The 67,010-nt window shown below is 38.7% G+C and overlaps 2 protein-coding genes across 7 annotated transcripts in view; both read left to right on the forward strand.

Annotated features, from left to right (window-relative positions):
- Window positions 1–1,900: 1,900 nt before the first annotated feature.
- LOC119495812 (muscular LMNA-interacting protein) lies at window positions 1,901–33,466 on the forward strand. 6 transcript variants are annotated; one of them, XM_037782630.1, is made up of 15 exons: window positions 10,081–10,152; window positions 11,007–11,240; window positions 11,352–11,522; window positions 12,424–12,532; window positions 13,779–13,904; window positions 19,826–19,963; window positions 20,289–21,848; window positions 22,616–22,687; window positions 23,967–24,044; window positions 24,121–24,204; window positions 24,304–24,363; window positions 25,708–25,755; window positions 26,578–26,640; window positions 26,768–26,896; window positions 33,230–33,466. In XM_037782630.1, exons 6-15 carry the CDS (start codon window positions 19,865–19,867, stop codon window positions 33,449–33,451), a joined length of 2,415 nt encoding a protein of 804 aa, XP_037638558.1. In that variant the 5' UTR covers window positions 10,081–10,152; window positions 11,007–11,240; window positions 11,352–11,522; window positions 12,424–12,532; window positions 13,779–13,904; window positions 19,826–19,864; the 3' UTR covers window positions 33,452–33,466. The 6 variants fall into 6 exon arrangements, with proteins under 6 accessions (XP_037638556.1, XP_037638557.1, XP_037638558.1 ...); XM_037782631.1 differs by having other exon boundaries at window positions 10,086–10,152; window positions 11,047–11,240; XM_037782633.1 differs by lacking the exon at window positions 10,081–10,152 and adding an exon at window positions 10,219–10,235 and having other exon boundaries at window positions 11,047–11,240.
- A 29,195-nt stretch (window positions 33,467–62,661) lies between these two features.
- fam83b (family with sequence similarity 83 member B) overlaps window positions 62,662–67,010 on the forward strand; it is a 9,894-nt gene continuing 5,545 nt past the window's right edge. Inside the window, exons 1-2 of the mRNA XM_037783238.1 lie at window positions 62,662–62,837; window positions 65,642–66,115. Coding sequence (XP_037639166.1) covers window positions 65,666–66,115 — 450 coding nt within the window. The 5' untranslated portion in view covers window positions 62,662–62,837; window positions 65,642–65,665. The remainder of the gene's footprint in view (window positions 62,838–65,641; window positions 66,116–67,010) is intronic.

Here is a 67,010-nt window from a genome sequence, read left to right on the forward strand (position 1 = left end):
GTATACAGAAAAGTCTAAGTGTACTTGGCAAGTATACAGAAAAGTCCAAGTATATTTGGCTTATACTGAAAAGCACAATTTTTTTTTGGAAAGTCATATATAAAGTCAGGATGCATCACATCCTGAAATATATATGTACATGTTTTAGTTGGAGACATTACTGTCATTCCTTCACTTTAAAGATGCCTCAAGTAAAAACTGGCTCAACTCACCCCGCTCTCCCCTACCAAGCACAAATACTGGACAAAAGCTAAAAACTGGTCATGAAAAAAAAAGTTAATATCATTAAGTTAACTGAGCCAAATCAATAACTCTATTTCATGCCATAGTAGATTCACATGTTGATTTTATAGTCTGTTTATGTGCAGTTACACTCCGAAACCATCTGGCCTTTCACACAGAACGCGGCAACAGCTCTGAAACCCATTATTTCCAATGGCTTGCATGGTGCAATAACAGCTTTTCTCTGCGATGTGTGCTGCAGTGGCGAGCGCAAACCGCGTTCTATGTGAAAGGCCCATAAATAAACTTTTCACAAACTTGTATTTACTTAGTTTTGTTTCTCTGTGGGGAGGATTTATTTTAATATTTGACCAATATCTCATTACAGGTTGATAAATAGCCTACTGCAAATTGGGAGGATTTATACTCAAGGCTAGACTCATTAAAACAGTTGATCACCTTAATTAGAGGCGCATCTCTGCTGGTGTTCACTAAATGTCCTTGAGGTTAAGTGTCACACACATTAAACGCCAGAAATCAAAGCAAATAGATGTGACTTTTTGCCTTTTCCTGCAGATACTGGATATTAATCAGGGGAAACAGGATTTCATGAAAATCATGCAATGGTTTAAGGCTATAATTTAAGGTGCGCTGCTATAAAAACTGCTTAAAATTTGATGCTTAACATATTCACATTTCCATCACTTGTCAGATGCTTTTGCATGCTTTTAAAATCACACAACGCCATGGCGTCTAAAACACCAGAGGTTAAAAAAAGAGCAACAGGTTTATGCCTTATTCTTATTGTGATTTTCTCTGTGTGCGGCTGCCACAGTGAGACGGCAGACAGCAGGGTAGAAATAGACAAGAGCAGCTGTGACAGGAATGAAGAATGTAGTGTACTTAAAGGATTAGCATTCACTCCAGTGGTCTGCTTTCACTCACTGATAGGGGAACAGAGGAGTCGATGCAGCCTCAAACAAGCAAGTAAATGAATTTGTTTCAAGCCCCCGGATAAGTCATTATTGGAAACATACTGAGATATGTGACACGTCATTCTGCTGACTTACAGGGGTTTACATTATCTGGAGGCTGAATAAACATTTATGTTTGCTCAGATGCATTTAAAAGTTCTGTCTTAAAACTACATCATCTGTCAGAAAGTTCAGACAGAGATGCTTTATTCAGCTTTCTATTCATTGTCATTTCAACAGCTCACCACACAATGGGAGCTCTTCACAGCCAACCTGTGCTACAAAAATCTTTCATTAATGTTTGATTTGATGAGAAAAATCAAACACAATGCTTGACTTCAGTGTGTTCTCTGCGGCAACACTTATTTTCTCTGCATATTATTTTTAATTTTCCAATTAATACAATCATCTCCACCAGTCTTATTCATGATCTGAGATATTTCTCATGTTTCTAGCAGTCATATTGTGGCAGTATACAACATATAAAAGACCTATGCTGGGGAGGAAATACATAACCTTGAGTCATTCATGGATTTAAAAAAATAAAGTGTTAAAATTGAACAAGAAAACTTTCCAGTGAGCTGTGTTGTTTGTAGCTCCAAGCGGTGAACATTGTTACATGGTGGTGCCCAGCAGACTGACTGCAAGCTATTTGTGGCTTATTATGTGTCTATAAAAGGAAATCTGCGAGGCGATTCACACACCAACAGCAATACACTCTGAACTTTACGAGACAGGCTGAAAAGTGGGCACTTAGCTGTCCGTATCTGCGACAGTTTTAGGTCTTGAGAGACGTTTTTTCTTACTCCTGGACTAGCAACACTTATGGATGGAGAGGCATTTGAAGCAGAAATGGACAGTTTGAATAAGAGTCTGGGGAAGGTAAGAGGGTTCGGAAATAGATGTTTTTCTTTTGTGAACCAGATGAAAAAACACTTCTTGGGGATTTTGCTGTAAAGCTGAAGTAATATCCCTGACCTGACTTTTCTTTCCACTGACCTTTGTAGTTACAATGGCTTTAAATTCTGCTTTGAGATGAAGATTGTTTACCTTAAGGCTAAGGAAAATGAAACCAGTTAAAAAATGTGGTTTTAATCCATTAGAATCATTAACCCCCCCCCCCTCGTTGTGCCCTCTACCACCCGCAGGCTTTCACACATAAACACATAGACACAGTATATACTCAGACGCTGCTACCTGATACTCATCCTGTTATTTCCTGTCACACAAGGATGAAAAACAGTTACCAGACTGCTTTCGGGTGAATTTAAAAGCACAGAAAAAACGTGTCAAAAGGGTAATGAGAATTAATGTAAACCTTTACAAAAAAGAAGTTTATTCAAGTATGCTATTAGTATACTTCTTTTAAACTCAAATTAAGAGAGTAGGCTTTCTACTTATCATAGTTAAACTTAACAAAATGATACTTAAGTATACTTGGCTTATACCGACAAGTATACAGATAAGTCTAAGTGTACTTGGCTTATACTGAAAAGTACAGAGAAAAGTATATTTGGATAAGTACTATAAGTTAACTTAAAGAAAACTTACAAGTAAACATGCATTAAAAAACTATTAAACTAGTAGTTAACTGAGAGTATACTTTAAAGTGTACTTTCATAAACTAGAAAATGGGCTACAAGTATACAACTAGTAAACTAACAGTATACCTATAAGTTCACTTGAAGTACAGTTCATATTATAGTTGCAGTACAAAATACAATTTGGTGTGGTTGTGTACTCAAAGTTTAATACTCTTACATTTAAAGTATACTTAAACTAAAAAGTGGGCCAATTTAGTCCCAAGAAGTATTGAAGTAGTACACTTACAAGTATACTACTAATACATTGATATCAGTATACTTGTTACATAAAATATACTTGAACTATACTTAAGTTTACTTCATAAAATAAACTTGAAGTATACTTCTTTTTTGTAAGGGAATACATCTTACTAGTGTTAAAATGTTGTGAAATGTGTCATTTGTTAACTTCTTACCACTGCACTGCAAGGTCATATAGATATCTTTATGATGCATTATACACATAAATGTTACCTTTAAAGTATGTGAGTAATTCTGAGATGTTAAACAAGCCTGTAACAGATTCTTAAAAACAACCTTTATTCAATCACACTTACATTTTCTCCCTTAATATGCTGCTAATGAAAATTACAGGGATTGCTTGAAATATGTGCATTTATTTGTTATGAGACTTGGGATCATAGCGTTTGTTTATAATCTGAGAACGATAATGTGCTCAGTAGCAGCTGGCTGCAGGCTATATTTGCGCGCCCTATCTACTCTGGAGGGAGGGGTAGTGTGTTTGTCTGTAATTAAACTCTTTACTTAGTGGCACGCCCAACTGTTTATGCTTTTACTGCGGCACGACGTGAGCTACTCAGATATGCATTTGAACATCTGTGGAGCACAGCGGTTTCACATTTACAGCAGCAATTGAGCTCCTACTGTGAAAAGGAATAGTGCTCAATGCGGCGCTGAACTGAGCTTCATCAAGGGCAAACGAGTGAATATGTGATTAATAATGTATAACTTATTGAAAGTTTACAGGGCTGCTTAAAGTTCATTCAAACAGTTGTATGTTTCCTGAGTGTCCCTTTTAAAGGTCGCCAAAGAGGGTGGTCTGCTTCAGAAAATGATTTAGTGCTGCTTGTATTTGGTCAGACATGTCATGAGAGATAACTGAGTGAGAGCACACGCACACAGCGAGGCGACATGTAGCACAGTGAGTCAGCGGCGGCTGGAAATGTGATCTATGAGGGCAGCGTGACCTCGGCAACACTCAACGCAATTAAACATTCGAGAGGGCTCCGATGGGCAAGGAGGAAATGCTCGCTTTGACCTTTCACAGTATAAACTTACTCTGCTATGACTACAGAGGACGTGCAAACAAGGAGGTGACATAAGAACATGAAAACATAAACAAGTTTATAAGATGGCACATGATTATTTTAGCCGAGGAATTTGTTGTCTTTCTTTATTTATAGCTGATTATAGATAGGCTGGTATCTCTGAAATAACTATCTTGGCCTGCAGAAGTATAAGTGAACCTCCTCAGGCTCAGAAACTAGGTGTCATGTCACGAAGAGCATGCGTGGCATGGGTTTAATGAAAGTGATAGAATGAGGACTCATATCATTGACATTAAGTGATACCATAATGTAAAAATACTCCATTACAAGTAACAGTATTATCAGCAAAATAAAACTAAAACTACTCATTATAATGGTAGAATGTCACTGTTAATGATTCTTAAATGTAGTGGATTAGAAGCATAGATTTGTATTAGGGCTGTCAAAGTTAACACGTAAATTTGTTTTAACGCCACTAATTACTTTAACGCATTAACGCAATCGATCTTTCAGAGGTTGTAGCAGGCTCAGTTTTAAAGATAGAGTGAAGATACTGGCATCATATGAAAGTAGAAAACTAAAGAATCCATTGGTACCAACCATGTCATACTGGCTTGTCGCCAAGCAGGCTAAATAACGCTACAAAGTTGCACTAAATTCTGGCGAGGAAAAACTGTTGTAGCCATTTTCAAAGGGGTCCCTTGACCTCTGACCTCAAGATATGTGAATGAAAATGGGTTCTATGGGTACCCACGAGTCTCCCCTTTACAGACATGCCCACTTTATGATAATCACATGCAGTTTGGGGCAAGTCATAGTCAAGTCAGTACACTGACACATTGACAGCTGTTGTTGCCTGTTGGGCTTGAGTTTGCCATGTTATGATTTGAGCATATTTTATATGCTAAATGCAGTACCTGTGAGGGTTTCTGGACAATACCCCCTACCAACCTCAACGGTCCCTCAGATCCACCTCAGCTGGTTTACTCTCCACCCCCAAGTCCAAACTCCGCAGCTTTGGGGACAGAGCATTCTCCAGGGCAGCTCCCAAGCTCTGGAACTCACTCCCCAATCTCATCAGAGACTCCGATTCCCTCACCACATTCCAGTCCCGCCTCAAAACACATCTTTTCTCATCTGCTTACCCATAGCCCCCTCCCTCTCCCTACCCATCAGTCCGTGTGTATGTATGTGATTGTGCCTGTGTATGTCGCTTTTTGTCGTTCGTCTCCTGTCTGTCTCACACCGTTTTCCCCCCGACTAAGTTAAAGTGTCTTTGAGATCACTAAAAAGCGCTATATAAATCTAATATATTATTATTATTATTAATATTATTGTTTTGTGTTGTTAAATGATTTCCAATAATAAATATGTACATATATTTACATAAAGCAGCATATTTGCCCACTCCCATGTTGATAAGAGTATTAAATACTTGACAAATCGCCCTTTAAGGCACATTTGGAACAGATTACTTTGCAATTAATCACGATAATATATTTTAACCGTTTTTAAAATGTTAATACTAAATGTACTCACTTACGTCCCACCATTGTTAAGGAGACTATATCTGCCATTTGAATAAATGTAATGTTTTAGGCAGACATAATGGCCTACAGCTATTTTAATGCCTAACTGAACACACAAACAAGACCAGTATTTTTGACATTTGAGGCAGACAGAAATGTTGTTTTGACAGCAGATAAGCACCTTTCCCCTGTTGCTTCATGTGAATCCAGATGATTTTTCTTCTTTGTGATTCATTGTTTGTATTTGCCAGTTCTTTAATAAGTGGACATAGTGATGCCGGAGGCCTTTCTCTGTCATGAATGATTTTCATGTTGACTTTTCTCTGGCTTTTATGCTGAAAAAGACGCGATGTGCTGAAACCTTGATGTAGAATTTAAAACAAAAAGATTGCATCTGAGTTTCATACGAGTGTGCAGCTTTTTTCTCTTTCTTTGATGTGGACAAGCAACACAGCAACTCACTAGAATATGTGTGCTTTTTATCTAGCAGATAAGACCTCGACATCATTACGCATTTTCATTGACAGTTTTGTGGCTGCAGACTTCAGACACTCACCAAATATGCCTCGCTTTATGTGTGAGGCGTTATAATTACCCACAGGCTCGGACAAAATGAGTTTAAAAGCAAAGTGCAGCAGCAGTGCTGTCCCACTTGTTGAATCGCCATGCTTTTAAGCTTCAAACGCACATAATCTTCCCTCCAACAATTAAAAGTGTAATGTGGCACTTATGGATGACCCACTCTTATGCTGTATGAAATAATGCACTGACTAATTCAAAGAAACAATAGAGACAATCAGACTCAAAAGCTTTTAAATGAACGTGCTGGTGTCAGTTTCTTTGAAAAGCTTATTCGTGAGAAAAAAAACAACATTAATTACATCCAACCAGGATGTAGAAAATTGAGTTTTTTCTCCTCACACTTGGTGCATTTTTGAAACAGAGTGTATCTTCAAATGCAGTCAAGTCATTCTTGAATTCCAGCATCTGCACGATGCACAAAGTAAGAAATTATATAAAAAACTGCTCTGAAAAACATCATTGAAATAGTTCCATCAGAAACCACAGCATGCAATTCAAATAATACAATTTTGCATTTTAAAATTGCTTCGTAAACTTCTTTGTTTCAAATCAAACACGTTTGATGGGAGTCCAGGCCTGAAGACGTCTACAGGCCAATTTTTAATTAAATCGCCACCTACTGACAACAGGAAGTTGCAGTCGCTATATTTTGGCGTACTACTCTTAGCAGGTTAAACAGAACCAACTCAAAGTTGGTCAGCGTGATGTTAAGACGTTCATGATGCCTGAAGCTTTTGAGCTTTCGTTGAACGCTCTTGCCGTAGCGACCCATCATTTGCCATGAAACATGGAGTTGTTTTTGAAGAGCTAGAGATGCTTCAAACAAACGAAACTTGGTGCACTCATTAAAAGTGTTAGAATGTGTTATCTGTTATGGTTTTTGTGCTTGGGTGAAGCAAGGAGGCTTGATAGTGCTCCCTACATAATTTCAATAAAGCAGCTGTGTATTTTTGGCTTTTTCCAGGCTCCGTACTTTAATTAACTCCTCCTAGAGATTTCCCCCAATCAACTTCAAATTTGGTCAGCACAATCTGAAGAACTTCCTGATGAAAGGTTGTTAAAAGCGTAAGTTTTTATGAAACGACGTTGACGTGGCGTGGTGGAGAATTTACATGATTCGCCATTAAACGCCATTAACTCAACTGTACTTGGTCCAATCTGGCCAAAACTTGACCTACTTCATAGTAGACCAGGCCTGAGGACATCTTAATGGCAATATTGACTCGTAGTCATAGCGCCACCTACTGGCAACAGGAAGTCAGCGTTATGTGACAAACATCATTTGATTTACATGAAATTTATATTCTGTGCTCTACTCTTGATATACAGCAACATAATCCGTGTTTAGCATGTGTTCTCTAGTGCCACAAAGTGGACACAGGAAGTGGTGCAAAATGTGCAATCCGTCATTTCCTGTGCCACTCAATCCACGCAGGAAATAATGTCTAACGTGTGCGTGCAGTGTCCGATGGTCATGGAAATTCACATTTGCTTCAACCGGTGTTCCGCCAGTACCACCGATGTGCACAAAAGTGCGAAGGCCCGGTCATCGCTGCTTGCAGCTTTCATTTTTTTTTTTAAACTGCTTTTTTAATCTTCTTGCCATATTTAACCTGGCAAACGTTATTATATAAGAACCGGGCCGGCTGGTTGAACTGCAGAGGAACTGAAGGACCAGTAGAGGCCGTGTGATCTATTTTTATAGTCTCACTTATGTGCTACAATAACCTCCACTGATTAGTGTAGGAAATTTCAGTGCCCTCACCATCCAGTTTGCTTTTCGCTGATGACCTGTCAACACTGGAGAGAAGAAGTGTGATTAGTAAGCTGCAGAGGTACTTTTGACGAGTGCGTTCTTTGATTGCTGCAGTGAGAATGAATAGAAACTGTTTTCTCACATCCAGACTATGAAGTGCCATTGAATCCACACAGCGATGGGAACTGTATCACCACCTTAACAAATTGAAGTCCTGCTTGCATTCATGGACAACATATAGAGTGGCTCAATACTCCTCTCCACAGTATATTGAGATGCAGGCTTTTTGCAATTTAATGTAATCTTAGTAATTGGAAACATATTCATGTTCCCCTTGAATTTGAATATAAATTATAAGCACAGAGAGATGTTGCTTGTCCTTCACACAGTATATGGAGCAAAGCTTTTACCCACCACAATTTTCAGCCAGTGAAAATCGACTCCTTATCGCTGATAGTGTGATCACTCGAAAATTGGTGCAAATACAACGAAAGCCAGCAATGAAGCAAGATGCCACACTATAAAGGCGGAAGATATGATTCTACATTCATTGCAATAACCAGATGCAAACAGTTGGATCTTTAAGTGTAGGCTGCATGGACAGATGCTTAAAGGGACTGTTTGTAAGAATCAGAAATGCTAGTTAACAGCGAACACCTGTGGCCGTTAAGTCAAGCTTGTGCTCGTCTACATAGACATGAACGAGCATTGCTCAAAACAGTGAGGCGACACCCATGTTGTAGTGTTGGCTTTTCCTGCCTCAGCCTCCCGACCGCGGTCGGAGGGAACAGGGGAGACACCGGCACCCGGTCGGAGACGATAACGTTTCTCGCTGCGGAGCCCCGTCCCTTCACAAGACACGGGAAACCTGCAAAACCAGCATTTATTTCTGCACAAACGTCCACTGTACATTCACTAGATATTCTCAGCGCTACGAAGGATTCTGCAGTGTGTAGTGGGCGCGCATGCACGTGAGGTGGAGCGAGCTCAGTGAAGGCAAGCAGGCAGAGGAGCAGAGGATCAGAGGATCAGAGTACAGCAGAGACTCCGGCCCTGGAGACCAAAGCTACGGTCTCCCCCGCATCCCCCGACCGCGGCCAACACTGTTTTGCAAGACGGGCTTCACTAGATATAACTTTGTGGTTTTGGTGCTTCCGTGTACTTTGAGTTGGAATCTGAGTCTGAACAGTGTAGCCACACTCGAGCGCGCATGGGACACCGACCCGGATTGATTTATACGTTTAAGAAGTTACAAACAGTCCCTTTAAAGAAAATTATTCAACATTTTGAGAAACGTGTATTTGCTTTTCTTGCCAAGAGATAGACAGACATGCCCACATGCAGTTTGAGTCATAATCAAGTCAGCACACTGACGCACTGACAGCTGTTGTTGTCTGTTGGGCTTGAGTCTGCCATGTTATGATTTGAGCATAGTTTTTGCTGCTTAATGCAGTACCTGTGAGGGTTTCTGGACAATATTTGTCATTGTTTTGTGTTGTTAATTGATTTCTAATAATAAATATGTACATAAATTTGCATAAAGCAGCATATTTGCCCACTCCCATTTAGATAAGAGTATTAAATACTTGGCAAATCTCCCTTTAAGGCACATTTGGAACAGATTACTTTGCAATTAATCACGTTTAAATATTTTAACCGTTTTTAAAATGTTAATACTAAATGTACTCACTTACGTCCCACCAATGTTAAGGAGACTCTATCTGCCATTTGAATAAATGTAATGTTTTTGGCAGACATAATGACCCCGGGCCTACAGCTATTTTAATGCCTAACTGGACGCACAGACAAGACCAGTATTATTATTTATCATATATATATTTATATATAATTATAACAGTATACACACATTTGCATAAAGCAAGCATATTTGCCCACTCCCATGTTGAGTATTAAATACTTGACAAATATCCCTTTACGTTACATTTTGAACAGATGAAAAAAAAATATTAATTGAATCTATTAAATGAATTTATTAATTAAATAAAGGTATTTATTCATTACATTTTTAATTTAATTTAATTTAATTTAATTTAATTTAATTTAATTTAATTTATTAATTTGCGATTAATTGTTAATTAATTGATTAATTAATTGACTATCTGTCATCCTCTCATCGAGGCAGGTCTTCCGTTATGACGTCACTTCCTGTCACTTTGACCAACACAGGTATTGCCACTTGAACTTAACTTCAACCCGGTTTCTTCACAGGTAAGTGTCTTTTCTACCTCAGATAACATATCCACATGTTCAAACTAGAGTTCAGACTTTATTTTATTACAGTAGGTGTTTATCTACATCTCAGGCTGAGGCATTACAAGATAATGATAGCTAGGTCTGGTTAACTACTGGATGTGAGCCTACTGTATAAGGTTAGCCTTTCAGACCATAGATGAGACACTTGTTGATGCTATATTTATTTACATAAGACACATATTCTCAACGGGTAAAAGAAACAGAACAAGTGTCAAAGGAAGCTTATAGATTAATATTTTTTTCCCTTATTACTGATATATATATATATATATATATTTAGTTGGTTAGTCATTCATTGTGCATATGAAGGAAAAGGAGTGAGATAAATAATAAAGGCATTTTGCAATATATGTTGATTGCAGTCAGAATTACTGCAATGGTGTTGGTATATATCTTGCAGCCACCAATGTTTAATAAGTTAGCTTTTTATTTCATCAGCATTTTGTATTGATTTCAATGTTGTAAATCTACTCACTGTGCAATATCATTTTCCACTTGTGCAATTTTGTTAATAGTCTGTTTATTGTCAATACTGTTTATACTGCTCCTATTTTTATAATTCCTTCTATTTAAATGGTTCATATTTTGTTACACTTTGTTTAGCTCTTTTTTTACTGTGTTAGCTGATGCATTTTGTTTTTTGCACTATCCCCTTTGCTGCTGTACACTGCAAATTTCCCCACTGCGGGACTAATAAAGGAATATCTTATCTTATCTTATCTTATCTTAAATGACAAGGAGCATCAGTTTTCACAGAAAATATGAATTGTCATGTGTTTTCTTTTATGCACTGACAGGACATTTATGCATTGAGGTTTTTGCCTGTCATTGGTGTAGATGAAACAGTCCCCAGACATCCCAGATGCCACAGCCACCAGCCGTAGAGACTCCAGACACTGTAACGCTGAGCTTCCTAACACCACTCTGGGAGGAATGTGAGAAAATGTCTGCGGCAGCTGACAGGACGACCCAACTCCTCACAGAGCTGAAGGTGTGCACGAATGCCTGTGCACAGATCTCACGACTCATGGGTAAGCGCATTATTATTTTATTATAGTAGTTTTAGCTGAGAAAACCAGACTGTTTTTTTCTGAAATAAAAGCAATTTATTCAAAACAATAACATCAAACATGTATTTTCAGTCACATCGTCTTGGACTCCTGTGGTGAAAAAGTGTAGCTGGGTGCTCGGACAATGCAACCACAAGGCGCTCAATCAGCCCCACCAGGAGGGTCAATGTGTCACAAGGCTCTCGCTGACATCGTCATGAACAGGCGGTGGTTGAAGACTGTACTCAAGTACCTGACCATCAGGTGAGTAAGGTAGAAAGTTGTGTGTTCTTAAAGTGTGTCCAACACACAGCTCACAGGTAGAGCTGTGCGATGAATCGATTTTATCAATTCATTTGAATGAATCTTTTCCACTCCACTCCTCTTTTTATAGAGCCCTTTTGTGTCTTTTTTTTAGGAGGGTACAGGGGGTCTTTAGGGGGAGATAGCAGGTCAACAGTAGATGTCACATAGAAGTGGTGTACATCATCTGAAAGCTGGAAACCTGAAGATTTATTTGAGATGCAGCTCAGCACTGTGTGTCATATTGTTTCAGTCATAAGTCAGAAATAGAAAAATAATTAATTAATTATTTAATTAATGAATTAAAATCCATTTAAAAGTGTATAAGGGCTTAAAACATTATGATAGAAGTATATGATGGTCATATCCATGCTGTATTATGTCTCATAAGTTGTTGGAGCAATTTTTGGGTTGACACCATTTGTTACACATATTTGGTGCTAAATTTAACCATTTTTTACCACTTGAGAATCGATAACGATGATCAATAATCCCTCAAAAATACCACATTAAGACACCAAAACCTCAAGGAACACAATATAAAAAGCCATGCTGTGATTTGGTATCAGAAACTTTTGACATTTGGAGATTTCTGCAAAAATTGCACTTTTTTTTACAATTGGATGGCGAGTAATTCTGTTCTAGAAACTGCTCAGAAACCCCCTTATTGTCAATCTACCTAGGAAAGCCATCCATCCTCTGAATGCCCTAGGTCTCTAGTTTGTGGTTGTAACGTTTCATGAGGCTGTGACTATCCTAGAGATCACCAAAGGTCATTTTACACAAATGCTTAATGAGTTTCCACATGAATGAATGTATATGCCATCTTTCAAATCTTCATTAAAGTGTTTTGCTTTAACAGGAACCAACGGGAACACGGGGGAGAACATGCAATCTCCACCCTGCCCGTAGCGGGGATCGAACCCACGACCTTCATGCTGTGAGACAACAGTGCTAACCACCCAAGTGATGTGAGAGAGTCATTGTGTATTTTTACACATTGAAAGAACTAGCAGGCTGGAGTTCAAGGATGAAACAACACCAGTGCACTAGTACTTTCCAGTTCTACATTAGGAAATATCTGGGAGCATAATATCTCCTGTAATAGATGTGTACTGTTGTTACCATCTAAATCTTTACTCTTGAATGATAATATCCTATGTCAGTATATTAAAGCTGAGTTTTAATAGTTTTATTAATTTAGTTAAAGAATGTGATAAATGAGCTATTGGGAATGTGTTTGTCATCAGATTGCATGTTTTAAAATAAACAGAAGTTTATAGAAAATGTACTAATTTCTGTTCAATCTCACTGACTACTCTTACCTGGTTTTCCAGATTTGGCGCATACCATGTTAAATGTAAAAGGAGAATCTTTTTTTGTGGGTTAAAGGTTCTCCATTTGACATTCAGAGCATTAATATAGCAGCAAACAGCTTTTTGCTATGTAAAGATATGGAGGAGTGATATCTACCTGAGCAGCTCTCTCTCTGTGTGTGTTGTAATCAGAGCTGCTCCGTGCTTTGTTTACATAGCCACTCTGCACTACTCCCACACGGCAATTACAGCTGATAACGCCTTCCCGACGGACAGCGTCGTCGCGGAAGCACGGCGCCCAACCTCCTCTCGTCGGCGCGGAAGTTTATATTATCATTTTAATAAAGTCTGGCCTTGCATAGGCGGGATTGTTTAGTTCTTGCAGCGGAAAAGGCTCATATATTTCAAAGCTGCTCAAGTTTTAGTCAGTAAAAGCTTAACACAAAAAAAGAATCTTTGCCTTTTTTATACAGAGTTTCTTTATAATATTCAGCATTTGTCACCCAAACTAACAGCACAGCAAAAGAAAAACACTTGCCTGGTGCCTTATGCAGACGAGACGATGTGCTGATTTAATTCAAACTCATTACTCCTCACTGGGTCTGGGTGTGCCGAGGTTTTGAGCTGCAGGGTGCTAATTCTCTGATCTGTGTGTTGATGAAATAAGATATTCTTAATCTGAAATTCAGTGGTCTTTAACTGCGAGGCAGGGCAGGCAGGTTGTGACAAAAACATGGATTTCATGGAGAGCTTGACATCATCACATAAACTTTCATAGAGAAGAAGTCCCATTATGCTTGACTCATCATGTTTGTGCCTTACAGGGAAATTACTGGGGAATTATTATCAAGAGCTTGTAACGTGTGGATGATTTGTTCCTCTCGTCTCTCTGTTTTTGCAGGTTTCAATAGGAGTGCCGTCTAAGCCTTCTATTTTCACATTTGTGCCAGTGGTGCAGAAATTACCGATTGAAAGGATTGTTACTGAGGAGGAGAGATCTGGAGCTCCGACAGGAAAACCAACTAAGGTACAGCAGCAGCACACACACGCCCAGAAGATTAAAAAGTGATATAATCGCCAAATGGTTTTCATTATCTGTAACACGATGACTGCTTCGATTACAAGGCATTCATTAGAAAGTGCTGATTTCATATATGGTGTTAATTTAGCTAACTTTTCTTTGTATTGTCACATGGTGCTTGTAGTGGTATTTTATATCACTGTTTGCGCCAGGTAGACAAACTTGCCCATGTTTTATGTTTGGGGGAAATTCCCCAGCATTGACAATGAACCTGCTCAGCCTGCCTGAGTCCTAACTTATCTCCATACAGTATATTGATGCAATCACGTTTTCGTGCCCACAGCCCTGTGCTGAGATTACCAGTTTAAATCCTCCAAGACTGTCCCTGCTTAAGAATGATTGCATCATATAAATGTGAACACTTTCTTATATTTGACCCATATGTCTCTCTGCTCCACACTCTGCATTTATTCTATAAATGACATTTATAATTTTTTTTATCAAACTTATGCAACTTTATTGCAAAGTTTCACTTTAGAGAGTATTCATTTCCATGTGAAACTCTTAATAATGATTATGGCCAACATAATGAGCGTGAGATTCCTCTGAATTCCTTTGTAACTTCTTTTGAAATGGTCCATGAGATAGAAAATATAATTCTGCGACTTTTAGGCCTTTTCAAATGACCCTAGTTTCTAGTGATCAATCATGTCAGTGTCCTAAGGAATAAAGGACACACTTTGCTTCTGGGGATGAATCAAGCTCACTCTTACCTGCGGCATTTTAGCAATTACGTACATCCACAACTTCCTTTTCAGACGGTGGAAAAGCGTGTGAGCAAAAAGTGTGACTAATCTTCAGGGAGAAATAAGCAAAATATATTCACAAACTGTCAGCTGTCAGCACTGTCAGGATATAGTGACTGTTTTATAAAAGTAACTTTTTAAAAATCATATTTGTTCCAATCTGCCTACCCCAGCTTTAATTTGAGAAATCTGTTAAGTTATAAGCTTGACCCTGTCAATACGAAATTATAATCTTGTTATATATATATATATATATATATACAAAGGTTTTAACACTAGTGGGAATGAACATCATTGATTGATATGATTTGACACTATCCAATTATTTTCTATTCCAGTCGCCTGACTCTCAGCGCACATCAATACATCACGTTATTCCAAGATGTGTATATCAATATCAAACATTCCTGAACAACCTCAAGGGATCAAATCAGATGTTTTAAGATTCTCTCCGTCTTGCATGTAATATTCAGTCAGTGATACCAGATACTTAAAGCTGCAGACGGTCACTTTGAGCAAATATGAAAAACTGTCATGAACTCCTGACAGTACAACATGAGACAGAAAAGCTGTGAAAAAAAATCATGTTCCTCTGCCTCCTCTTCGTTCTCTTGATGGCATTTGCAAGTTTCTACCGTGCCCGGATCTAAACAACAATCAGAGCTGAGCTGGAAATTGGCTGTCTCTGGGCAACTGGCAAACTCCGATCAAACGGTCAAACTAGGCAGCGCTGATCAAACATGAATCAATATTCTGTTACTAAAAATAACTTTTTTTTTATCATATTTGCTCAAAGTTACCAACTTAAGCTTTAATAAGCAATTGTGGTGTCAATCAGATTTCTCAGTTCATCATATGAGTGCACTATATAGAAGAGGATGTGTGTTTTTACACTACAAAAATAAATAGATAAAATATTTGAGGCAAATACCAGAAGAAAACACACAGCATTAATATTTATTCATTCACAATATTTTTTCTTTTGGCAGATGCTTTCTAATTTTTCCTTTTTTTCTGATCTTGGGCTCAACTTTATGTAGGAACTACTTTAAAGGGATAGTTTGTTTGTTTTAAAGTGGGGTTATATTAGGTACTTATCCATAGTCAGTGTATTACCTACAGCAGTCGGCAGTCGGCATGTGCCCAGTGTGGAGAAACAGACAGGAGTACTGGCAAGGAAGCAAATAAATCGATATCAGTTTAAGTGTAAACTATATTTAGCATATTTTCCGATGGGGAACTGAACTGAAAGTGAATCTTGCCTCTACTGTTTTTGTCAACAAGTCTGCTGGCTTTGAAGAGAACATAGATAAGTTTCATTCTCAGTTCAGTTCCCTGTTGTAAAGGGCTAAATATTCTAAATATAGCATACACTTAAACAGTTATTGATTTTTTTTTTTTTAGTTGAGCCTTTCTCTTTTTGCTGCCGGCAAATGTCCACAGCAGTATATTACTTTTGTTCCGTGCTGTTACTCCTGTCTGTTTCTCTAAGCTGGAGGCGCACCGCCCGCCATCTACTGTAGATAATCCACTGACTATGGATAAATACCTCATACAACCCCACTTCAAAACACCCAAACTATCACTTTAATGCACTCAATCTACAAATGTTCGACAGAAAGTTATTGAAAGCAGCCATCCTGCGGTCTGATGTGGACCCCCAGCGATTACTGAAGGACTTAATGTGCTTTTGGATGTTCATCCAGCATCAAAATCATAGCAGCACCACAGCTCCGGGTGCCTCGGGATAGTCGACTGCTTCTGCTTCCCGGACTCCGACTTCAAAGGTGTTCTCACTGGGGGGTGACACATTAGTTTCTCAACTTCCCTCACTGCTATTACCTCACGGAGCAGCAGCCCTTCATGTTCTGAATTTATATCTTCCAGGTCTTCATCTGAACTCCCATTTCCACTTCATTGGTTCTTTGTCCGTCTATAACTCTATCTCCATCTTTCTCTCATTTCATTGTTTTTTTTTTGCCACAGAGATTTAAAAAGACACATTTTGGGGTTCGGTGACGCACTCTGCTGCTTTATAACTTACAGTGGGAGGGAGAAACACTTAGATCCTTTACTTATGCAAAGGTAGCAATACCACAATATAAAAATGATAATAAAAGTCCTGCATCAAAACTTTACCTGGGTATTGGCAGCAGAATTAATCAAAAATTCATCGCACATTTTCTATCTGTTAAAAATGTACCTTAAAGGGACTGTTTGTAACTTTTTAAGCGTATAAATGTAGCGGGTCGGCACACATGCGCGTTCGCTTATGCGCGCTCGCGTGTGGCCGGAGCCTCGTCTCCGCTGCCTGCTCTCCTTCACTCAGACGGCGCGCGCGTCCTCGCTGTCTCGCTCCACCTCTAGACGTGAACGCGCGCTCACTCCACACTGCAGAAGAGTTAGTTTAGCTCTGAGAATATCTAGTGAATGTAGAGTGGACTTTTGTGCAGAAATAAATGCTGCAGCTCCTCCAAGACCAACAGAGGTTTTCCGTGTCTTGTGAAGTGATGGAGCTCCTCAACGAGTTACGTTATCGTCTCGTTACCGACCGGGTGCCGGTGTCTTCGGCTGCCGGCTGCGGTCGGGAGGCGATAACGTAACTCGTTGAGGAGCCCCACTGCCTGAGCCTGCGCTGAGGCAGGAAAAGCCAACACTAGGATCAGCAGTGATTCATGGAGAGACCTTCGTCTGGTCAGCTAACATTACTGCCAAGCAGCTGAAATATAGAGTGATATTGTGCTTTTAGCTGACGTGTGTCGCCTCACTGTTTTGAGCGATGCTCGTCCATGTCTATTTAGAGCGAGCAAGTGCGAGCTCGACGCGGACTTTCGTTGATTTCACGGCCACAGGTGTCGCTGTTAACAAACATTTCTGAAAGTTACAAATAGTCCCTTTAATTCTTGCATTTTATACCTTCTTACACAACTTACAGAGTTCTTTGCCTTACATGAAAATGCATTCAGTGTCATCAGATGTGAGACATTTGTGCTGGTATGAAGTATGTTGATGTACATGCAGTACTTACAGTATATAGGTCAAATATTTGTACGTATTATGCAAGGTTTGCTATGGGTTCAGTTACCATGTTAGCCAGCAAGCGGAGCAGCCTGACGTTCACATGATGTTACTCAGGGTCAAGCCAGGTGAGAACATCTTTAGTCTATTTGTGAGCGTCGCAAACACTCCCAAACACAGGATCTGTGTTTGTGAACCTTATCTCAGTCGTTGCAGTTGGACTACAGGGTAACCTGTTTCTCATGCGGAGCGGAGTTGTGGCGCAAGGTCAATTTCTTTTGCTTTCTCACACCTGCTTTTTGTACTGCTGCGCTACATTTGTCGTTTTAACGCATGACAGATTAGTGGTACTCCCTGTGGAGAGACAGTTTCCATATTTAGTTGCCAGAGTTCTGAATGTAAAGGATTACCTGTGAGACAGTCGGCTGCTCATTAATCCACCGCTGTGATTTAGAGCAGCCTGCGTCTCTCAATATATACTATTCAAAAGAAATGGCATATGTGCCCTGTTGCTGTATTTCTAATTAGTTAGTGTAACCTCAAGTGGCGATTATCAGTTTGCATTTTGAGTGGCCAGCATAGATTTGAAGTACGAGGAACTATAACACCATACTTTATCTTCCTAATCATCATCTTGTCTCATTATTTTCTTTATTCAAATGAGAGGGTTTCTTTTCTATTCCTACTTAAGCCACGCTGTGCATCACAGATCTTCAAACTGACTACATTAGTTGAAGTGGTTCCAGATATGTCCTTTCATAAATACCTGTTACGACTACTCTGAGAGTCTCATGTTGTTCAGTTTGGAGCCTGAAGAAGACACACGTCTCAGCTAATGAGAAACAGCCAGAATAAATTAATCAAATCTTAATTTGTCAGGAACTTTGCCTCAAGCCAGAACCATACCAAATGTGATTAAATAGTCAAAAATAATGAATACATGCCAAAATAGCTATAATTTATCACTCTTGCATGACATTACTGTGCATCTAAAATACTCTTATACCAAGTTTTAATGTGTTTTGGAAAACTTTAATTCCAGCCAGTCGTCGGCGAGTCATTACGTTATCATCATATGTGCAGTCCCAAGACGTGTCAATGTGATAATACATGAAAACCTCTCAGTGACTCACTGTGCATTTCAGTTCTAAGTATAACACTGACACTATATGTGATTATATTATTGACATGAGCTGCCATTTATGTTAACTACAAGTGTCACTCTGGCAGCCTTTCATTTGTTTGATTACTGCTTATCTACAGTACGGCAACAGAACAGCACTGAGAGAATTATTTAATTCATTTCAAAAACCCAAAGGGTGTCATTATCATGTGGTGTCATATATATTTTGAGGATCATAATTACCATAAACGTGGGAGTTCACATCAGTATAGTCATAAGCAGTGCCCTTTTAGCTCACACTTAAATGTCACACACATTATCCTAGAATATTTCTTTAACTCGAGTTCATGCACATACAATAAAGCAGAACCATCTGAATCATTTCCTGTAGGATGTAATGGCCTGAATTTATGTTTTTTGGTCAAATAATATCGTTGCAAAGTCACACCGGTTTAGATCTGCGGGGCATTGCCAATAAAGTCTGTTCTCACCAGGGAAATTGTACACAAAGTGGAGTGAAAGTTGAGCTAGGCCAGCTGTTTCTCACAGTTTCCAGTCTAAGCGAACCAAACCAGCTGCTGGATTTAGCTTCATATTTAACGTACAAACATGAGTGGTATCGATCTTCTCATCTAACAGTCATCTTACAGAAAGTTATGCTTTTCAGCTTTAATACCTTTTTGTTTTATTGGTTTTGGGACACATAAAATGCTGAAATTTAAACTCATATTTGATTGAATTTAAAGGATTTGGGACCAGGAGGAGCTTGGGAAGTTCAGTACACATGAGGCTTGTTACTACTCTGATGTCAGGAGGACATGTGCGTGTTCATGTGAATTATATGTGTCGGGCATGTGGTGTGGTGAAACCGAGCACAACCCCCTGAGCTCAGAGAGGCTCGCCGAAGTTCACCTCGGGTTTTTCTCAGGTTTCACTTGCTCAGTTCCTCCTTAACATTTGCCTCCTTTTTCTCCTGTCAGAACTTCGCCGTGTCCCATGAGAAGACAAGCGGGGAGACCATGTCGGACAGGGAGATTTTCAAAGCCGAGATAGTCGTTATCAAAGACTCTGCAGAGGGAGGAGCAGGAAACGCGACCCAACCAGGGACAAAACTTCAAGTAAGTACAACATTCAACACTCTCAATGTCATGTGGAAACTATGACAGAAAGCTTTGTTATTGGCATATTACAATATAGATATGTGCATGTGTGGTATACTGTGTATCTGTGTGGGGTAAATATACACTTATCAAGTTGACATTGTCAGAAGATAAAATAAATGGACAAGTATTGCCTTTCAAAGCGACTTCATCAAAGTACTTTCTTCTTCTCTGCACACATTTTGGTCGTGGTGGCTTGTAAGAATTTAAAGTGAAGCACAGAAAAGAAAAAAACAATCACACTGTAGTTGCCATTTAATAAAAACCTTTTTTTTTTTTTCAGCCTTCACTGGATCGCGTGAGCCTCTCTCAAACCAAAGCCTCTATTTCAGTCTGGGATCAGTCTGAAAATACCCCCAACCACGTCGCTGCCGGGACAGCCTCTATGGAAACAGCTGTTGATAAACACAGGGGCATTTCCCAGCGGCAGCGTCCCGATACCTCTGGACATGCTGAGGTTAGCTTGGGTTACTTTGTAAATAGAGCGTCTGTGTCAGAAGACCGAATAAGCCCCACAAACTCCGCAGATCTGTTCCCCACCCCGGCTTCCTCCAGAGAGTCCATCCTCTCAGAGGGCTGGGACGGAGAGAAGAGCTGGTCGGCTGCGCAGCTTTCCTCCGTCACCTCTCCTGTCTCTTTCAGCCGCACTGTTTCTCCCTGCTCATCTGTCCGCTCTGGCGTCTTCTCCCCCGCTGTCATCCACATCAAGAGACACTTTCTCGCCCCTGGCTCCAGTCTGGTTCACACCCCCTGTTTCTCATCCTGCGAGAGCCTGTCCTCCTCCGTCTGTCCCCAGTCCCCTCCTCCACCTCCCCGGCACCGGCCTCCTCTCACCCGACTCGCCCTCCTCACTGCCATCCTAAGAAAAGGCCGCCTTCCTGTCCTGTCCTCTGCTGTACAGAGGCCTTACACCCCCTGCTGGCCTGTTAACCCTGTGACCCTGTCTTTCTGTAATGCATGCTCGGCAGCCTCCAGTGTGGCTTCCATTCCACTTGAGTTTTCCTCTCGGTTCCCCTCATCAGTGTCTATAGATAGTCAGAGCCACGTTCGTAGGGAGCCTAATAGATGTGTTGCATCACCTCCACCTGCGCAGTCAATTGAGCTCAGCAGAACATGTCCTCAAACTCAAGCGAAAAGATGCTCGGAGCAAATTCCTCTCAGCAGTAGGCCTACATGGGAGCAGTCTATTTCACCCCCGGCAGTGAGGAGCCCACTACCGCGAGCTCCACCTCTTTTTTGCTCCAACTTCAAATCTGTTTCTTCACCAAAGCATGAAGAAATAGACTATGCAATTTCCAAAAAGCCCATCCACACTGATATGTACCTCAAGGGCCCTGCAGATAATAACCTTAAAAAACTCATCTCCACATCCCCGAAAGTTATGTATGAGCACGAGACCTCTGCGCCCCAGACATGGAGTCGCCCGCCTAATTCATCTCTCTCAAGGCTTCACTCGCTTTCTCAACAACTGAGATCTGCGCCTGTCTGCCCTCCTCGGCTTCAGCCTTCTCAATCACGCTCACCCGGTGTCACAATTATCACATCACCCCCTGTACAAAACACCACGGCGAGGTGTGAGTCAGGGAGGAGCTGCCCCGATTCCAAAAGTGCCACAACATCAGCTGGTTTTCGCAAAGCTCACTGTCTATCTCCTTCCCGCTACACACCCATCGCTTTTCCCAGATGGCCGTCACCCTCCAGCTCCCCCACGCCTACGCCCTCTCCTGCTCCGCCAATCAGAGACTTCACCTCGTCCCCGTCTCTCTCCATGCGCTCCACGCCCTCCCCAAGGCCGGGGAGTGGAATATCAGACTGCAGTGACAGGGAGGGTAAAAAAAGAAAGGTAGTCGCTCTGCTTGCCACATGCATGTTTAACCTGAGATTATTATTTAATATGCTCCCAGTGACATACTCTTCTCCCACGCTATGCAGTTAAAAACAGATTCTGCTCACTTGATAGCTGGATATCAAGTGCTGTTCTCTCTCTGCGGAGCTGTTTTTAGATTTCTGTTTGTGTTGGCCGTATTATTTATTGATGTTTTTTATAGATCGTCGCTTCACAGAGATCTCAAACTGTTTGTTACTGTTTGCTGGATTGTAATGATTGACGTATCTGAAATGTCATATGTTGAAGCAAGAGGGAACTCATCATCATAAAATCAATACAGCAGCTGTTTCTGGTTTCTAGGCCAGACATACATGCTTGAAGTTAAGTAACTTCTGGGTATAAACCATCAGGAATCCAATTTATTCAGCGCGAGCAGGGAAATATTAGTCGATGTGGGACACAGCCATCTTGCCTGTCAGTGTGGAAAAAGTTGGTTGTAACTGAACTTTTGGGTGACATTTACTTTCAGTCAAATGAGCCACCTGAGCAGCTGAAAGCAGACGAACGCACTTCAGTATTGTTCTTGCCGTCGGGCGTCTCGAGCGTGGCTGACTGTTTTGCATGATTGATAGCCTGCGGCAGAGTGAGATAAAGCATGCCTAGAGAAAATGTAAAATACATGAATTTCCATCCAGGAGACATTCTGCAAAGTCTATCTTAAAATGCAGAAATTCAAATAGATTTATATTAATTGTCTGCTCTTCTCTCTCTATGAACTCCAGACACACAAGATTAAGTTGAGCTACAAATCGCTCGCTGCAATTCCCACAAATACCCTTCTGTTGGATCAGCAGGTGAGTTCACTTATTATACTCTAATCCCACTAACTCATCTTGTTAAACATTGAGACACATGAAGCCGTAATGGAGGTTTGATGGAGGCATTCAGGCAAATGTTGCTATGTTGAACATTATGTGAGGAATATAAAATGGGAATAAACTAGGGCTGTCAAAGTTAACATGATAACACGTTAATGCAAATTCATGCAACTTGCGGTTTTTAGGTCATAGCTGGCTCAGTTCTAAAGCTAGAGTGACGATACTGATATCATATAAAACTAGAGAAACCTAAGAAATCCATTGGTACGAACCATGTCATACTAGCTTGTCGCAGAAGAGGCTAAATAGTGCTACAAACTTGCGATACATTTAAGTGAGAAAAAAATGGCATGGCCATTTTCAAAAGGGTCCCTTGACCTCTGACCTCAAGATATGTGAATGAAAATGGGATCTATGGGTACCCACGAGTCTCTCCTTTACAGACATGCCCACTTTATGATAATCACATACAGTTTGGGGCAAGTCATAGTCAAGTCAGCACACTGACACACTGACAGCTGTTGTTGCCTGTTGGACTTGAGTTTGCCACATTATGATGTGAGCATTTTTTTTATGCTAAATACAGTACCTGTGAGGGTTTCTGGACAGTATTGTCATTGTTTTGTATTGTTAATCGATTTCCAATAATAAATATATACATGCATTTACATAAAGCAAGCATTTTTGTCCACTCCCATATTGATACGAGTATTAAATACTTGACAAATCTCCCTTTAAGGTACATTTTGAATAGATACAAAATGTGTGATTAATTTGCGATTAACTATGGACAATCATGCGATTAATCACGATTAAAAAATGTAATTGATTGACAGTCCTAGAATAAACTCATAAGGTATAAAGTTTGTATTAAAAAAAGGGGCTTTGCTGTAAAAAAAAAAAAAAAATCTCATCTCTCAAATCTTAATCCCTTTTTTGTATTTGCAATGGCTTTACAGAAAATCTAATTTCATAAGGATTACAGGACAAAGCAAGATGTCATTTTTTTTTTTTTAAACTTTTGTAAAAGTCAAAACCAGACTCAAAGAGAAGTAAAAATCTGACATATTGCTGTGTTATCAGTGCAGTATGGTGCATTCAGAGCTGCAGAGGAGGGAGCTGTCTGAGGAGAACACTGAATGGATGGATAGGAATTGTCTGGAGGAGATGTTGCAATGTTGTAATCACTCACAGGAAGCATTCGCAGCCGTCTTGGCGGGGAGTTCAATCTGTCCACTCTGCTTTACATTGACAGGCAATAGACGAGCAGGTAGAGAGAGAAGAGAGTCCATGTGACTGGCTGGACAGAGGTGTTGCAGACACCCACGCTGAGGTATTACTGCACACAACACTGCTGGATCCCACTGCACAATTCATACAAGTCTGGTAACGTCAATCATTTTCTATAGATGCGCTCACCCGCTGAGCTCCGGCAGCAGTCAGAGGAACTTTATGCAGTAATTGATGAGATATTGGCAGATTCCATTCCAGCAGTGAGTTCAGTTGATTATAATATATGCAATTAAACATGTGCAAATGTTGATTTGTAATATTAAAAGTGATTTAATGGGTATATTTTTGCACCCTTTAAGAGCAAAACATCCGGGTCACAGCAGACCTCCAGGTCATCGACTCCCAACGCTGGTCCGCAGGTAAAGTGTGTTTCTATAACAGCGTGTGACAAGAATGGCAAGCTCATAAACTCTTTATTTTCCTTTAAAGAAATTGTTTGAAATTTTGCAAAATACGCTCATTCAGTGATTACTAGATGAGAATCCTGAAGACACTTGGTATCTTTTGAATTTGGATGTACAGTGTAGTTTCAGGGCTGCAACTAACAGTTATTTTCATAGTCGATTAATCTGTCGATTATTTTCACGATTAATCAATGAGTTGTTTGGTCTATAAAATGTCAGAAAATGGTGAAAAATATCGATCAGTGTTTCCCAAAGCCCAAGATGACGTCCTCAAATGTCTTGTTTTGTCCACAACTCATAGATTTTCAGATTACTGTCGTAGAGGAGTAAAGAAACCAGAAAATAATCACATTTAAGAAGCTGGAATCAGAGAAATTTGCCTTTTTTTTCTCAAACCGATGAATCCATTATCAACATATTTGGTGATTAATTTAATAGTTGATAACTAATCAATTAATCGTTGCAGCTCTATGTTGTTCAAAATAAAGGTTTAATGTTGTCAAACAAAGAGAAATGCTCTAAAATGGTCCTAAATTGATATTAGAATACTTCCTTCTTTATGAATTAAGCAGTACCCGAGTTGAAGCAGTGCACCCCGAAAGTTCCTGTACTTTCAGAAAGTACAACCCCCCCGACAAGGGCCTTATTTGGGGGGTAAAAATACCCAGAACTTAATTTAGACCCTGGTTCCTGCGGTCGAAATGCAATGAGTTCCTCAGAAGGTTCCTATTTCCAGGGGAAAGTTCATGTGGTCGAAAAGGGGCTTAATACGGACGCATTTATAGTGGTTGGACTTGCCTTCTAATGGCTACCGATGTAAAAATGTCCTTTCACACCAGAACTATGACACAAAGTGTAGACGAAGTCGCGTCATTTCATGCTAATATAGTGTATAATTTTGTACCTTCAGTAAATAACGAATGAACTGTTTGTTGACGAACAGTTTCTTGTTGCAACTAGATAGTTGTTTATGCACAACATAATGTGAAACAACGTCACAAGCTTGTAGTTTTAACATCTCTCAACAACAGCATGCAGAAAGTTAACAGCAAAAATAAAATTGTAAATAATAGTGTAAATCATTAAAGTAAAAGAAAATAGAAATTAGGAAAAACAACACTGCAGTAACCTTGGGGCCTCTGTAACCTGGAAGTGAGATGAAATGAATTCTGACTGCATCATCACCAGCATAAGATATGAAATTCATTATTTATTCATTCATTCAGGGAGAACGCTCCTCCTGGTTTCCAGAAATCCTTTTCACATGAATATTTTTCTTTCTTTCTTTTTTACTTTCAGCACAACAACTCATCATTTACAAAATCCTTGGGACGTGAAACCAAATATGTGAGTATGAGTCAGGTAGTCTGTTGAATTAAAGGCAGATGTTTTTCTCTGGATTTCACTCCCATAGGACCAAAATGACAAAATGCTTCAAAAATCTGTACACAGATATAATGTAATTTCATGATGATGGCAAATATATATTTCTCTCACTTTTCATACACAAATTTATTCGGCTAGTATCACACTAATTCACAGAACTGAGATGAAGCTTGATAATTTCATACTTTTGCTTGTCTCAACATAAAACCTTCAGTACTTCAAGTGCTTTCTTTTACTAGTGCAGCTCCCGTTCAAAACAGGCCTGTTCGTAACGGGCCGAGTGCTTGGCCTGTGGTGTTGCTGCTTGCAGATTTCTCAAGAACCGCTCATCCGAACAACTTCACACTCGACACTGTGCTTCCTTGGGTCCTGACTGAGCAATACACCTGCCATGACGTAGTTGGATCCTCTAGCTATTCAAGAGTATATGCATCATTTGGGGGCAAAAGCTCACACGAACATGGACGGAGGGCTAGCTGTACCCAGCGTTCCGTTCAGCAGTGTAACAGTTAATAGTGGTCCCCTGCTCAATACACTACACAGTGTGTACATAACGCACTACTAATGAATATGTCCCGTAGATCTCAAGAGCTCACACTTGAGACTGCACGTCCTTGGGTCCTCAGCAATACACCTGCCGAGTGTGAAGTCTGATGAATGGCTGTTGAGACAATCGAAGGACAGACATACATACATACAGACAGAGACTCCTTCCACTTTAGTTGGATTTCAGTTTTGTGAGAGACACAATTGTTATGTTTTCCTTCTACATTGTTTATTCAGGCATCTGTATGCAGCCTGCATCCATCTACCACTGTGGAAAGAAAGCTCATGAGTCCTAAAAAGGTACATATTCAATTATCCTTTAATCAAGTTTAGACTACTGTTGCCACTGCGGTTAACTCTGATGATGTAAAGTGTTTTGGAAATGAATTCCACCCTCTGCTGACAAACTCTGAATCCTTCCTTCCAGACGAAGCCCGGGGTCATTCGCCCGATGACAGCCATTCCACGACTGACAGTCGAGGAGGACGAAGAATTTCATCGAAACCCTTTCAGGCCGTTTGTCGTCAAGCAGACCTCGACTCACAACAACAACACGGTAGGCCCCCTGGTGGTATTAGCTCGTATTCATCTGTGCATGTTTTCAAACCCATGTAGTGATACATAGTAGATTTATTTTTTTATTTAAGTGATAGCACCCACACTCCTCCTGGGCTTAAAATGTGGCTGTTAAAAGAGAAGTGTCTCTTGAATGTCATGATAGTTACAACTCGACTCCAACTTTGACAAGTTTTGACAGCAGTTCCAAATGCCGAAAGAAACTTCTCAAACTATACTTCTCTGCTGTCCAGCCATATGCCTGCTATGTTCCAAAGATGTCTAGGTTTTTGCCAAAGAACGTCTAAATATTGTACATTCGGTCACATGATGATGCCGAGCAAGTTCCATCTGCTGAAGAAGTTAAACTGTGAACTGTGAAAAGCTAGTAAGTGAACCTTGAGTTTAGAATATTTGATCACAGGTGAGTTTTAGTTATATATTGCCAGTTACCTCTCTGTTGAAACAGACCTAATCATGAGTTCATGTGACCACAAACATACCTAAAAAATGGATATTAAATTGAACACACCTTTCCGTCTGTGGTTATCAGTGGAGAGCTCTTTGTCTCTTCCTTCTCCGTTATATTCGTATATCAGAACTCCCCGTCAGGTATTATTGCTTCATGTTTCAGTACGAAGGCCCTTAATGATGGAAGGTTGAAAGTTTGACTTAAAGCCACATTTAAACAGGAACTCAACGCCTCCTAATTTACTGAGGACTGCAAAGGGAATATTGCAAATGCAATATTCTAAAATATCAGGTAATAAAATCCTTAAAATGTGTGATCTAAATGAAAGGAAATGTATTAGTTTTATAGGTAATTTTCAGAAAGGAAGAGAAAGAAACCTTCCATCAGTCCCAAATTGGTGTTTTTAATACAATATTTTGAATGTAACAACATTTTTAATAACTAACTATACATCCATTTTCACAATATATCTTCGTCATTTGAGTTAAGTTTTTAATTCAACTGCAACATCTATATAATTTGGTAAGCTTTAATTAAATATCTCTTATCTATTTATGAACATCCAGTCTTACTTGTATTAATTTCAGCTTTATTAAATAATAATATAAATAATAATTCAAATTCCAAAGCCCCTATATGTAGGATGTTGGAGTGTTTATAACATCTTTATAATTATTCTGATGGCATACATTTTTATTTGTCCCGGAGTCAGATCCAGTTTGAGTCCAATGTCTGAAATGAAAAAAATCCTACACATAGTTGCTTTAACACAGGGGTTCAAAGTTTTTACAAAGTTTGAACCCAACCCATGATAAATTATGGATTTGGCAGTACACGTAAGTGCAAACCAAGTATATTGTTCAGTGTCTCTGTTGAGATTACAAGTACAGTATGTATAGCAAATTAAGCCCGCAATAAAATGATTAAAGTGATGTTGGTAAAATGCAGACTGCCTCCATCCATCTATTTAACTGAAGTCACCTCATCTACTGAAGGACAAAATCAACAAGGATGCTTAGCTTAAATGTGAAGTTTCACTCTAACTAAAAGAAATTGAAAGCCTTCTATACCGCGGCTTACAGCGGTTCTGTGTAGCTGTGTTGTCTCTTCTCCTCACATCGCCCGTCTCGTCAGCCAGCCTCGTCAAATCCTTTGAGAGGACGAGTCCTTTTTCTTCACAAGCTGTCGAGGTCCTGGCATTTTTCCAAACTTCTTCTTGTTAAACCACTTTAACTGGAGAGCTCTTCAAAGCGGCTTCCGCTCAGCTTTCCATCTGGCTGGAAGACCTTGAAACAGTGTCGAGTACAAAGTTTTTGACAAAACATATAATTTTTTTAAAGCCTTCAATAAAAACAACAACAACATGAAAACAGTTTGATTCCTCAGGTATAGTACTTTTCACCCTGCCTCAGACGATCTCTGTAACTGCTCCAATTTTCCTGCTGGTGAAGGGAAACAGCTTTGTTCATTTGTTGAATATATGACATTAAATGTCATGGTCAGCTAGATTCCAGACAGATATTCAAAGAACTGATGAGACCGTGAGCACTTAGAACTTGTCAGAGAGTGCACGCTTTCAACGAATCCTCCATAGAGGTTTTTAACACGTCAATGCTTTTGACATGTTTGACGCTAAATACACAGTTTTCCCTCTGAAAGGCAGCCATTCAACCCCAGAGAGACGAACAATAGCAGCGTTTCTGATGCAGAGACCATTGGTAGCTTGTTTCCAAGGCTATCTTAGTGTAATATTTTGCTTTGTAAATAGTTTGTTGTGATGTGGAGCACAATACTAAGCAGTGTGTTGGGAACCATGAGCTCTTAGCATTGATATTGTGTGACGCAATCTGCTTCTCACCTTGGCACAGTCGACTGAGCGTGGTTTATCCTGCTGTTGTCATTATCCAGTGTGATAATCGTTAATATATTTCCGCTCGATGTCAACAAACACTTATGCTTAAAGTTTGCAGTGAGGATAAATGAAACTTCAAAATCTGCGTACACTTGTTGCAGACATGCATATACATTTATTAAGTTTGGGTGAGGGATTGTGATCAGTAAAGGCATAGTCACCTTCTGGGAAATACGCTTTAGTCACTGACTTAGTCACAAGATTGATATCACTCATGTTTGTACAGTGAATATGAGGCTACAGCCAGCAGCCGGTTAGCTTAGCTGAGCATAAAGACTTGAAATGGGGGGAAACCGCTAGCCTCGATCTGTCCAACGGTAACAAAATCCGCCTACCAGCACCTCTAAAGCTCACCAATTAACACATTTAATCTCGTTAGTTTAGTCAGTACAAGAAGTGAAGTGTAAAATTGACACATTGATAATGACATAGAGGTTTCCAGGCAGCCAGTGGAGACTCCTGGACTGCGCCCAGTCTAGAAATAGTCCAGCACATAACGCCCTGTAAAACCACAACGTGTTGTTTCAAGAATCAAACAAATGAGATATGAATTTTAATGTGATTTTTCGCATCTTTCAAAAAAAATATTCTGATGGTATAAGTTTGTGTTTGTGCAAATATTTTTGAATTTACTTTGACTGCAATTTGCTGGATTTCTACCTTTTTTTAGGGCGTTTTCATGTTAGGTACAATCAGTTCGTACCGTGCACGATTACGATTGCCTCCCCTCTCTCCACTCCCCCGCCGCTCAGCTTTCACATTAGTAAAGTTGATCCTTACCCGAGTACACTTGCTTCATCACCCAGGTGTATTTGTTTATGTTGAGATCAGCTGTTCTAATGGCGGAGCATCGTAAAACACTTCATTCAAACTTCACAGAAGTAAAATAAAGCTCACCAAAACCATCGTTGTTAGTCTTTCCAACGATCACCAACTCTGGTTTGGTTGAAATAAAGTCTCTGCCTTCCTGCTTTATCATCCACTGCCGCGCAGTTCGGAGGATGAGACTGCTGCATGCTGCACGCATATGTAGATTTCGGAGGAGACCGTTTTAAAAAAACAAAAACTTGCCCTTTCAAAACTACTCACTGACCCGAGTACACATGAACCATACTCAAGACCACCTTTCCAAGTGGACTTGAGTACGGATCGATGAAGCGTGCCTGAGTACGCTACAGAGCGTTCACACTAATCAATGTTGTCAATGACGTGAGTGCTTCAAAAACCGTCCTTTACTCCAGTCTTTTGTACACCTCTGCATGCAGTATTCTGTCTAATCACTAACTGGCTGATACGTGTTCTTATTCTTGTCATGGCCATAAAGTAATTTCCTCTCTTTAGACTCTGGAATTGTTTAATCACGGCAGCTGAAACGCAGAGTTATTTGAAATAACCCGGTAGTAAAATGTATTTTATTTCACCACTGGGCATATTTTCTAATCTTTGGTAGAATCAATTTGTGTAGCAAAAATGAGCATCATGAGGTTGGGGGGGTTCTTTTGAGCACAAATTGATCGGTGATTAAGATAAATAACCAAGACAAATAGCTCATCAACATGTGTTTGTGTCTGAATTTGAGAAATGTCAGTGGATGTTTACAATCACAACCTGGTTTTTAGCAAGTCATTGATTGTGCAGTCTGCATAATGTGACAGCCCACACACTCTCTGCTGTTCATTCAGGCCTCTTGCTGTCGTCACTGGTTACGCTGATTTCTCTCTGTGCCTGCCTCTTTCCTGTTCTGCTTTCTTTCTTAATCTTCATGCTGCCAGCATCTCAATCCTCAATTTTGCTCCACAGTGTATGTATATTTCATATCTGTCATATGTATTTTCTGCGTTTAGTTTGTCCTGTGGAGCTGCTTTATCACACTCTCTGGTTTTGATTTAACTTGGGCGCACCTTAAGTGCAAAATACAAGAAAGATGATTTAACATAAATATTTCTGCTTGATTTTTGTTTTGCAATTTTCTGAACCCGTCACAACTCAACATTCACATTATTATATTTTAGTCACAAACAACGGTGAATTAGAGCCACAGCTTTAGATCACCATAATCACAAGTGGCAGATTTAAAGTACAAAAGAAGTAATATAATATTCCTGTGTAGTGTATCTCGTGAGAATGTGTTTCAATTATAGAGAGGTAAATAGTCATATTTGACAAGAAGAGCTGTTGAAAGCAGGGAAGGAAAGGAGATATGATCAGTCAATTAATTTGAGAAAGAAATGGAAAAACAAAAGCTCCTACAGAGATAACACTCATTTTAATTAGGAAAAGAAATACCTGAAAGGAACTCTGCAGCTTATTACACCTTTTTTTTCTGTTTCTTTCTTTTGACTTTGTAAGCAGCACTTGGTTTGCTGTATATTTCCATTGTTGGTCACAGGTCACCTGTCTTTGGTCATTTGACGGACTGACTGAATTTTGGCATAACTTTAGTTTGTTTACAATACAACTCAACAGGGCACCTTTTAATTTAGGACTAAAGTTTGCACTTCCCGCTCAGTCCAGAAAGGCTAACATTAAAGAACTAAATGGTGAGTTTGAACACAGATGTGTCAAAGGGTGCTGCTGGCTCTACCTGCCTTGGCAGTGGAAAAGAGAACCGTCGTGTTGAACCTCAAAACAAAACAAACACTGAGAACCATTGCACTGTGTTTGATCATGGTGATTGTATTTGACACCAGTATCCTGATCCTCCTTTATGCTGCAGTTGGCTTGTTTCTCTTAGTGCTAATTGCACTAGTTGCATCTCATAATAAACAGTAAAGACAAAGTTTCTACTTAAAAAAACGGTTTCTTTGCTGCCCCAACACTGTGTGTAACTGCATCACTTCCACATTTGTACAAATCTTGTCTTTGGCTTAAATCGTGTCCATAAGGAAATGCCTCACCAATATCTTTATCAGCTTTACTGGACAGTCCAAATATTCTACTGCCACTTACTGTGGCTGTGAGATGACAATATTCGTTTAAGTTTATGCGATATTTAAAATATTTTTCCAACTTTACCTTGCCATCAGGCAGCCCTTTCCAACGGGAACTGAAGCCATTATATCCCCGTCTTCAAAGCCACCAGATTCCATTCACAAAACCAGTAATTTTACCTCGCAGCACACAGGAGTTGCCGGTCTACCGCTGCATCGATCGGTTAGTTTGTTTGCGTTATTTTGTGACTTTCAGATCCGAACTAAAGTGGCGTCCACAGCATTACATTGCTTCGACATCTAAGTTACTGTATGTAATACACTGACCATAAGGATGTATATATGCTGTACATGTAGCAGCGTCATCATGCAGAAACTACGTCAGGTCACGTGGGGAAAAAGTTTTTAGAAGGGCTTGGGGAAAATAGCATTTTGACCCTAAAATATACATACTTTGACCAAAATATGAATGTTCAGATTTCAATATATAAAGAACACTACTGGGAAGCTAGAATGATATAAAAACCTAAAAAAAAACAACCCAACAATAATAATCCTTTTAGAATGTGAGCCTCATTAGCATAACATGAGACTGACTGGTATGAACCTCCACGGTCTGCAGAAATTAGTATTTTGGACCTGGATGGATGGACATTCACCCCATTTGCCATTAAAGACCAGAGTTCTCGTCCGTTACCATTCAGCCAATGTGACAACACATGGGTGTGGAGCATCAAATTACGTTGATAAGCTGTAAAGGCCTACCAAAATTGAACTAATAATGGAGCAAACATAGAGCAGGTGATTGAAGTCACCATGCAATCCAAAAAGATAATTGTCAATTATAATAAAATACAAAATGAATATTCATTCCCACAGGGGGAACTAATTTCAACTAATTTCACTTTGGGTTGAAAGCAATAGAAACTGTTTGGAAATTGCTGCCGCTGTTTTTTTTTTCCCTCTCTGGTCTCTCCTACTATAAAGGCATAAAAAACATTTTGTCCGTTTTTGTTTCAGGTGGAAAGTCTGAGTCCTGAAGAGGCAGGGAAATATTTTTACACAAGTTCAAAAGGCCAAACGTTGAGAGACGAGAGGAAGCCTGAAAGAAGAGGTCCGATCTCAGTGTGTGATCTGCAGATTACAGAGCCTGACGACCAGACGAGTCCCTCTGGGAAAGATGCCTCAAGATCTTTCAGACGCACTGAGGGGCGGATGGCAGCGTTTGAGACTCATATTTAAAGCATTAATACCAAAGCATTTACCCTAAAGTCCTTTATTTTTTAATGAACAATTATCTGCTAAAACACAATCAGTATTACAGACCATTGAAGAGAGATGACAAGTTAATTGCGCCTTACCTGAATTAAGCCTTAGAGAGATGATAAAAATGAATGGAAACTGGCCATTCTCCCCGGTTACTGTTGCTACAGCACGTATGCAGTTTAAATTGGTAAGTGGTGGCAGATTTACCACGCAAAATTCTTTGTAATTTTCGAAACAATGGGTTTCAGACAGAGGTAGATAGGGCCGCAAATAACAATTATTTTCATTGTTGATTAATCTGTAGATTATTTTCTGGATTAATTGATTAGTTGTTTGGTCTATAAAATGGTGAAAAATGTCGATCAATGTTTCCAAAAGCCCAAAATGACGTCCTCAAATGTCTTATTTTGTCCACAACTTAAAGATATTTAGTTTACTGTCATAGAGGAGTAAAGAAACCAGAGAATATTCATATTTAAGATGCTGGAATCAGAGAATTTTGACTTTTTTTAATATCTCCACGCCGGCAAAAGCTGTGGCCGGATGAAATTACTCAAACTAATTAATTGATTATCAAAATAGTTTGCGATTAATCGCTGCAGCTCTAGAAGTACACACCGCTTCGGTATGTCTAGGAATCCAATGCTTGACAGACCTGCTGTGCCGAGTTACTGTTTCTAAGCTATGACTGCACAGTTGTTAAGCTAAAGGAGAAAGTGTGATGTGGCCCTGATTTTCAAAGCCGGTAAAATCAATTATGAATTGGGTAAGAAAAATGTAAAAAACTATGGCCTTTAATGTGTCTCACAGTCTGTTGAATTCACAGTCAACATAGTAACGGCCATTGTATAACATAAAAGTCATGCAAATGATGTAACTTGTTCACCTCTAAAGAAAATACTGTCATAGTATTGTTAAATGATTTGAGGAAAAGCTGTATTGTGTAATAAAGGACATCCCCATCTTCCATTATGCTCTGAGTTTTATGTCCTTCTGTTGTTATATTTATAATTTCCTTATCAATAAAGAAAATCACAAGCTAATGACATGAAAGCTTGTAAAGGGTTTATTCATGAGTAGGACGGTCGTTCATGTTCTTATTTGCTCAGCAGGAATGCTACAAAGCAAGGCAATTTTATATTTATAGCACATTTCAGCAACAAGGCAATTCAAAGCGCTTTACATAAAACATTAAAAGCATCGAGACAAAGTACAAAAGAAATGCTTTAACGATAAAAATAAGATGAAATGTAATACATAGAATGCATAAAATAAGATGGAAAATAAAACCCACTGAATAATAACATTTAAATCACTCTACTGTCTGTTCTTTTCTTCATCAGTTTTGGAGATTTACATTTTTTAAGATGAAAACTGAGAATTTCGCTTCAAAGGCGTTCTCTAACTATTCTGAGAAAAAACTCAATTTCCTGGATTTATGCCTTTTTTTTTTTTTTTTGACATACTATACTATGCCTTTTTTATTTTTTCAACATACTTTGACTTCTTTTCAACACATGCACAATGCATCATCATTACAATTAAGTAGAAGTCCTATATTCCTCCTCGTCTAGAAAAGACTACTTTTTCAATCCCACAGCAGCTGAAAGTCCATTTCAAACAGGCTAACCATCCAATCACAGCTTTCAGCTACCGTGGGATTGAAAAAGTAGTCTTGTCAAGCTCTTCTTAAACGAGAAGCCTTCTGGATAACGGAGCTCCAAACTTTTGGGACCCACTTTGGGCTCAATGATGAATTAGATTTGAGTGTGTGTCTGTGAAATATAGAACTTCTACATTTTGATCTTTTTGTTTGAGTTGCTGTTAGTAAATATTTAGTGGCATAAATTCTGACTTTTTTCCGACATACTAAACTATGACTTTTTTTTCGACACAATATACTATGACTTTTTTTCGACACAACATACTATGCCTTTTTATTTTTTCGACATCCTATACTATGACTTTATTTTTTCGACATACTATGACATTTATTTTTTCAACGCACTATACTATCACTTTTTAATTTTTTGGACATACTAAACTGACTTTTTTTCAGATACTATACTTAGACTTTTTTTTTACGACATACCATATTATGACTTTAAATTTTTCAAAATACTAAAGTATGACTTTTTTTCGGCATATTATATTACGACTTTTAAAACATTTTTTTGACATACTATACCATGACTTTTTTTTTCTCCGACATACTATACTGTGCCTTTTTTTATTTTTTGAACTTACTTTGCTATGACTTCTTTTCAACACATTATACTATGACTTTTAATTTTTTTGACTTTATTTTTTTAACATACTATATTACATTTTTTTTTAATTTCTTCGACATACTATGATTTTTTTTCTCGACATACTATACTATGACTTTTATTTCTTCATCATACTACAGTATGTCTTTTTAATTTTTTTTGACATACTATAACTTTTTTCTGCATACTATTTTATGACTTTTTTTTATTTTTCTGACATACTAAACTACGACATTTAAAAAAAAAAATGTCCACATACTATTCTATGACTTCTTAAATTTTTTTTGACATAGTATACTATGACTATGAGAGAACTAGAACATAGTATTCATGAACTGATGAGAGAAACCAGCTGAACCTGAACTAAAGAAATTTGATCCAAACAAGAATAATTATTGCAGGAACAGAAATTACAACAAAAAATGTTAAGTGCTGCATTTAGTGGTCATGCTGACCGCACCAGGAGCAGAAACCCCTGGTGTCAGTCTGTTTCTCAAATTGTCTCTTGGCATGATCTGGTCCTCAGGTTGGTTTGACTGGTCCTCGCCATGGGCAGCCTCTACATCTGGCTCTACCAAGTCCCCATTTGTGATTGAGAGGTTGTGGAGGAAGGCACAGGTGGACACCACCTTTGGCACAAAGGTGGACTTCACCTACAGGAAAAGAGGTTTTATGTAACTGCAAAATGTAAATTAAACTTAAATTAATGTTCGTCCTTATTGGTTACAATGCTATATAAGTCTTTTAATTAACTCAAAATGTTCTTCTTTGTACCACTTTGCTGCTTGTTTTCCCGACCTGCTGCTCAGCAGTCAGCCATTGTGTATGTAGTTACATTTACACATATCTTACGTTCTCCTTTACCTCAAGAGCCTTGAGGAAGATGCTGCGCCACTGGGCCTTCATCATCCCAATTGCCTTCTCCACCACACATCTGGCCTTGGAATGATGCCGGTTATACCTCCCCCGGACTGGGTTCTGCACCGGCTCCCTGTATGGGGTCATTAGGCTGATGGGTGCAGCCAGGCATGGGTACCTTCCATCCCCAATGATGCAGCAGCCAGGAGGCAGGTAGAGCTGCTGCACATAAACTGAGCTCCACTGCAGAACCCGTGCATCATGCACAGAACCAGGTAGTCCTGTAATCGGTCATCGTGGAAAAAAAGAAAAGGGTAACAGCTTTTAAAAAAGGCTCTAAAGGCACATTGAAGAATAGATTATGTAAAAAATGCCTGATACATAAACACTTCTGAGACACACTGGTTGTCTTGTTAGAAACTTACTTATGATGACTACAGACTGCATGTCGAAGTGTCCTTGAGCGAGACACTAAACCCTAAGTTGCTCCCCGGGCACAGGAGCCCACTGCTCCTAAAATACTTTGGATGGGTTAAATGCAGAGGTCAAATTTCATGTATGTACCTGTATGTATATGACAAATAAAGGTTTCTTCTTCTTCTTCTCTTTCAATAAAAAGTAACCACAAATACCAATTAAATGTAATGTTTTCAACATACAGTAGTATACTATGACTGTCTAAAATGTTTTCTACATTACTATCCATACTACATACTGTACTACTGACGAACGCAGTATGTACTGTATACTGCGTTTGTCAGTAGTATGTAGTGAGCGGTTTCGGAAACGGCCTATGAGTTTTTTCCAGATACCATACTATGACTTTTTTTTCTTTCTTCGTCATACAATACTTTTTAAAAACATTTCCACAAATTAATCTATAATTTTTTTATTTTTTTTAAATTTCGTCATACTACACGATGACTTTTTAATTTTTTCAAAATACTATAATATGACTTTTTTTTCAACATACTATTCTATGAATTTGTTTCGACATACAATAATATAACTTTTATAAAAAATTGTCCACATACTAAACTATGACTTTAAAAAAAACAAAAAAAAAAAACTATTTTTGACATAATACACTATAACTTTAATAGTCTTTCATAGTCATACTTTACTATGATTTTTAATTTTCAACGACTTTTTAATTGTTTTTGACATACTTTAGTATGACTTTTTTATTTTTCAACATGCTATACTATAACTATTTATTTTTTCAACATAGTATTGTATGTCGAAAGAAATTCATAGAATAGTATGACTTTATTTTTTCGACATACTATGCTATGACTTAAAAAAAAATGTCCACATACTTAACTATTACTTTTTTAAAAAAATATATTTTTGACATAATATACTATAAAAAAAATATTTTTTTGACATACTATATTATAACTTTTTAAAAAAATGTCCACATACTATAATATGACTTTTTATTTTTTTCAAATAATATATTATGACTTTTTTTGACATACAATACTAAGACTTTTTAAATATTTTCGACATAATACACTATGAATAAATAAAAAAAGAAATAGTCATAGTATAGTATGTTGAAAAATAAAAGTCATACTATAGTATGTCAAACAAATAAAAATGTCATAGTATAGTATGACGACATTTTTTTTTTTAGAATTCATAGAATAGTTATGACTTTATATTTTTTCGACATACTATACTATGACTTTTTAAAAAAGTTTCTTCATACTATGATTTTTTTTCCCCATATACTAAACTATAACTTTAAAAAAAATTTTTTTTTTTGACATACTATACTATGAAATCTTTTATTTTTTCGACATACTACACTATGACTTATTTAATATTTTCGACATACTAAATTATGCCATTTTTTTTATATTTTTGACATACTATACTATGACTTTTAAAAAAAAAAATTCCGTCATACTATACGATGACTTTTTTATATTTTCGACATACTATACCAAGACATTTTCTAATATTTCGACATACTATACTAAGGATTTTTAATATTTTCGACATACTATATTATGACTTTTTTTTATTTTTCGACATACTATACTATGACTTTAAAAAAAAAAAAAAAAAAAATGTTTTCATCATATTATACTATGACTTCCCCCCCCCCGACATATTATACTAAGAATTTTCTATTTTTCAACATACTATACTATGACTTTATTTTATTTTTTCAACATACTATAGTATGACTTTTTTTCGACATACTATACTGTGTATATGGCTGGCACTTGAAACGACATTCCATAAGCAGGATACAGGATTTGTGTATTGGTCAAATAAGAGTTGAGCTGTGGTTAGCTTAATTTGATATGAAGAATACTTTATGTGGGCCTCAGCAAAGAGCAAATTACTGAATCAAGAACTGATGGATGAGTACTTTTGATCACTGCTGGCTGGATTAGAGACAATTTGATTCTGGTGTGGAAATAGAGGATAACTTACATGTGATTCCAATAGTAAACCAGGGTATACACAAGCTCTTCTTCTTCTTTACCTCCTTCAATTAAAGCCCCAGTCCTCCTCGTGGGTGTCCAGATAACAACAAAGGACCTGTCATTCACCAACTTTCAGACTTTCCAAGACAGCAATGGGATTATGGTATCCATGGTAAGGAGTATGTGGGGAGCCAATTCACTCCTTTTTCAGTCTTACACCGTCGTGCCTCACACACACACACATCACAGTCAGCATTAGTAAAAAGTCTGCAACTCTGTTTCTCACAGCATGACAAGATGACTATAAAAGTATGAGGTGTTATTCTGAAAGACAATTATTCTGAAGCACATTGAGTCTCTGCAGTAGTGCTCTCAGCCTCACAGTTTCACGCTGCTCTCTCCTGTTTATCAGATCTACTTCAAGATTTTGACAAAAGTTTTCTCTCTCAAGTCTAGTTTGTAAAAATATTATTTGACTTTATAACTCCTCTCACTTCATTTCAGCCATTGAACAACAGATTGAATCAACATGACTCATCAGCACATAAGCAGGAGACTGTGCTTATAAAACAAAGGACACATTAGACTGTTCATAGTGGGAAGAGGAGAGGAGAAATGGCAGAGCGTTTTGTCTTCTTCATGATTGTAGCTGCCGTTTTATTTTATTTAACAAACCTCAAGTTGCCTATCATTACGTTACGGCATCGCTCCACAATGAACTAAAACACCTCATTTAACTAGAGGTGAAAACTCAGTGCACAAATGCACTTTGGAGAGAGAAGAGAGACAGCAGCAGATGATAGAGAGGCAAACAGTGCATGGACTACACTGCATTAACTGTATCTGAAAATTGTGTGTATGTGAGTGAAAAGGAAACCCTTTTAATATTTCAATAAACTAATAATAACAAACAGAGATGGAAGAAAAACTCAGATCTCTACTTAAGTACTAAGTAAAATTAGTAATACTACAGTGTAAAATACTAGCTACAAGTAAAAGTCCTGCATTCAAAATATTAGGCAACTCAAGTAAAAGTACATACGAATTAGGATCAACATATACTTAAAGTACCAAAAGTAAAAGTACTCATTATGCAGAATAACACACATTATATTATTGTATTCTAATTACTGAGCAGGTAAATGTGAAGGTAATTTTAATGATTTTATATACCGCTGGGTAGTTTAATCTATAATAATACATCCGCATTTATTGGTTCACTATATTTGTGAAAATAATAATGAATCTTCAAAGTAACTAGTAAGTTATTACATTTATTAAACTTAGTTATTTAAAAGAGGGGAAAAGGCAGTATCTGATTGGTATCAGTATCCGCAGATACTCATGGTTGCGGTATCGGACATTAAAAAGTGGTATCGAGCCATCTCTAGATATGATAATGATAATTTTAGGACAGGGAATCTTGTATATTTCTTAAGTTGCACTCAAATAATACAAAATGGTCACACATGTACCAGTCATTAAAGGTAACTAACTCTCATGATAAACTGCCCATCATAAAACCATCTCAAGCGGAATTTTGTGTCTCCCTTTTTGTATTTGTTCATGTGTGTTTGATGCCGATATGAGCCCAGGTCTGGGAGAATATATCAAACACTCTCCATCAGCAGCAGACACCCGGAGACTCTGATATCACCTGGAGTCAGAACTGACTTGTATCAGTCTGAGTTTAGCAGGAATAATGGCTAAAGATTACACAGTATAACAATTTGACACGTACTGATATCAGTGTCCCCTTACATTCAAATAAATGTGAAAATGATGAAATAACAAGTAATATGTCAAGTTTAATAAGTAACACAGGGGTTGTGGAATTATGGGAACTGGTCTTACCTGTCAACACAGGGCTTAATGAGCAGAAGTGTGGCAGAGAGAGTCCGACTCAGGAAGGTCATAAAGAACCGCTGTGCACCAGTCCTCCAACAGTGTGATGTGCTCTCTGGAGACAGACAACAACAAAAGTGAAGAAAAAAATTCCATAATGAGATGATTGTGTTTATTGTGGCTGCTGCTGAAGGAGCTGAGATCAGTTGGTTTGAAGTGAGCCTATGTGAACTCACAGGCATCTCAAGCTTCCATACAGCTGTGCCAGCCAGTTGCCCTAACAAGCATGAATGAACTCAATTTTTGAATTCAACTTTTGGAAAATGCTTCTTATTCAATAACAAAATAAATATAAAACAATACTGTAGATTAACAGAATTCTTAAAAACGAATGCCTTTAATTTAACCTAATGACACGTGTTACAGTGCTAAGCCATCCATCTCAGCTGAGAACGGAGAAATGTCTGGTTGAGTCCTTCCCGAGTCGTGACGTGGAGACGAGCCAAGCCAGAGCCCTGGGAGCACAACCCGTGCAAGGCTCGGGCCGAAAGGGCTGAGAGCAAGCCGCCGCAGGCTGCATTACGCACGGGCTTGCATCGCGGCACTGCTGGAGAAGCGGTGCATAATAATGTGCAGAGACAGCAGGCACAAAACGCTGCCGTTTAGGGGGAGAGGGCCTGCAAAGTACGTCTACACTCACACACAGGAAGAGGGATGAAGAGGAAATGCTGAGCGTGCAAAAAGGCCTGTGTGCACTGTCCACACAAAGGGTAAAAAGGGCCCTCGTGGACTCATCAAGACACACTTTTGTTCTAAAAAACATGTGTGGGGGAAACCTCTGAGGATTTGTGCAGCCTGATTTAAAGCTGAAGTAGGTGGGATTAGAGCAAATATGATTAAAAAAAGTTATTTTTATAAAACGGTCGCTATAGTGACAGTAGTACATTTAACAGGTAACCTGAAAAAAAATCATGTGCTTCTTTGTCCTCCGGTGCTCCTAACAGCATCTGCAGGATTTCACATACCGGAGGAAAACAAGCAGTAAGAGCTGATCTGAGGTCTGCTGTCCAGCTGCTGTCTATGAGAGCCGGCTGTCAATCACTCGCGAGCTCCGACCAAACGGTCAAACTAGGCAGCGCTGATCAAATATGAAGCAACATTATGTTACGTCAATGACTATTTCTCGCCTCAAATGTTATCAGAATCATCTTGTAGTGTACTGTTTAGCTGTAAAATGAGACAGTTTGTGAGGATCTACTAATCTGGTGAAGGAACGCCAAGTTCTGGTTACATGACCGGAGCACAGCCAATAGGAACGCTCTCTCAATGAAATGACCTGTGATTGGTCAAAGTCTCCCGTCACGGGCTAGATTTTCTAAAGCCTTAAAACAGAGCCATGATGAGTTGCAGAAGTTTAGTTATCTCTCAGAACACTTGAATTACAATATGCTGAAAGATTATTATGGAATTTTTGCCCAATGATGCCAAAAATATTCTGCCTACTGCCACTTTAATGAAATGAGTCCGTACTGCCACTAACTGAGAAATTAAAGCGCTCCTCTGGTCACGGCCCGGTCGAGGCCCCGCACGCACAGCAGACTGGGTCCGGCCAAAGCTTTGAATATTCGCTGTTGATTGCCATCGAAGCACCACAGTCCAAAGAATGGTATTCGGGACAGTCCTAGAAGCACGCAAAAACAACAACATAATGAGATCCTCTCTTGGATGACCTCGAGCCAGAAACCTTTTGAGAACATGACGCTTTTAAAAATAATAAAAAATACTGGCGTGTTAGTGTAGGGTTTTTGTTATTGTCCCTAAAATATGTTTTAACGTTAATAAAAGAAAAGATTCTCCTGTACAAGGATGACCAATTCTTGTTTTAGGGTGACAGAAAAATGTTTAAACTGTTACATCCTTGAACACAGAAACTATCGTTTGTTACTGAAACAACTCGAGTATATGTGTGTGTCCTTTATGGGTGTGTCCTTGTGTGTGTTGTCTGCAGTAACATCCCACATACATCTAAACCTATTTTTGTTTGTTGTCCTCTATGTGGATGGAGGAATGTTTTTGTGTTGATAGAGTTTGAACATAAAGCACAGCGGCCACACTCAACATTTCCTTCTGGAGGCTGAGGACACACAGTGGGATATCTTGTGCTTATAGTCTTTATTTTATGTGGGTGCTGAGTCATACTGTAGTGTAGGTCTACATCTCTGTAATGCATTGGAACAATAAAGGGATTAGGCTGCTCTTGTGAAGTTTGGGTCTAATTTTATGAAAGTTTATGAATTTTTAAAATAATTAAACAGGCAAACACGATTATGTCCAAAATGATAATTACGATTATTTTTTATAAATATTGAGATCAGGATTATTCATCACGATTATTCATTGATTTTGGGACAATTCCTTTTTATTACACCTTTCAACTTTAAATAAACAGAACTCTGCTTTATGCTTTCACTTCCATGTTGTGCTAATGTACAATTCTATGCATCAAAATAAGACTTAAAATAAGGTTCTTATTGGGTGAAACGAGTAATTTACGAGTATTTCGATTTATGTATTGATTTTGCAGCGGTGTTTTCACACATTTTAAACGTTAATATTGCAATTGATTATGTTCATTTAATTGTGCAAAGCCATAATCGTGATCCCGATTAATATTCAATTATTTGTGCAGCCATACCGGGGGAGTCCAGTACTTTGGTTTATAAGAGACAAACTCTTTTATTGTTTCTAAAAACTACGTACTGATCCGTGTCCATCACCTTCAGTTACACAGCAGCACCTTTTACTCTCATATAGCACCGTCCTCATACGCGCTCTTACTTTGTAAAAGGGCAACTTCCGGTCGCAGAAGATGAAAAAACGGGGCGTTTTTATTCGTTTCTGTCTTCTAGTGATTTAATTTTTTGTTTTTAGAAATAGAAAATGAAAATCAACATGTTTTTTAAGTTTAGTTCATCCCTTTTTTGATCCTGATAAAGAAAAACGTCTTGTATTTCAATTTGAATTTTTGTACTTTAAAACAAAAATCAAATAACCTCTAATTTTTTGTTTTTTTAATATCCATTTGTGAAAAGAAAATCGCATGACCAAAAGATACATTTTCCAAGTCATAAACCAAATTATTGGACAAATTGAATTGGTAAACAAACCAAAGTGACACCTGTCACTAAAGATAGTGCAGAGTATCTAAATAGCAATAATCTCTAATCTAGGTTGAATGAGGAGATTAGCTGTAATTTGTCTGATTAGCTAGTTAGCAACCCCAGTGGTTAGCAACCATTATCACACACAGCACATTGTGTGATAAGAGACAGATTGACACTCCCAACTGGTTTTCTGCGCGCTGAAGCAGAGCGTGACACCTATTTAAAGGGACAGTAACATAATACCAGTAGGCAACATCCGGGTCTGAATGCCTTAAACCTGCCTTCTTTCTATTATCCAGCAGGAGGTGACTCATCTGGTTGCAAAAAGAAGTGCAATAGGCCTTTTCACAGCAGACATTATGGCACTGTTCACACCTGGTATTAACATGCGTCCTCAGTGATCTGATCACAAGTGGACATCTTTAAGTACGTCTGTTCACACTTGGCATTAAAATGCGTCTCCACATGCGTCTTCAGCGACTACTTGTGATCCGATCTCACTTCCCCGCCCCATATGCAAATAAACACGTAGTAAACACAAGGCTGATACAGCAGCCCTTGTGACGTAATATTACATGACTATCAGTAATAATCAATTTGTATTAACATCAAAATAAAATTATTGTACCGGCGTTATTGTACAAGCGCCCGTGTCTGCCTGTTTATTCACCTGAGGGGCGCGGTGATCCCGCGGATCCCAGCTGGATATCAGATGAGTAGGCGGTCCTTAATGTGGCCCAGGACGCATTCGCGTACACACTGCTAAAAGAATGTGGTCATCTGTGGGCCAGACCGCCTCTGAATGTGGTCTGAAAGATCCGATCTCAATGCATCCTCAATGCGTCTTGAGTGTGTTCACACCTGTACTTAGAGCTGTCCACTTGTGATCTGATCATTGAGGACGCATGTTAATACCAGGTGTGAACAGGGCCTTTGACTTGTCATATAGCTCTTTCACACCAATGACCAGAGTTATCTGACCCATGTTCAACCCTCCTTTTGTAAATTCAAACCAAGCCAGTCAACCCGGGTTAATCCCCTATAGGCGCAGTTTGAACTTTCAGGTTGGGGGTTCACAAAAAAAAAAATCTAGAGTAAATGTGATGTGTACAACAGAGACTTTGTTTAAATGCCAAACTTGAGGCTTCAAAATGGCAGTTCACAAACCAATGGGGGATGTCACGATGACTACATCCACTTCTTATAGCTATAGGCCTACACTCTATGCATAATACATACCTGATATCTACCCTGGTTATATGAGCACAATACAACCTGAGGGGGACATGAATGTCTGCACCAAACTACAGGTATGGATCAAACAGTTGGCGAGACATTTCATTTAAAACCAGAAATGATATCCTCATTGTGGCGCTCGAGGAAGTCGGGGAAGTCATTATGATTCCTCTGGGCAGCATAGATATGTGCACCAAATTTAATGGCAATACATCCAATAGGCAAGTTGTCGAGACACTGCCGGTGTGGCAAAAAATGTGATGTTAGAAAGGGATGAGGCGGCAGAGGGAAGAAGTAAAGATCAAATATGTGTAGAAACATCCATTCCTATGAATAAACCAGGAGACACATTGAGTGATGTGAATGTAGAGAAGCAGGAAAAGGCTACCAGCCAGACACCACCGACAGTACCCTTGAGCACCTAGGTGACTGCTAAAAATTGTTTGGATCTTGGAAAGCTGTGGAGGAATGCAACAGCCAGCGAGACAGAAGGATATCAGTGTCCTGCCAACCGACATGAAGAAAGTAGTGCAGATTGCAGAAACTCTTGTGAGAACAGATGAATGAAAAAACAAGATATCACTCTGTGTATACAAACCCATTTCAATGCACCAAGGCCAGTGTACGGTAGTAATGCAGATGGAAAGATTAGCTTTGGTATTGTGGTTGCAGAGTAGAGAAGTAGAGTGAAATTTGAAACAGCTACTTTGACCAACTTTTTTGGCCTGGACTCAATCTTGAAGTGTGAAGCCAGTGATTTAGCATCAATCTCTCTCTTTCGCTTGCACACAGGAGAGACTGGTTACTGTATAGATTAAGTGAAACAGTGCAATAAAGTGGTCTGTCTGCTGCTCCATTAGCCTATCCATCACAATCAAGTAACTCGTACACCGACAGCAAATACTGAGCCATAGCATGGGAATGTTGCGATACAGCTCTCACCGTGCATTAGTTAGCCGAGCACACACAAACTGCGCAATGCAAACCAGTTAACCCAGCAAGCTTAACAACACGTGCTGGACACGGTAGTTGTAATTCCACCGTTTGGCCACTACGAAAATTTGCTTCAAAGCCCGGTACTCTTACCTAAACTACTGTATATCGTATCATCTCGTCACATGATCAAATCAGCCGATAAGACTGTTGTTAGGCTACTAAATAGCCGTTATCAGTCGCTATAAGCCCCACAGATGTGGGTCAGTAGGGGCCTACTACACCCACTAGTAGGTTTTATCGTCTATTCACATGGGAAATCAACATAAGATAGATAGATTGTACACCCAGAGCCATGAAGTATTGAGAGTGTGGTTTATCAGTGAAGTCAAAAATTAAAATCCCACTGTAATAATTAGAGCATATTAATTTGGGTTGATGAGTGATGAGTCTTTATTTATGTGGATGTGGTAATTATATCACGACTTTCCAATTTGATTTTACAAGATTGAGTTTTTATTCTTATTGAATGCAGAAAGTTCAACTTGATTCCTTCAATAGATGGTAACAATGTGTTTTAGATGCCAGTTTCCCTTGTGTGCTTTACCAAAGTGAATATGTAATTTCAACAAATTACCACGATTTTGCACATAAATGGCAAGCATGCATGAATAGGATTGTTGAACAAAGACATTGTCAATGACAAAGATGCGTGTCCCTCCGATGACAACACCAGGGACGTCTGCAAATAGGCTACCCATTAAGCTTGTAAGACACACATCCACGGTGAATGAAGCAAATAAATGCCGTGAAATTGCATTAAGAGAATAATGGTAATAATTCAGTGAGTGATGCCCCCACAATCTGCACCAGTTTTTATTCCTACATTTTCTGAAAGACCTTACAGAACTTTTATCATCATAATGATTTCATTGTAATTTATGCTGAAATATGTCAAGAATCATGTCAGACTGACCAGCTGTTTTCAGTGGAGAACAGTGAAGCCAGTGGAGTGCGAAACACAGGCTGCTCTGAGACCACACAAGCAAGATTTGGCAGCGAATCCAATCAGCAAAGAGAGGAAAAGAGGTCTCCATGTGGTGCTGTTGCAGCCCGCTAACATGTTTGGCTCTGTGCCACATAACCTGCTGTGAGACGGAGCTCCATCCATCATTAAGAACCTGCATAGTGTGGGCACAAACAATATCATCACAGTTTATGAACAACGTAACTTAGTCTAGAATGGCAGCATTGGAGAGCGAGGAAACATAATCGGTCGGATTGGCCACATCCATGGCATGATGCCTGATAATAGAGACACAGACTAAATATTCATCTTTGATTCATCGATTGTTTGATCAATTTTATCTTTTTATGCAGAAGCAGCTGATAAGTAATATCATTACCACCAATAATAAACTAGGTTAAACCTGCACAAGGAACCTTTTATACAGTTAAGTCAAATCAAATAAAAATAAAAACCGAAAAAAAAAATGTGCACCCAAGTGCTCACACAGCCACAAAATAAAGATTGTAGCAATAACCTAAAATGTGTAGGCAGATAGCTCATCACACCAACCCTCTGTTGATTCACACACTGCTCATGAATGTCAATATGCTGTATGAAATATTAAATAAGACAACACTGTGAACAAACTTGTAACTCGTTTGTTGTAGAGCATCATGAGTGCCTTAACCTTCACAACAAGGTCCACAATGTCAATGCACTGCAATCATAGCATGTGTTCATGAATACTCATTGCACTCAATAGACAACTACACCAGCTGTAACTGGTACGTGGTTCACATATATTATTTATAACCGAAGTGGGGACACGGTGACTTGTATGTTATTCTTATGAATCTTTTATATTGAATACTATACTAACAGTCAAACAGAAAATAGTGTAGCCTGGAGACAGCAACCTCTAACAATGTCTAACAACCTTCACAGCTTTCACTTTGAAATACATACAGTCAGGCAGTTCAAGCGATGTTAAGTGATATTTATTGACAATAAATGAATAAATAAATGCATACATTTATCAGCTTGTTAGCTTGAGAGACTGAAGGGCGGGAAGACAGATAGAGGAGGCAGCACAGTGTGTCACCTGGGAAGGTACCACAACCTGTGAGTGGTGCATTTTCGCAAAATATCAGTCTCCAATATTACGCAAATACAAATACATTTTGTAGGAAACATAATGACTCCTGTATTATTGTTTTAATATCAACATAATGAGGAAACATTGTCAGTAAAATTATCTGTTAATGCTGAATGTATCAGTGAAATGTTTACTCGTAGCAACTAAAGCATGATTCACTAACAGAGACCACGGCAATAATGATATGGGTTTTAGAATAGTTAAACTTGCAGTAGGCAGTCTATTTTTGGCATCATTGGGAATAAATTCCATAATAACCTTTCAGCATATTGTAATTCAAGTGTTCTGGAGATAACTTGACTTCTGCACCTCCTCATGGCTCTGTTTTCAGGCTTTTAGGCCGTGACGAGAGACTTTGGCCAATCACAGGTCATTTCAGAGAGAGAGCGTTCCTATTGGCTGTTCATTCAACAGAGGCAGCTGTCAATCACTTGCAAACTCCAATCAAAACAGTCAAACTAGGCAGCGCTGATCAATTATGAATTAATATTCTGTTACTGTAATGCCTATTTCTCTCCTCAAATGTTTTCAGAAACATCTTGTAGTGTACTGTTTAGCTGTAGAAAGTTTGCTCCAGCTGGTGGGCGGTGCTTGATATTTCCTCAACTGATCTCAACATGGCTGCCGGGTCACAAACTTTCTCATTTTACAGCTAAACAGTACACTACAAGATGTTTCTGAAAACATTTATAGGCCTTACAGTAACAGAATATTAATTCATATTTGATCAGCGCTGCCTAGTTTGACCGTTTGATCAGAGTACGTGAGTGATTGACAGCTGCTCAGAGACGGCAGGCTCCAGATCAGCTCTGATTGGTTGTTTTCCTCCGGTCTGAGAAATCTTGTAGATGCCATTAGGAGCACTGGAGGACACAGATGCACATGATTTTTTTTTAGATTACCTGTCTCGTGCACTACTGTCCGAATATAGTGACCGTTTTTATAAAAAATAACTTCTTTTAATCATGTTTGCTCCAGTTCTACCCACTGCTCTTTTAATAACATATAGAAGATGGAGCCATGATGATGCAGGCTTAAGGGAACGGAAGGCGAATAAGGGATGAAGGGATGGAGTGGAGGAATCAGGATCCTGGACGGCCGGATGGATGATGTTGGACCGGTGTCGTCAGGAGGCAAGAGGAAACCGGGGGAGTCGAGACTCTGTGTGGGGAAGCGGTGTCTTGCGACCAGCAGTGGTTCCTCTATTCAAACGAGAGAGAGAAAAAAGAGAAAGAGGTTTGGGCTGGAGGGATGTGAAAACTGAGTCAAAGGGGAAGTGAACAGATCAGGTGTACTTAAATATTTTTGTGCAGAAGTGGGATGTGTTTGAGGCGTGGTCTTTGTGCCCGAACCCAGTTAGAAAACTTTTACGGTTATGTTTAGACAATCATCATCGTCTCTATTAAATAATAATGAAGTTGAAGTACTGACTTGAAGCACGATAATCTTTTTAACCGACTCCACGATGTTTCCCTTGCCTTAACCAACCATACACAGGACTCAGGATGCAGACGCCAGCCTCTGTGTCAAAGTACTGCACTTTGTATACGACCACCATCCGATTTTTGACAGCTTTCTATCGTTTAAGTGTGGCCAGACAAAAACAGTGTTTTAAAAATTAAAAATGTAGTCTTAGAAACCCATCAGGAGAAAACCTGTCCAGCCATTAGGATTCTCATCTACTGTTAAGTGAGTCACTTTCACCTGGAAGATTACTATTCTCTCAGCTTATTCTATTACTATAATGACCTTAAACCAGTTTTTTTACAAGAGCAGCCTGGTAAAGACCCTTATACCCGCCTTTTATTACCTGAGTACCGCCCACTAGCACACCTGTTTAATCTTCCAGTACTTACTGTAGTACCTTCTATGTACTCGCCTGCCCTCTTGTATCTCACACCAAACACAGAGATATACTGAGCTTTGGTCTTTAGTTGTGTAGCAGTGAAATATGTTTGTCATGTTAGGTAATTTCTCTCTGTAGCTGGGTGTCAGAAACAATTTTGAAAATGAGAAAAAGACTACATGTTTAATCTGATGCTTCTGTTATATTTTGGATAATCAAAGAAAACATTAAATTCTGTCTTTTCAGCAGATGTTCTCACATTGCACCTGTGTTAAATATGCACTCAATATGTTTGCTACAGTGAGTGTAATTTTTCATTTAACAGTGAATAGCAGTTTAGCTTTTATTGGATATGAATTTAATTTCCCCAGTACATTCAATTTGAAGTCATTAGTTTCAGGTATAACAAAGGAGTTTTAGTTAAACGGTACAGGCGCTGTGCATCCTCAGGTGACTACTGACAAGGCTTATGCAAAGAGTACTTTTTCTCTTAGTGTGCCTTTGTGTTTCTGGTGTATTAATGGAGCTGTGTGCAGTCTGATAGAGATGACAAATTCTATATTTTATAAAAAGGATCTTAAAGTAAAAGGGGGGATAGTTTGTTTCTGCAGAATTTCAATGGAATTTAAACACATGACGTTTATATATTTATGTATTAAAGCGGTCCAAAACACGACCATAACCAACTGCTCTCTGACACATGTGAACAGAAAAGCGTCACCAAGATTGGGTTTATTGCACGGCTTTTGTATTGAATTGCATTAGACTTTAAAGGCGTACATGATGTGTTTCTCAAGCACTTGTCAGTGTTGTGCAGATCAAGGGCAGTAGATTGAAAATCTACCCACAAGGTATCCACAACTAACACTGAATGCTGCAAATATGTTTTGTGTGCTTCACCCACTCGTCACCTCTTTATAAAGCATTTTGCCTCCTGTGTTGATGTGAAAACATCCTGCTGCCAAATTGAATCAATATCTTTACTCAAATCTATAAAAACATGCAAGTAATTTGCTCATCTGTTTGTCTAAAAGTGTGTATGAAAAAAGTGAACATCTAATGTTCTGTGATGATTTGGAAACAGCTACTACTAAGTGCCATAATTAACCTTTTTCACAGCATTTTTTACATTTCAGAGCAGTTCAACACACTGTTAAATCCATTCCTTACACTTTTGCTCTTGGGTTTTTGTTTTTTAAAAGGCAGTAAAAAATACACCACTTTCCAAACTCTTTAGATGCAGAGTATCACTTTTACCACAGCTCCATGCACCACTTCAGCATGTGGAGAATCCAAAGCCTGGCAGGCCTGTCGTACATAGTTACAGTTGAAAAGCAATTTTTGGACTTGTGAGCTCATATTTACAACATGTTTTCATATAGGCCTATTGCTGACATTCATTAAATTAAGTGCATTTTCCATAGATAGATTTAATTATTGATAAAAAAGAAGAACAATAGACATGCACAAGTGAATTGCTAATTTATTAATTGTCCTTCAAAAAATAGGAATGATTTAGCGACTCTGTATACCAGACTGGAGTCTTATGGTGCCTTCCACTGTAACTCGTGAGCTCGTGTTTACAACACGGGAAGTCGTGTACACGATATGCTTGACGTTCAAGTGGTTAAGTCGTGAGAACACAGCTACTAACCAACATCAATATTATCGTTACTGTCAGCATCTAGAAGCCACAAAGGCTAACAATTTAGCAAGCTAGCAAGTAGGTAACATAATGCAGTAAATGTAAAGTCATAATGACAGAGGAAAAAGATGAGGCCGTTGGGAATATCAACATTTTCCTCAGACATATTATAAAATTACGAAGAATTACAATATATGACTAAAATTACAATATATTAATTTATTGCGCACCGAAAAATTAACTTCCATGGCCTCCGCCATTTCTGACGACATCAACAAACACATCACAAGTCGTAAACTCTGAGCTTTCAGAAACTTTCCACTTACGAGGTAAGCAGTAAACACGACCCCATTTGAAGGCACCAAATCACTGTTCGGGATAGAGGTTTAGCAAACAGTTAATTGTCACCTCTCTTAAATGTATAATGTTAGTTAATCCTGTTTCTTGTTTAAAATATGTCATAAAAACAAAGAATGTGGCCACAAATGACTAATGCAATACCAATTATTGCATATTAAGCAATTCAGAAGTGTCAGTAAACCCCTAAATATGAAAGATGATCCATGATTTTTTTCATTGGATGCTGCTTGAGCTTTATTATCCTCACACAACTTCAACTTCCACGTGTCCTGACTCCCTACAGAGCATCATCATGGGAGGCAGTGTGACACTTAATGACCGAATATCCTGACAGCAGGAGACCCTGGTGCATTATCCCCAACCTTCAACGATCAATCACAGGCTTTTACTGGATTATTGTAGGTCACTTCATCAAAACACATGTCCAAAATATCAATAGTGTTTAATTTGGTGCAAACAGAATGACAGCCACAAATTGTGAAAAATATATACCCTTGTTCAAAGACAAAAAACAAAACCAAAAGCATGTTTTATTTACTATAATTGTGTGAATCTTACTTGACATCCTTTAAGGAATATTACAAGAGGGTAAATGTCTTTGGCTTTAATTGTGTTCAACCAAATATGTTTATTGTTAAAGCTGGGGGAGACAACTTTCTTTGATTTGTGGCTCAAATTGATTCACAGTAAGGGTCCTTATGTAATCAGTGCTACATAAATGCAGAAATTAGACAAGCAGATAGCAGGACACTTGTGTTTCATCTTGACTCTTTACATTGTCCTTGAATGTAGCATTAGTATGAAATGGTGAGGGGAACTTTTGCAAAGTTTGTTTGTTTCTGTCCTCTTATCAGTGGTTTATGTGCAATTGGAAAGGCTGATAATGAAGGATTGGATTTTTTATTTTTTTTTAAATATATCTTTAATTGTGCATGCATGCAAAGTTAGTTAAGCTGGACATTCAAGATAAAAAAGAAGAAAAAATAGCAAAAAAAAAAAAGAATTGACTTTCAACAGAGCATTAAATTATCTATAATTTGTGATAACTATTTTTAACTGGTAAGAAGTGCAGTATTGATTCTTTAGTGTCTTTGTAAAGAAAAAAACATTAACATTTTTTTTACTTAACATAAAAATGGCCTAAAGGTTTGGACACAAAGCTCTTTGTGGGTGCAGTTTTCAATACAGTAGCAACAAACTAGCCTTTCATTCTAATTAACTGACATAGCCGTCAAAGGGTAGATCCTGGACATTGTTGGGTTTTATTAAGTATTATACTATTATATATGAGTCGTGATCCATTTTCGAACGAGGAAATTAAAATGATCAATGGATTGTTGAATTTCCATTTTGTCCATAATTAGGCTGCATTAACAGAAAGACAGGAAATGAGATATTTCTTAATTTGATCAAATAATTTCAACTCCACTGTGCGTATGTATCATCCATGGAAACACATGGAAACCCAAATACAGACACTCATGTTTTGTGAACACATCACTTACTTCCTTTATTTAATTAGTATTTTCACTAATATAAAAAAAAAAAACATGCCCTCATCAACGAAAATACAATTCAAAGGTGTTTCTGTTTTCCCATGATTAAGAGATAAAGATCTCATAATTACATGATACAAAGTCATAATTATGGGACAGTAAGACTTTGATTTGTTTCCACACCTACAGTAAAGTCATCAGGAAGTCAAATATATATATAAACGATATTTAAGATTAAAGATATTGTTAGTTATTTTGTTTCTGAGGCTTACAGTATATTATATGTCTAGTTTTACATCTTTTACTGTTTGAAGTGATTTGGGCTTTTGACATATGAGGTTTGAGGTGCTCATAAGTTTCCAACATTTTGGAAGTGGCTGATAAAAAAGAAAATTTAAATGTAATACTGATACATAAATGCACATTATTTGCGGCAACTACCTGCAGTTCATATTTCCATAAATGCAGACAGCATCACTTTTAAGATACCATCAATCCAGTATTAGTTGGAATTAATACGAATTAGTAAAAATTGTCTGGACTGGCTGTTAATTGGTGTCTATATATTTCTGAAATTGTGCATTTAACTTTGAATTGTTTGAAAACACGACAGGCCCGCGTTTCAAGGCTTTCATGAATGCATCATAAGAGCATTGGGTTTGTTTGCTTTTACTCTGTTTGAGTTTATTGTATGTGAAGGAGTTATATATGAGTCGTAGCACTCACTTTCTGTTAACGCTTTAGTTGTTATTCCATCTGAGCTCTGCTTTCCCTTTCTATACTGTCATTAACATTTTAAAGGCTGATTCTTACTTACAGCCTATATTCTGAACATATACCGCTGAGTAAATCAAATGTGACCCTGACACACCAACGAGTAAAGTCAAGAAGGCTCTTCTCATTTTTCATCTTCATCTCATCTGATCATTCCAATACACGGATATTTTCACAGCGACATGGCCATCTGGAACGAAGCTAAGTGGTGAATGAGAGTGGTGTGAAAATGGTCGGCAAACTCCACTTTATTTCATGTACGCATCATAAAAACAGCTTGTATATCCGCAGTCCTCGGTCTTCCGGTTTCCCTTTTTGAATGACAAATACAGACTACCGTGACCTGCTGATGTGGAGAGTTATTTCATCTCACCGGGGCGCAGAACGTACGTGGTAGTCGGCCGTCGGCTGTAGTCTTTTTGTGGCGTGTTCGAGTGCAATTTTTTGGCCAAGACAATAGTGACGTGAGGCGACGCAGCTGGCAGCCTTTGTTGCCGCTAGTTCTTTGATGTCGGCTTGGTGCATCCTCAGCTCGAAAGTATTTTTAAAACAGTTCTAGACTTTTGCAAGTCTTGTCCATTATGTGCGTACTGTTCCTTTATTGTTTCTCTCCCTCAATCCCTCCAGACAAAATGAGGGCGAAGTGTGTCAGACATGTGTGAATTGATCAAGATTGCAAAAAAGATAATAGTATTCAATACTTAAAGTTGCTGTGAGGAACTTTTAACTGGTTATGAAACAGTCTCAATTTAATACTGATACCCCTATATGACCTACAGTACATAAGTAAGTGAGGCCATCAGCGAGAAGATTAGTTATTTCTATATAGTTATCCTTAATGGTTGTCACCGGAGGTATATTTACACCAGAGTTAGAGAGTTACGTGTTGGATGCCTTATGATAGATGGTTCGTTAGCATCCATCATCATAAGGCAAGTACCAGTTTCTAAATCCATGATCAATACCACTGCTCTGCAGGACATAACTAACAGAAAACTGCTGGATAAAGTACGCCTTTTAATTGAGATGCATGAGACATTTTTCAAAGTATGACTTTTATAAAAAAAAAAAGTTATTAATATGCTAACTGAACCCAGCAGGGTGATGGCTGGAGAGAAGCGTCTATAAGGACCCATATTCTAATGGAGGAAGATATCAAAGACCTCTGGCATCCAAGCTGTTTTGGTGCATATTAACGAGCACAACGTTCAGTGTTAACATGTAGGAAGCCAGTGAGGGTTCATGTCCTTGTCGCTGTAGCGGCTACTCCGACCAGCTGGCCAAATTGCCTGCACGGAAGGGGTTGGGATCTGGGGGGAGTAAAAGCCTCATTTTGCTTCAAATAAAGTGTTTGTACTGTCCAACACTGTCTGAGCTCCACCTACATTGCTTTTCTGAAACAAACAATCCGACAAGCTTTGCACCATGAATGCCTTTGAGGGGGGATTGTTAAAATGTGTGTTCCCTCAGCGGGCGTTCAGACCAAAAATAGTCTTGTGTTTCAAAAAATTGCAATGGGCTGCATTGGTGGGGGTATGTTGCTTCAGGTAGTCTGGAGATGATGAGAGATAAGGGAAGAGTTGGGACGCAACAGGAGGAAGCTAGCAGCAGGCTTTTCATCCCGCCTTCAAATGTGGCGTCCACTAATCAGAAGGTTGGTGGGTTCGTTCCCTGGCCCCTGCAGTCTACATGTCGAACTGTTCTTGGGTAATGCGGGGTACACACTACACGAGAATCAAGATGATTTTGGGCCCAATTCCCCCTCCCGACAATGGTCAGCAAAACCCTGATTTTTTGATGGTTCTAAAGATTATCTCTCCAGATATTCCTGTGGTGTGAGGTACGTTAAAGTGGCAGTAGGCAGTATATTTTTGGCATTATTGGGCAACAATTCCATAATAACCTTTCAGCATATTGTAATTCAAGTGTTCTGAGAGATAACTAGACTTCTGCTCCTCCTCATGGCTTTGTTTTCAGGCTTTAAAAAATCTATTCATGATCTTTCATCTTTCATGTACTACTGTCACGGTATAGCGACCGTTTTATAAAAATAACTTTTTTTTAATCATATTTGCTCCAATCTCGCCTACTTCATCTTTAAGAGTGTTTTTTACATCCCCAGATCAGCTTGGAAGTCCATCCTGTCCGGACAGATCTCAACATGTTCAGTATTTACGATCGGATATCCTGTTGTGTGTGGGGAACCCCGAGGACAACCGATGACGCAGTCACCTGGGAAAGATTGATAGCCAATTGAGAACCAAGTTGACTGAAGCAGAAGGACAACCATTGCCGTCATGGTGCTCGCGGTTAATGCATGAGCTAATGCATAACGCGACGCATAAAGTAGTAGTAAGATGGACCTTGGAAATGGAGGACCATGTTGTTGATTTGTGGCAACAACGCAGGTGTTTATTTAACATGTCTCAATGACTTCATCCATCCATCCTTTGTCAATTTTCAATACAAATAGTGCAAAAAGTAACATCGTTATTTCTTCCTGCCTGTCGTCCACCATGCTTGTTTACATTAAGTCACGTTTGATCGCGAGAGATTTCATTTTTAGTCTGGACTCTTCTGTTAGTGTGTGATGTGCTGTTTTGGCCAAATCGTTGCTCAACACACACTATAGGAACAAAACTGTTTTTATTATATCATGTCGTTACGTGTGGTGTCACAAAATCTTTTAGTGTGGGCCAGCCTTAAGATACTGAACCACAAAATTTCTCCCAATAGCTGTGCCATTGGTGCATGTGAATGTTTATTGCTCCTGATGAGCAGGTGGCACCTCGTATGGTAGCCTTTGCCACCAGTGTGTGAATGCTGGTTTGTGTTGTGAAGCGCTTTGAGTGGTCGCTTAGACTACAATAGCGCTATATAAATGCAGTCCATTTACCATTTAAACAGATACAATCATTTTTCCCTTCACATGGTCATCAACACGTCCTACAACCTTACATGGACACTGAACCCCCTGAAAGTGTGAAGAACTACAGTGCTGATGGACTGAGTCTAACTCACATAGAGAAGCTGTGGGCGCACACCCACATACCGATGGCTTTGCTGTGTGAGCTAGTGTGACAGCGGGTTGCTTTCATGTTCTGCTCTCTAACAAGTGTTCCCAGCTGGAGGACAATGCAGTCTGACAGCATGAGCCGCGAACACTGTCTGACTGCTTCAGAACAATCATAAAAGATATTAATTTGGCAAACCTAGATAATTAAATTTTTATATACGCCCATAACTCTGAATACAACACTAAAACTATTATGCAATATCCCACAAAAGAGAAGCTCCAAAGACAGAAACCTTAGGACGATTCTGCTGGCTGCATGTAAGTAACAAGTAAAAGTGTCATTTTTCATACTTCCATCGTTATTATTTCATTTATTAATTTATTTGTAATAATTTTTTTTGTGTATTTTATTTATTTATGATCCAATTGATCAAAGTGTAAAAGTAAAGTAAAAGATTCCCTCGTATAATAGAAATGGATGGATGTCTTGATGATTAATCCAATGGAAATGAATTTGAACCTGGATGTTTTTTTAGCTGTCGTTGTTTTTTGCTCGCTTGTTCGTTTCTTTCCTATAAGCACTTGATTTTGTTGTGATGCATAATTGTCAAAACAGGCGTGAGGTGAAGTTGTCTTCTGTAAATCCTCTGGCTGCCAATAAAAAACTAAAAAAAAAAAAAAAGATAGCACCATTCTGACTGAGCTGCTTGCGACACCGCGGCGCAGTTTGAGCAGTTTGAGCTGTGCTCGCCACACATCACAGCATCACAGCAAAGCATTCGTGGCGCGGCGCAAGTAATTGGAAATAACAGGTTTCAGAGCGCAGTGGTGCCGTTGACGTACTGTGCCTGAATGGGCCTTTAGTGAGTGAGAGACGGAGAGGGAAATGGTGAGAGAATGAATGAATAAAAACTGATGAATATTAGTTTATGCCAGATTCACACAAGTTGACACCAGAGTGATTTCACACAGGGTGATTATTCAGAATTATTCAGTTTTCTTTACTGAGAATTAAAAGTAGGCCTATTTAACACAATTTTTTGTTGCAGTGTACTTATTATTTGTTATTTTCATTCTTTAAAGGGACTGTTTGTAACTTTTTAAGCGTATAAACAACACTAGGATCAGCATTGATTCATGGAAAGACCTTCGTCTGGTCAGCTAACATCACTGCCAAGCAGCTGAAATATAGAGTGATACTGTGGTTTTAGCTGACGTGTGTCGCCTCACTGTTTTGAGCGATGCTCGTTCATGTCTATGTAGAGCGAGCAAGCGCGAGCTCGACGCTGACTTTCGTTGATTTAAAGGCCACAGGTGTTGCTGTTAAGCAGCATTTCTGAATCTTACAAATAGTCCCTTTAAAAGCCACCACAATGCAGGAAACAAAGTCTCGGAATTATTGAGGTCTCAAGGTTGTCAAGTATAGTTTTAGGTCTGATTTGTAATTACTGCAAATTTAAAAAGCTGTTTTCACAGCAAGTACACTTTTCTATAACATTTTTACATAGTAAAACAGATGTCAGAAAGTCATACAAGTTATAATGTCCAACTGCGTTTTGCCTTTGTAGGTCAGCATACCTGCACACCTGACTGCACATATTTCTTATGTAAGTTTATTTTGGCAAGTAGTGAGTGCACCTGTGTGTTTGTATGGCAGTAATATTTGATTGCTGTGGCCTCCCAACATTTATTACTTCCTCGTTCCACAGACAGAAATTCTCATCACACAAACCATCACACAATAAGTTATCAAGCACATGTAATAAACTGGTTAACCAGCTCTGCTTCCTGTGTTTAAATGTGCGCCTCAGCGGAGACGCTCAGATCCAGCATTTACTGTACAGTTAAACCTGTAATTTACATCAGCTGGCACCTTTGATGTCACCTTTTGTGTGAACATGCTATTATGTTGCTTACATTTTAATCATTATCATCATAATCGTCTGGAGGGTTGATTTAAATGATGTATGATGAAGGTATGAATAGGCTGTGACATTGTAATCATAAGTGTTTTCTCAGTATGTTGCTCAATCTCTGTGGGACATGTCTCAAAGGAAAACTATTCAAAATATCTGTCTTTACTGTCAGACACAAAAAGAACTGGATCACAAAGCCATGTTGGCATGAGACAAGATTATTAAATGTCTTTGAGACTGATCCGTCCCCTTGGTATTTTTTGCTCACATCAGTGTCATGTTGGTATTCGTCAAATATGTCAGTCCTGTGTTTAGTTTACTAGGAACGCTTCATGAAACAGAACAGCACGTCACTTGCTCAGACTTGCCAGATGGAGTCAAGAACAGCCTGAGGAGCTGAGCCTGACGACAGCACGGAGACGGAATCGGGTGTCACAAAAGGTGACTCACACGGAGGCCACTTCAGGAGAAGAAACTCCCTGTGACATAATGCATACGTTACTTTATCTACACACACCCAGATTCAAGACACAAGTAAACAATGGCGCACATATCTTGTTCTTCATGGCTCTTTTCAGGTGAAGCCACAACAACCGGAGGTGTTTCAATCTTAAGAAACGAAGCATCTTCATATCCATGTTACACATCACGCACTGTGTGATAGAGTCAGTTGGAAGATACAGGGAAGAATATAATTAAAACAAAGCAAATAAATGTAATCTCATTAAAGTATTTTTGCCTTAATTATCACATTATATATGACAATGGTGATGGATTTAATTTCCTGACTTTATCTCAGCGATACTCATTATGACACAAAAGAATGGGCAAGAATGGCATTCATTAAATTAAGTGCATTTGCCACGGATAGATTTAATTATTGATAAAAAAAGAAGAACAGACATGCACAAGTGAATTGCTAATCTATTAATTGTCTTTCAACAAACAACGTCAAACAAACGGGTCACAACTCGTGAACTCGGAGCTTTCAGAAACTTTCCACTTGGAAAGATTGTGGATACCACAAGAGAGGGGCGTTCATATGGACTCCTCTCTGGAACATGGGAAACACGACCCCATTTGAAGGCACCAATATATCAATGTTTCCTCTAATTTAGCACATTATGTAAGAGTAGCTAAATTAAAGGTGCTAAATTCGATATCCAGAGCATTAATATAGCAGCACCGTTAGCTGCGAGCTGCCATCGCCATGTTGAGAGCCGTTGAGAGGCAATAGAAATGCTCCCAATCCTGAATTTAGCACCTTTAAAACATGATAGCCTGTTATTAGTATAAATTACTCTGTTGGAGGCTTGAAGGAATAGTTTGACATTTTTGGAAATACACTTATTAACAGTTAGCCTGGCTCTGTCCAAAGGGAACAGAATCGCTGAATTGTTGTTTTTTTGCACTTTTGTACAGATTAAACAAACAACATAAAACATGATAATGAGTTTTAGAGATTCTGGTAGGACGATTTTATTATATGCAGTCTTAATGCTAAGCTAAGATAGACAGCTGCTGACTTTAGCTTCATATGCAGCGTACAGAAATTAGTTAAATTGATCTTCTCATCTAACTCTCGGCAAGAAAGCACATATTTCCCGAAATGTCAAAGTATTCCTTTGAGTATTGTTAGTGATTAAACTGAATGTTTCAGCTCTTTCTCAAACTCGAGCTGCAGACTGGCGAAGGTGTCTTTGTGAATATCACCTGTGCAGTGTGTATTTGCATGTGCAGGCATATAGTGGTGAGGTCAGTGTGTGCATGTGTGTATATGCTACAGAGAGATGGAGGACTGGTGTCATCTAACCAAATGTTATTTAGCGCCTCAGGGTGATTTACATACAAACCTGGGCTGACCTGAGAAATGCTATGGGGCTGATGGAGGAGATACTGTAGATACTTTGGATGACATCCAAACGCTAAAGTTCCTCCACCACCGGAGGTTAAAGCATTATTCCTGTCACATCGGTGCCTGGCGGGTAGTGTTAATTGAAGCAGCAAAATTTAATTTTGAGAGCCGAATTAGGAAATGGCTAATAGAAAACGCACCTCCAGTAATAATCACTTGAATAATTTATCACATATATGCTGTTCTCAATTTTATTTTTATTATAGCAAATGTAGAAATTACTTTTTTCAGGTTGAACAATTTGAGCAAGGCCAAAATGTATTGATTAAAAATAACTATAAATATTTCAGATTAATTTGTTCCGTTAATCTTATGATTTCCGCGTGTAGGTTATAAATCTGAAGGCACGGTGACAACAGATAGAGTTGAAGTAAACTCTTTAAAAAGTTTTGTATATTTCCTGAATAAGAAAGACTGAATGCATTTTTATATGAATCTTTAGGAGGTTTTCCTGAAGGGCAGAAGACTTTAAAAAAGAAGACTTGTGATTGCTTTCACACAGCGTTATGAATGTATGGGCGCAGTCTAAGTGTTCGCAGTGGAAATGTTTACCATAACATTATGTGCTACTGAACACAATCAAGGACAGAGGCAAATATAAAAGTGAAAAAGTTGAATCCATCTAAAACATATGAAACTTTGCACAAATATATTCATGAAACCACAAATATTTGTGATAATGTCAGCCATTGAACAATGTCACACTGAACCTGTTTGTGTTGTAGCCTTGAAGGTAATATTTATGTTGTTGTTAGTTCTTGTGAAATGACGCTGGTGAATGCAGCTTTTCCAAATAATGCCGATGTTACATAATGAGCCAGTTTCTTAAGAAACTCAGAGAAAGCCGATCAGACAGGGTGAAGGATGTCGAATGGCACCACTCAATCTCCTTCCATCCCCGTCCTTCCTTCATTTACAAGGACATCAGAAGTGCTTGTTTTGCTCCCTACAGATGTGTCCCTACCACAGTTTGAATAGGTCCATGCTGATATTTCAGCCACATCTGAAGTAGGATTAAAGTGTATCAAGATACAAAGCAAGTGAATGTTGTAAATTAAATAAAATCATTCATTATTGTCTCAGTTTGTACACATTTCACAGCTTTAAACAGAACACCTTGATGAGGTCCAGCCCCATTAACCCCTGAAGTATCCATCAAAGCCTCTTTGTGTCTGTCATTATCTTGATTTTCGTCAGCGTGCACTTTGTCCCTGAAGGGAAGGAGGGGAGTGGCTAAATGTCTGAAACAGGTTTATGGCTGCCTGTGAGCAGGTTTCGAGGCAGACCATTTGCATGTCAAAACTGGAATCCACACCCTCCATCTGCAGACTGCTTATCATGTTGAGACACCTCCTTGTCTTTGTTTCTTCCAGCTGGCAGTCTCTCCAAATATTGAACATAAGCTGAACATACATAAAAATCTAAGCGGGATACTCGGGGAGCAGTCAAGAGGATTTTCACAAAGTTCACATACCAAATGTAAGTTACCGCTGTAGAGCATGAGATAATGTAGTTGTGACTAGCAAGAGGCAGCGTGTCAGTAATAATATCTAGCACCTCAAATTAATTCTCCGAGCAGTGGGTGGTTAGTGATAAAAATGTGTGAGTAAATATGCTGTTTGTAAAAGGTTGTGATGTATAGTGTAGGATTATGATTAAATACGCTGCAACAAACCTCTAAAACTTAGTTGAAAATGTTAATGTATGATTGTACAATCACAGCAACAAGGTCTTATAAAAGAGTCTATACCTGAAACAACAACAGGGAACGGCTGTACTCATAATACCATTGCAATACCGGCAGTGAAGCTCACCTGAAAGCAAAAGTTAAGCAAACTTTCCCATGTCAGCGTCTGAGCCGTATAGCTGCTTTAAGATCACAGATTTAACTTATTTCTCTGCTCTTTTGACATTCAGATGTATCAGACATGACAGATAACATATCATCTCTACTAAAGAGAAATACTTGAACCTTTAAAATGTCAATGTGTGATTGCTTTCATCCAGGGAGGTTGGATTTATAATATCGAATATCATTTCAAGGTGTTTTATACTGTAAAAGTAGTGGAATGAAATCTTAAAACATGAATTTTTTAAAGGTTTTTTTGCAAGCTAACCTGACTTTTGTCATAGAGAGATTCACTCAAACACAAACAAGCTGCATTTTATTCCTCTTTTTGTCAAGAAATGATTTATAAGATGGTAACAAAGTTTTTACTTGGTCTATGAATTATAGACAAAAAACATCTTTGATGAACGTGGAAGAAATATGACCTTTAGTTTTACTGTTGTTTTTGTTTCACCGCACCTTAAGTTCGAGGCTCATTACAGGTGCAGCAAAAACATTTCACCCTTGGGCATTCGCTGCTAGTCATCCTTAAAATCCAGACTGTGAACAGGTTCAGCGTCTGATCATGATGAGTCAATTTTCATGATGTGGCTTGTTGGAAGCAAATTTTTGTAATCTATAGAAATAACAGTCATTTAATGTGCAGTATGATACTGTTAAAGAATGTCTTATAGTTGGAAATAATAAGTATACATTACTCAACATATTGGAATATATGGGCCTCTTTACTGCTGTGGTAGACACAATCCCAACGTAAACTATAATTACTGTCTCGTGGTTGTATACCTCGAGGCAATTTTCATCCATGTCTGTCCAAAATGTCATCACTTCATCATTTTATCCTGTTAGACATTTCTGTGAAATTGTTATAATTAGCAGGTGAATTCTTGAGTTATGGCCGGAAATGTGTTTTGTGAGGTGACCTTTGACCACTAAACTCTAATCGCTTCCTCCTTCAGTCCAAGTGGATGTTTTTAACAAATTTGAAGAAATTTGCTCAAGGCGTTCCTTGAGATATCGCGTTCACAAGAATGGACCGGACGTGAGGTCACAGGTGACCTTTGACAACCAAATCAAATCAGTTCATCCTTGACGCTTGTCATGCCTCCGGCCACGACTGTCGTCGCGGCCGTAGCATAACAAACATTTACCTTTACATAAAGATACACAAGGTCCTGACTGGCTACTGAGAAACAAGTTTGGAACTAGGTGTACATTAACAAGTAGTTCCTGAATAACTTTGAATCAGTTGGTTTATTGAGATTTTGTACACTATTTATCCATTCTGTTCTAATGTAACCTATTATTATCTCATTATTATTAGTTTTACTTGGAACTACAAATGTATTTCATAGGCTACATACCATGAAAAACAGAATCAAGGTTGTACTAATCGCAAATTAATCACATTTTATATCCCCTCAAAATGTACCTCAAAAGGAGATTTGTCAAGTATTAATACTCTTATCAACATGGGAGTGGGCTAATATGCTGCTTTATGCAAATGTATGTATATATTTATTATTGTAAATCAATTAACAACACAAAACAATGACAGATATTGTCCAGAAACCCTCACAGGTACTGCATTTAGCATAAAAAATATGCTCAAATCATAACATGGGAAACTGCAGCCCAACAGGCAACAACAGCTATCTGCATGTCTGTAAAGGGGAGACTCGTGGGTACCCATAGAACCCATTTTCATTCACATATCTGGAGGTCGGAGGTCAAGGGAACGCTTTGAAAATGGCCATGCAAGTTTTTCCTCACCAAAATTTAACATAATTTATTTACAGTATGGCAATATATTGAACGGTAACCCCTGTATCATGATACATTTCGTATTGCCAGATTCTTGCCAATACACAGTCCTAGTTGACACCAAGCTTTTACAATTTCTGAATGCATAAATAGTTTCTACAAAGTGTAAGGAGATACTTCCTCACAATCTAATGAAAATACCAGATGTATTCATGCAAAAATAAAAATGCAAAGTGAGTAGAGGAATAGAAATTTAATGCATAGAGGTTCAAAACAGTGAGGCAGATAAGACTGCATGTTTTCCCAAAGCTGACTTCTGTGCTCAGTGTGTTGCAACAATGATGATGAACTCTGATAAATATTATTCAAATTCCTTTCACAATAAGAACTTTCTTCTACCAATGGATTCCTTAGGTTTTACAGTTTCATATGATGCCAGTACATTTGCTCTGGCTTTAAGACTGAGCCTGCTACAACCTAAAAATCGCAAGTTGCATTAATGCGTTAAAGAAATTAGTGGTGTTAAAACGAATTTGCAAGCCCTAAATATAACCTTTGAATACAGTTTATTTTGCCTCATTTCGCTTAACAAGAGCCAGTCTCTCAGCATGTTAGAATGTTTGTACTCTGATCCTCTGACATCATTTCATTGATTTCCATTAACTGACAGGTCCTACTGACACGCTCTGGGGCGATGGAGTCTCCAGAGTTATCCATGCTGTCCTCCTTGCGGGGAGAATTAAAATCAGAGGATTACATCCCACCCCACTATAAGGAGACATACCGCCTGGCGATCGATCGCCTGGCCAGCGGCGGCAGAGACAGTTACCAGGAGTTCCTCAAGGGAGAACGTATCGGGAGCTTCCTCTCGGAGGAAGAGCTTCTCTTCATCACTGCAAACGCAGAACAACTCCCACCTCAAAACCATGCAGAGGAAATCACCGGTCCATCGGACACCACGTCATCCTCGGGGACGTACTGGCCCGTCCACTCGGATGTGGACGCGCCAGACTTGGATTTGGGGTGGCCGCAGGCCATGCATGAAACACTGCAGACAAATATAGATCTGCTCTTTAATCCACCCAGACAAAACAACCCCACCATCAAAGAGGTGATTCGGAAGCATATTCAGGATGCGAGACAGGTAATCCAAACGACCTGCATCGATGTGCTAAAACAGAGCTCTAATATGTGGTGTTCAGACTGATAACGCTTTGTTTCATAGCAGCAAATTGCCTCAGATGTTTTGTTTAGTTTGTGCTCTTCTAAAGTATTTTGCAAGCACCTTTACCGATCAGGGCATGTCCACAGACCTTTGTTGCTCTCAATTTTCAGTTTAGGGAGTGTCTGCTGGGATTATTGAGGTCAGAATCTGGTTTTGCAACTTACCATCATGACAAGAAAGTGTGGGAACCTTATGAGCACTACATTAGAGTCATCTCCATTACACAGTTAGTTCTCAAATTGTCATGATGAATCATAGACTAGTTTCGTAGCTCAAAATTGTGGTTAGTAGACAATTAATGTTCTGCTGCATCTGTGCAACCTTGTTACTGCTGCACTTAATTACACCTACTTACACAGAGATCTAGAGAGAACAAAGAATCAGCTCAAAAAGAGCTTATAGAACTCTTTTTCTTTTCCACATAATTACAAACCAGTGCTGTGTAAAGTAATCCAAATGAAATGCGGATAAATACGTCACTGGACACTTGAACAGCTGGAATGTCTCTCTATTTTTGAGGGATGAATAACATTTGTATAAATGTTTGCGTTTTTTGGATGCTGCATGCATGATTAAGAATGACTAACACTTCTCATGGTTCATCTTGAGGGACAGAAACCTCCTACACAGGAAATTAAACGAGGGAAAGAAAATGAGTCCAAACAGCATACGATATAGTCGGACTGATTTCATTAATGAGCTCATTACATGCTACTGGAACACACAGTATGATGGTGCTTCTTCGAAAAAATAAATATTTTCAAACTGCACATTATCCTGATGAACTTTCATCTCAAGTGCAATGAGAGAGAAG

This window comes from Sebastes umbrosus, chromosome 10 (genome assembly GCF_015220745.1).
Source record: "Sebastes umbrosus isolate fSebUmb1 chromosome 10, fSebUmb1.pri, whole genome shotgun sequence".
In the NCBI taxonomy this organism is placed as follows: domain Eukaryota; kingdom Metazoa; phylum Chordata; class Actinopteri; order Perciformes; family Sebastidae; genus Sebastes; species Sebastes umbrosus.

What these genes read in the sequence shown, in the direction of transcription:
- LOC119495812 (XM_037782628.1), top strand. Translation starts at nt 2,022, where the DNA reads ATGGATGGAGAGGCATTTGAAGCAGAAATGGACAGTTTGAATAAGAGT. An exon ending in GGGAGGGTAAAAAAAGAAAG is followed by an intron (nt 21,849 to 22,615) that starts GTAGTCGCTCTG and finishes TATGAACTCCAG; the next exon opens with ACACACAAGATTAAGTTGAG. An exon ending in CTCCCAACGCTGGTCCGCAG is followed by an intron (nt 24,364 to 25,707) that starts GTAAAGTGTGTT and finishes TTTTACTTTCAG; the next exon opens with CACAACAACTCATCATTTAC.